The sequence below is a fragment of the Amblyomma maculatum genome, chromosome 1 (genome assembly GCF_055883805.1).
Source record: "Amblyomma maculatum isolate TAMU_Amacu chromosome 1, ASM5588380v1, whole genome shotgun sequence".
NCBI classification, from domain to species: Eukaryota; Metazoa; Arthropoda; class Arachnida; order Ixodida; family Ixodidae; genus Amblyomma; species Amblyomma maculatum.
This window is the reverse complement of record NC_139344.1, coordinates 142,071,416-142,143,504: the sequence shown is the minus strand read 5'-3', so window position 1 is coordinate 142,143,504 and position 72,089 is coordinate 142,071,416. Positions and strand designations below refer to the sequence as shown.

At 44.2% G+C, this 72,089-nt stretch overlaps 2 protein-coding genes across 4 annotated transcripts in view; one reads left to right on the top strand and one right to left on the bottom strand.

Annotated features, from left to right (window-relative positions):
• The window catches only part of LOC146204201 (uncharacterized), a 20,448-nt gene extending 5,250 nt beyond the window's left edge, over positions 1-15,198 (top strand). The window contains exon 2 of the mRNA XM_084589143.1: positions 11,133-15,198. Within this exon, the coding sequence (XP_084445269.1) occupies positions 13,173-14,600 (1,428 nt within the window). The 5' untranslated portion in view covers positions 11,133-13,172 and the 3' untranslated portion in view covers positions 14,601-15,198. The remainder of the gene's footprint in view (positions 1-11,132) is intronic.
• A 1,263-nt stretch (positions 15,199-16,461) lies between these two features.
• Positions 16,462-61,892, bottom strand: galla-2 (MIP18 family protein galla-2). Of its 3 annotated transcripts, XM_084589145.1 has the most exons (6): positions 61,589-61,892; positions 46,702-46,781; positions 46,232-46,315; positions 33,607-33,778; positions 23,640-23,759; positions 16,462-19,352 (listed from the first exon to the last, which is right to left on the bottom strand). In XM_084589145.1, exons 1-5 carry the CDS (start codon positions 61,713-61,715, stop codon positions 23,665-23,667), a joined length of 558 nt encoding a protein of 185 aa, XP_084445271.1. In that variant the 5' UTR covers positions 61,716-61,892; the 3' UTR covers positions 16,462-19,352; positions 23,640-23,664. The 3 variants fall into 3 exon arrangements, with proteins under 3 accessions (XP_084445271.1, XP_084445270.1, XP_084445272.1); XM_084589144.1 differs by lacking the exon at positions 16,462-19,352 and having other exon boundaries at positions 23,572-23,759; positions 61,589-61,890; XM_084589146.1 differs by lacking the exons at positions 16,462-19,352; positions 46,232-46,315 and having other exon boundaries at positions 23,572-23,759; positions 61,589-61,886.
• Positions 61,893-72,089: the final 10,197 nt, after the last annotated feature.

Genomic DNA, 72,089 nt, shown 5'->3' with positions numbered 1-72,089 from the left:
TTTCGGAGTCCTCCACTACGACGTCTCTCATAGCCCGAATCGCTTTGGGATGTTAAACCCCACAAACACAAACCAAATCAAGTGTATATTAAATAAATAAACGTAATGCTAATACGCAACTGAACTGCCTAGGAAAGCACCCTACAGCAGCATTTCAACGTGTGTTATCCCACTTACTTCGTCATGCGGACGCTTCCGAGAGGTGGCGCCACAGTATGTCCTCGAGCCCAATAATATTGTGAGCCTGTATTTTGGAGATGTCCTACGAGTGTATATGTTCACTTCAGTTTGTGCCGACTGGTTTGAGCCCAGAATGCAAACATGACAACTGAGTGTTGATAGATGATGCGTGGGTCTTGTTACGTCACATAATTGGTACATGCACCAAGGCAGTACAGAATGCAGTAGACACATGCCATAGGTTACACATCTGGCCTACCAAGTCATTCACTCATACTGAGGGGCTCACACAGCGAGTTAACCCTTTCACTGCCAAGTTTTTTGGGACTGCTTCACACTCCCTACCAGGTTATTTTGCATGTTAGCCGGGATTTTTTTTATATGTTAGTTCCGAGGAAATCTTAAGCTATTAATGCATATGATGCTCTGCAGGACATTACACTCGGCATGTTTTCGCTTGTTACCCATTTATATAGGTGGCAGGATCAATTCCTCTCTGTGTTCGTTTTACAAGATTTTTAGCTCAGCTGCTTCCCCATTGTCATTTTCATTTGAGTAAGAATTCAATCGCAGTTTTACATTTTCTTCGCCTATCAAACCTTGAGCGCACATGCCACACTGTCGCACCATGGATGCAGTGCTGCTGATGGTGATGATGTGGGTGGAGAAACATCGTATCCATATGTTGTTTCAAATTTACCCTGCAAGATTTATGAGTTTATGTGGCTTTTCAACAGACTGCGCGGCATGTCCGCATCATTATTGTTAAACAAGTAGTATCGAGAGTGGCAGGGAGTGAGTTATAACGGCACAGTGTACAGTCTTCCGAGAGATCTCGGGAGGGGCAGTTAAAGGGTCAATAAGTTACAGATCAGTCACAGTTTAGCTCTAAACATTATTCCAACACTCCTCCCAACTCTGCACTTGCACCAACACAGACACAATGTGCACAGCTACCTCTTCATACACCATGCAAGGAAGCTATACACTTCTTGTACATATGTCTGCAGAAACTCAGTCACAGCAGTCTTCTCTCCTTTTCCTGGCCTCCTCCAAGGATACAGGAACTGTCTGTGCGATAGTCTTTCCAGCTATGCACAAGGCCACTGGCTTTTGCGTGAGCTGGCATTTGACCCACTACCTTTTCTTTACACAAGCTACAAAAACCTTTTCCTGATGACCTTCCAACTTCTTGCTGCTTGCTGGCTATTGTCAGGCTCAGGCTCTGCGCCAAATCACATTCCTTGCCGACACTGCTACCATACAACATAGACGCCTCCTGTTCCCCAATTTTTTTGTGCCACAGCCTGTATTATGATGTAGTCTAAAATCCCTCCAATTACATCCACTACTGGCTCTTGCCAAGTCCACCTTTTTCGCATGTTCTAGAGACTTCATTGTGCGTGTCACTCAGGAACATGCTTCCCTTCCCTCTTCTCTAAATTACTGGATTAGCACAAATTTTATAGAAACCATTTGGGCAATTTGCTCATATCACCTTCGCAAGCAATTCTGCAGCAGTGTGTCAGCTGTCTCAATAAATACCTAGATCACTGTAGTGTAGGTGCAAGTCCACGCGGAGGTTGCTGGTAACAAGCTAGACCATCAACATGCAGCTAGACTTTGGCTCGGGCAGCAGTGATCTTCTGGCCTTTCCTATTCATGGTAGACAAGCCAGCTTTTATCAGAATACCCTGAAGCAGCACTACACACCTCTCCAACACTACCTCCCAATTTACCCAAGCTAGCCACCTCGCACACTCATGCAGTGAGAGACATACTTAACACACTTATCACTATAGCCCAGTTGTTACCATACAGTCTTGCTCCCAAGCCTCTTGCCTAAATTGTCCCTACCATTAAAACAATGTCGAACATCATCTTTTTCACTTGCCCCGCAAACATCTGATCCCCCACCCTACCCTAACCATCCTCATCCCCATGGTGGGTATGGCTGGCCTCAGCAGCTCGCACCAACCAATCGGCTCCTGGTTTCAACAAGGAGGAAAACAGACACGCAAGTGTTCTAACCTGCCACTGTGCAAGCACCATCCAGCTGCATACAGGCTCCAGCTTTACACCTGCCCAGCAGCCTTCTGCTGCAGCTTCAGCAATTGTTTGAAGGCCCCTAAGCATAGTGCCTACTTTGAGCATAGATAAATCCGTCATCTCTAATCTTCTATCTAATGCCTCATACTTTCTAGCAATGAGCCCAGTGCTTCATAAATAACTGTGCCATTTTGTTGTCTTGCTAAGAAATTGAGCACCGAGATGCACTGCTTTAAATACAGATATGATTGGACAATCAACTGTTCAGTAAGGAATGCTTTGGTCTTTATTATGCAATGTCTTTAGCACCTAAGCTCACATTCATAGCTATGCTTGCAGTGCTTGCGCATACGTGAAGTGTAAGCAACTGCTCACTTCAGCCTTTTGCTCTATACTGCCATTCTGTCCTATAGCCACCAAACAAACAATTTTTTTTAGACAAATTTCGAGCCAAATGGTTTTTCAGTACCCAAATCACCATCTGTTGGTTCAGAAAAACTTTGTGTTGGCCAAGCCATAGTCGCTGCCAACCGGACAAAGAGTGCCACAACACAGCGCCACAACACGACAAGCAGGGCTTGTCAAGAGCCCAGTTGGCTTATGCCAAGCTTGGCTTGTCGAAGTCCGCAGGGAGGGTGCATATGTCTGTGACAACACCGCCTCACCCATTCAATGTACCTGTTCAACATTAGCAAGTAGGTTACCAAATGAATAGACCGATTTTACTGAGTGATCTGCACATGTACGTGCATTCTGGACGTGCTCCACCACCATATTAGCAATAGTCACAGCCACCAACGGGAGCCAAGCGTTGCAATTGCCGCTGCACAGCCGACATCGAGGAAGGAGTTTTGCCACAATGCCACATTTTGAAAAGTTTACATCGCCCCGTGAAATGATGGGACCTTGGCTGATGCTGTCGACCTAAGTACACGAAGGAATAACCATTATTTTTTCACGACGAAAAATGCTGTAGGTGGGCACTATCAAGAACGATGGGGATATATCAATGCGAATGTGGCATGAAAGGCTTAACATTGTCAGTATTCTGGTACTCTAAGAGTATGTTCGCATGAGTATTCTTACTATTTACGCAAACATTTCAAATGCTTGTTTTTGTCATCACAGTTTGGGAGGGAACCAAGAATGTGCTGTTCAAAGGAGTTACAATCAGCGTTCCGCAAATTTACCTGACCAGCTTTGAAAAAACTTTCCACCTATCCAGACTATCATTTGCGGAGAAACCGTGCACGAAGGTTGCACACTGTTGACCCTTTTGATGCGCAGTATGTTTGACGATGGTGCTTACCTGGTTAGGTCACACCTGATGAGAAACCAGAACAGTCTGTGACTAGATCGAGGCAATGGAAGACGCAAACGCAGACTTTTCGGCAAATGGCACTGATGGCACCATCTGGCATTGCCGGAGGAAGGGGTCATGACAAAAAACGGCCGAAGGGAGCATTGCAATGTGTGCGGTTAGCTAGATGGCGCCTCTACTGCCTTTTCCCGGAAACTATGTTGCTGCCTTTCGTTCCCACATTGATTTCGCAGACAGTACTGGTTTCTCAGCATGCGCGGCCAAACCAGGTAAGCACCATTGTGAAACCTACAAGGCAAAAAGGGGTCAGCCACGCGAAAGCATTGTGTATGATTTCACCGCAAAAGAGCTTCCAGTTGAGGCAGGAGATTTTTTTCAAAACAATTCCAATAGTTTCAGAACACTATTGCGTAGTGCATCTCGTTTGAGTGTTCATTTTTGCTCATGCTTGCGCTTCTACCCATCTGTGCACCTCATATATTCCTCATATGCATTGCTTGCATCAGTTTCAGTAACGTGCATGCAGTGCGGTCACTGTCAGGCATTGTGGAAGCTTTTAAAGATGAGCTCTGCTGTGTGCTGGCCTTACCGACTTGGATACCATCTACAGGACCAACGCTTTTCGATCTTATTGCACCAAACGCAGCAGGTAAAACTGCCCATTGCACACCGTGAAAAAATAGCAAAAAATGCTACGAAACACTTTCCAAACATAAAAAAAGAGATGGTGGCAGCAGCGACTTTGGCACAGCCCTGCAGCCATAACTACAATGGCCAGCATGCACCGCGGCAGTGTAACAACATTCTTAATGAAATCGGTCTATTGGCGGGCAAGAAGAAACAGAGCGAGAAGCAAACTGGCACAACAAAATGCGCACATTTCAGGCATATGGAAGCACAGCACAGAGCCACAAACACTCTCAAGCTGCTTAACTCTAGCTCCTCCTCTGGGATCCATTCCCATCATGCCAACTTAAAGGATAAAATACAGCTAAATTCAGCATGCTTCTGAGGCTCTTGGAAGATCGCCAGAGATGCAGTAGAAGTCTGCAGGACCAGTGCGAAGCTGGTAGAGCCTCTACCTGGCTGTGTGGTGGTAGCATAACGGCAGGTAGGAGCACTAGCATGTCTGATCTCAAATAAATCGACTCATAGTCTTCTTCCTCCCATCATCATCTTCATTGTTGCCTCATGTTCTATTATATACCCTTTCCTTCTGCTCCTGTTCCCCATACCTAATTTTTTTTTTTTCCTTCTCATATCAGGCACATTATTTGGTATAGAGAGACAAGATGTCTGTGTCAACTGGCTGGTTGTATAGTACAGGACCTGGGTCTGTCATGATTTCAGTACAAGTTCTCTTAAATTCAGGTGACAACAGCCCGATGCCTTCACACAAAAGCTTTTCACAGTGTTCATCTTCATCTTGAAGCATGGCTAGTAGCTGTGCTAACATGGCAGCCTCTGATGAGTTCCACACTGCAATGTTGATTACTCTGTTCGCTGATGTGAGAATAGCACATCTGAGAGTTTCCATATATGAAACTCAAAGTGTATGACATCTGCCTCCTTCGTAGGACAGTGAATAAGTAGATCATAGGAGCATGTATGAGCTTGTAGATAAAGGATGAAAGAACAGGTATGGGAATCAGAAGCATGCACACACCAATAAGCTGATAAGAGACTATAATCGAATTGTGTATCGCAGCAGTGAATCAGGAGTAAAATTAGATGGCGACTGAACATGAAGTGAAAACAGCAGTCTACTGGAAGAGTAGACCACATTGTTTGCCATTTAATCAGTGCTCCTAAAAAGTTGCTACTAAAGCATTTGTCTTTCCATTTGTGAAAGGCAGACTTAATGCAGACATAAATTTTGGAAATATGATAGAGCACGGCATATTTACCTCGAAGGGAAAAACTTAATAAAGTTAAGGACTTCTAGAACGGAAGTTTACTTTCTTATTTAAGAAGTGGAGTAGATCATTCACTTCAGTTACTTATGGAAATTCTAGCAGTAGAAAAACTGGTACAGAAGCTAGTTCTCTTAACTTGGAGGCACAAATCTGGTTCCTATTTCATTAGAGTCAGTGACTGCACTTTTGCTTGTCTTCAATGCATGAGCACTCAAAAATCAATTGCTGATGAATACTCCAATGTGACCCCTGGTAGTTATTTGTATGAATGGATGCTCTGTAATTTTGGGAAATCCAACTAATGAAATTAGTTCTGTCCTACAAGACTTGCAGATAACTGGATGCCCTTCAGCAGAAATCGAAAGTCCTAATGAATGCTTTTTTACCCAACAGCTCCGTTCTAAAGGGACTAGCACGTCCTTTGTTTCGTGTTGTGCATAAAAATGAACCAATAAAATCTTACATTTCAATAGACATGCAAACCATGCTGGCTTGCCTTCAGCCTCAGATAGACACCATGCCTGAGCAGATGAACTAAAGAATGATGAAGAAAGACTGCCAATTTAGCATGGTTAGGCAAAATGCAAATTAGATGCATTAGTGCTCCAATTTTCACTTCAGTTTTGGGCACACATGCTAACTAGTATACGGTCATAACCTACTACATTATCTGAAAGGCCACCCAACACAAATATGTAACACCATTTTAATCAAACCATATGATTGTGCTTGCATGGACTTGATGTAATATGTGTCCCCGATGTGCTCAATTCACATCTCTAACGTGGTGAACAAGTAAGGAGCTCCTGCCAAGCCAATTCAACCATGACATGTGGTCTCATGATGCCACACATACCACTGACCAATCAGTGCCCAGTCATGTCATCTGCATGCTTGAGGCATGCTCGTGAGGAGGACATGACCAACATCGGTGAAATGTGGTACTGAGGTTCTTAGTGTTAACATACTTAAAAATAGAGCCCATTACCTGAACAAGCACTTTTTCTGTCCACCTTAGTGTAAGAGAGCAAAATGATTTTTTTTTTTTTTTTGGGGGGGGGGGGGGGGGTCCTTTGTATATTCAAACCTGGTGGCTGTAACCATTTCAATACTACTTCAATAGTTATTGCACATTCTTGCTGTCCAGTGTTTATGTAAACATATGACAATATTATCCACTGTGCAGTCCAAATTACAAACTTGTATACATTAATAGAAGAGACATCTGGGCAAGTTGGTACGGTGACTTGATGAATGACAGCGCCCGTCTTGTTTGCTTCCTTCTGTGATTGTTGTGGTTTGGCTGAGAGATGGTCCCAAAAAGATGGTCATCATTCCTTCTCTGAGTGAGATGTATATGTGTTGCATCGATAGATGGCACATGCATATAGGGTGATATAATTACACTGACTCAGTGTGGCGAAAGAGCTGTCATAAAAGAAACTAGGACATGCAAAATGTAATAAGTCTCTACACTGCATGCTTATAGAAGCATACAAGCATAGATGCTAAAAACATAATAAAGAAGAACTGCCCACACATTTCCAATTGAACAGCCAAATGCGCATTCATTTTTTAAATCTGATATCTCAATATAAACCCGTGTTTAGCCTTTTAAGGAAAAATTGGGAGGGCGCTTAAGCTACGCCTCAAAAGTAGATGCGATAGTGCACGCACTCACTGCCAGACACCCAAACGACGCTGACGTTTCACCTCAGCATCTTTGACTTTATGGACTAACGGAGCTTCAGCCTGGCATTTGCAATTGTAGGCAGCGTCGAGACACAATGCTGACGTTTCAGCTCAGCAGCTTTCGCTTTACAGACCAGATTGGCCCCGCGTTTGCGACCTTCGACAGTATGCTAATGTTCCAGCTCTTCTTCCTCTGCACACTTATGGCGCTTCGCTTCCATTTATAATGCTGCAACCTCCGCATCTCGCCATTGCTTCGACGTCTAGCTGTCACATACCGAGTGTTCTTCACCTTCTTGGCATCAGTCTTATGAATTTTCCCTTGTCAAGCACAACCATCACTAGAAGACCCACCGTGAAATTACATGTATCTGGTATACAATGTCAGATGACGTTGCCGCACTAGTGCCAGCAACAGGTTCCATCAGCGACACACACGCAATTATTTGTCTACACCATGACGGTATCATTCACTAACCACCATTCATTAATCAGTCAGTCAACCAGTCACACTATCAACCACCCCCAATCAGTCAACCAGCACTACATATATTGTATACCCTCCATACAAGGCATTCATCATGTTTCTGGCATGTGTTTCGGCTTGCCGTTGAAGTAGACATGGATTGCACTAGAACGTGGTGGTGCCATCTAAGCCAAGACATATCAAGTGTGGTATTCTGGTGGCCTCCACATGATAGCGCCACCCAAAAGTTTCTGCCGGCACAATTTTGACTCTGCTTTGACTCTGCCATTTCAGACCGAAGTACAGCGACAGTTTTTCGGCACAATTAGCCCAGCTTCGCATAGAAGAAAAGGTCAAGAAGCATTCTGTTCCACTTGGAAAGGATGAAGCATAAGTGCCAACCAGGCAGCTTTCAAACCCATGAAATCCTTGCGACGGAGTCGGGGGGGCCAGCCAATTTTTTGTTTCTTTTTAAAGTTTGAGGTGATTTGTTCTTGCAACAAGCGTTCTCAAGTTTCCACAGCCCTAAGTACCAGGCTTTGCTGGTTGTCCGCGGCATATTTGGGAACTGGTATGAACTTTTCTGTCATTCTTGCCACTATGCGAAATGTTGACATTACTGACACACAATGTAAAAAGTCAATCTTGTCCCCTTCCAGCTTGAAGATTAGAAATTTTAACGTGTAGAACTTTAAAAGTATCTTAAAGTACTGTCAACACATTGCGAAACTGGCATCTAATAACTTAAAAAAAGAAAGAGCAAATAAGGCCAACATAAAAGGCCAAATCCATGAACAAAGGCCTAGCAAAGGTGGCAGGCAGAGTAATATTAACACTGCGACAAATCTGTGAAGGTGGCTATCGAGTATAAGATATGAATTCATGCCCCCACGGATACACAGTGAAAGACATTACAAGTTAGAGCTGCCGATAGAGATTCTACCAATGTTTTATATTGTTCTTCTGTGGTGTCACAAGATAGCGTCAGCAACAGTGTAGGTTTAATAGAGTTCAGGATGTTTTTCTTGCAAACAAAATTTATTTCCCATAAAATTTGGTGCAAGGTTTGTAAAATTGCAAGATGGTTCTAAATCCATACATTTTATGTCAAATTTGGAAGAGTTGGCTGGTATGGGATGGAGTCAATGAGGAGAGGTGGTGATGCAATGTGTCCAAAATGAGCACCACTTATGGAGCCATTGGTGCATCACTAGAGATGCAAGACGTTGGTAGGAGTGGCTGAGGTGCTGAGGTGAAGATCATATATATGCTCAAGATAGCAGCTGCTGCCTCAGCCTTTGGTGTATTGCTAGATGTGTGGCAGAATGATGCCAGAATGGTGTGAAGCCAACAGGCCTTTTACTGAGACAAGTGGCATTGGCACAGAGCTGGATGAACTACTCGATTGTCTCCTCTCTTCAGTCTCATCAGTTTTCTCCTTTTACATGCCTTGCTTCATTTTGCTGTTCTTTCCATTCTTTTCAACTTCTGTACACCCCTTCTGCGCACCATTCCCCATGTGTTTCTTCCTCATCCTCTTTTAACTATTTTCTAATGCCCCTTATCGCTGTGAGACAAAGATTAGGGGCATAGAGGTGTAATTAGCCTGGCAAGAAATAAGGTAAATGTTTGCCTCAGAAAGAGAGGAGAGGGTAAGCAAATCACAGATAACAGTCACTGGTTGCAACTAGAGTGCTGTACAGGGTATACATGCTCATTTGTGGAAATTCATAAAGTTTATACAATCCACAAGCACACAGTTGTACCAGAGATGATTTACTATGTACAGTTATATCTCGTTACAAGAGACAATGTTACAAGAGAGACTCGGTTATAAGAGACATTTGAAAATGGTTTTGTTGGTTTTCCTATGTCTGCCATGTTAACAACCTTGCATACAAGAAACATGGTTACAAGAGACACTCTGTTACTAAGGGCAACCTTTGCAGGTCCTTGGAGTAAATTCTTCACTATTTAGAAGAGACACAACCCAGGTGGGCTCGTGCAATGCAGCTGAAATGTAACAACTCGTACGTGATGTACTTAGATTCCCTTAGCTAAATTCTGTTCCATATCAGCATCCTTTTTATTGTATATGTCAGGAACTGAGAAGAAGTGCTTCCCCGTGATTAGAAAGTCAAAACGACTCCATTGTTTCAGCCACTGGCATTGCATTACTGCCCACTTACGAAGCAAATCAAAATGCATGAATGACATCCAGCATTTTTAACTCTCGCTGTTAAAATTTGATTACAAGATGAAAACCCAGAATCCTATATGTTTCTCTTTGTGGACAATGCTTCTTTGCAGCACCAAAGTTCTTGTGCTCAAAGCCATCAAAGTAATTTTTTCCCTCCAATTCTGCACCCTACCTTCAGCCAATAGACAAAGGCATTATGCACTCTTGTCAAGTTGCTGTACAAAACAAGGTTGGTAGAACACCTGTTGCTCGACAGGCAACAAGGCTGTACAATAGTAATTGATGCAAAGTTTGCTGTTCAGGTGATTTCAGGTGTCTGGAATGACCTGAGAAGTGAAGCTGTGAAAAACCGTTACAGACAAGCAGGCTTTGAATGTTGTGACATGATGTAAGAGGGCCTATATATAGATACTGTGGAAAGCTTCCTTGAAAATGAAGCTTGGGCGAGCATCCAAGAGACTGGTGAGGTACCAGAATCTTTTGAGAAATTCGTATCTGCAGATGTGGATCTTGTGTGCTCCCAAAGAGCTTACAGACTATGCAATTCTCGCGCAAGTAAATTACACATGTGCCATAGAGGATGAATACGAAGCCATTTCAAAGGAAAAGTGTCAGCATGTGAGGGTGACGAGCATGTAAGAGCAAAGGTATTAGAGCAACTGGAAGGCTTGCAAAGTGAAGTGCTTTACCTCCAGAATTTGGGAAGGAATACACTCTGCACTCACAAAAATACATACTAGTATGAATAACTTCATTAAGCTTTCCTGAACAATTTCCTGTTAATGCGTGTGAATTCATTTTATATGCTGATGTGCAGTAAACTGAACAACACAGTGCTTTTAGAATTTTTGGTTACAAGAGAGGGTAAACAGCGCAAAAAAAAAGACGAGGACAAATGAAGTACACAAACGAGCGCTCGTTTGTGTACTTCGTTCGTCCTTGTCTTTTTTTGCGCTGTTTACCCTCAATGGATTACCAACTTGCCCAAGCGTCTGTTTTGGTTACAAGAGACCTTGCTTACAAGAGAACTTTTTCGGGTCCCTTGAGTGTCTCTTGTAATGAGGTTTTACTGTATTTACTTTCTGTGTTTAGGCTGAATATATGCAGTGCACTGTTGTACAGTCAAGTAGTCGTTATAACCATTAATTTTTGGCAACAATTTATGCAGATCTTGCTGTTGTGTGCTGTATGCCATAAATAAGCATGTAAGTGCCTTCATGCTGGCTTTAGCCATGCCTCTCACCAGATGCATAGAAGACAGTTTCAATTTAGGAGTCTAAACACTGAACCACTTGATCTTCCATGCAGGGTGACCAGCAATTCGAGCCTGAAGGGTGCATCCGCACCACCCCATATGTCCATCGTAAGGCTCGTGTACCACTGGAACACTAGCACGGTGATCCCCCAGCCTACGAGGAAGATGATGAGATCATGCAGTACGTCATGCTGGCCCTTTTGCCAGCAGGTGCTAAAAATGAAGCCTACAGACCAGTTGGAGACATGCAAGCACTCCTTGACCCCAATCAGCCACCTACCGTAGTACTGCACAACCAGAAATTACAAACACTTGATGATTGCTTTACAACGACTCCGACAAATGAATACCCGATTGGTGAAAGAGCATCAGATCAAATCTATGAGATCCTCATAATAATAATAATAATAATATTAATAATAATAATAATAATAATAATAATAATAATAATAATAATAATAATAATAATAATAATAATAATAATAATAATAATCAGTCTGACTATACCCACTGCAGGGCGAAGGCCTCTCCCATATTTCTCCACTTGACCCGGTTCTGTGCTAGTTGCATCCACTTGACCCCTGCGAACTTCTTAACCTCATCCGCCCACCTAACTTTCCGCCGTCCCCTGCTATGCTTTCCTTCCCTTGGAATCCAGTTTGTTACCCCAAGCGACCATCGGTTATCCTCTCTTCACACTACATGTACTGCCAATGCCCATTTCTTCTTAATTTCCACTAGAATGTCGGTAACTTGAGTTATTTCTCTGATCCACTCTACATGCTTCTTATCTCTTAATGTTACCCTACCATTTTTCGTTCCATAGCCCTCTGGGTTGTCCTCAACTTACGTAGAACTCTCTTGGTTAGCCTCCACGTTTCGGCCCCATAGGTGAGTACAGGTAAGATGCAACTGTTGTATACTTTCCTCTTGAGCGATACCGGTAAGTTGCTAGTCATAATTTGCTAGTGCTTGCCAAATGTGCTCCATCCCAATCTTATTCTTCTTGTTATTTCCTTTTCATGGTCCAGATCTGTGGTTACTACCTGTCCTAAGTAGACATTATCGCCTATTACTTTCAGTACTTCGCTACCTAATGTAAACTGCTGTTCCTTCCCGAGGCTATTTGAACATTATCTTAGTCTTCTGCATACTGATTTTCAAGCCTACCTTTCTACTTTTCCTATCTAGGTCATCAATCATTATTTGCAATTCATCCCCCGAGTTGCTTAGCAAGGTGATGTCATCAGCAAATTGCAGATTACTGAGGTATTCTCCATCTACCCTTATCCCTAACTGCTCCAAGTCTCTCTAAGCAAGCTGTGAACAGTACTAGGGAGATGGTGTCTCCTTGCCTAACACCTTTCTTTATGGGAATTTTGTTACTTTCTTTATGCAGAACTATGGTTGCTGTCCATTGCAGCCACTATATATATCTTCCAGCACTTTCACGTACGGCTCGTCTACCCCCCGATTTCGCAATGCCTGCATTACCGCCGAGGTTTCAACTGAGTCGAATGCTTTTTCGTAATCAATGAATGCTATGTATAAGGGCTGGTTATATTCCGAGCATTTTTCTATCACCTGATTGATGGTATGGATATGATCGATAGTAGAGTACTGTTTCCGAAAACCTGCTTGATCCTTTGCTTGATTGCAGTCTAAGGTTGTCCAGATTCTATTAGCGATTACCTTAGTAAATACCTTATACGTAACAGACAGTAAGCTGATTGGTCTGTAATTTTTAAGGTCCTTAGCGTCCCCTTTCTTATGAATGAGGAGAATGCCTGCATTTTTCCATGGTTCCGGTACCGTCGATGACACCAGGCACTGCGTATACAGGGTGGCTAGTTTTTCTAGCACGATATCCCCCTCCCCCGTCCTTCAGCAAATCTGTAGTTATCTGATCCTCTCCAGCTGATTTCCCCCTTTTCATAGTTTCTAGTGCTTTCTTGACCTCGTCCTTCGTCACTGGTGGAACGTCTGACTGTTGTTCCTTACCGCCAATCTCATTACGGGGCTGACTACTTTGGCTACTGTAGAGATCTGTATAGAACTCCTCGGCTACTTTGACTATCTTGTCCATATCAGTGATGACGTTGCCCGTCTTTTCCCTTATCGCATACATCTGGTTTTTGCCTATGCCCAATTTCTTCTTTACCGCTTTAAGGCTTCCCCCGTTCTTTACAGCATGCTCAATTTTCTCCATGTTATACTTCCTTATATCGGCCACCTTGCGCTTATTGATTAGCTTTGATATCTCGGCCAATTCGATCTGGTCTGTTGGATTGGAAGCTTTCATACTCTGGCATTTCTTAATCAAATCTTTCGTCTTCTTAGACAGCTTACCGATATCCTCTCTAACTATCCTACCGCCTACTTCTACCGCGCACTACGAGGTCCTAAATGACTGTTTCCTTGGGCTGCCAAAAGTCAACCCTCCAGCAGGTCAGCAAACAGCTGCCTCTCAAGGAGTCAAAAGGAAACTGGCTGTCCAACAGGCGGGCACACAGCACCAGTCTCGCCAAAAAGTTCTGGTTCAGCATACAGCCGACTTGCAGAATGGTGCCACCCAGGAATCAACTCTGTCCTTCGAACAAGTCAGCAGCCAATACCAAAGTAAGCAGCACACAACCTTCTTGCAAACTGCTATCCAGCAGACAGACTTGCAGAATGGTGCCACCGAGGAATCAACTCAGACCATTGAAGAAGTCAGCAGCCAATACGAAAGTGAACAGCACACAACCATCTCGCAAACTGCTATCCAGTTGACAGAGTTGCAGAATGGTACCACCCAGGAATCAACTCTGGCCTTTGAACAAGACAGCAGACGATGCCAAACTGAGCAGCACACAGCTTTCTGGCAAACTGCTGCCCAGAAGACAAATTACGCTTTGCACCCTGCCAATCAACAAGTGAGCTTCGGGCATGCGGGCCTTGATTATGCAGCAACATCTGAGCCTGTGTCTACTGAGCCTATGAGCCTAGATTATACACCGTCTGCATGCACGGGCTTTCATGATCCGAACCAAGGACCCACTGCTTTTGATAACATGTCTTTTGAGCCCTTGACCGTTCAGCATGCTGCCTTTGAGAATGACGTTGCCCAGAAGGCAGGCACTGAACATTCAGCCGCCGAGAACACAGGCATCAACAGCATGAACATCAAGAGCACAAGCACTGAGAACATAGCCACTGAGAACACAGCCGCTGAGAACACCATTGTGAACAAAGTATTTGAGAGTACAGCAACTGTGAACACTGTAGTCACGAGCAGAGTTGTCAAGAAGATACATAAATCTCCGGGAGGTGGGAAAGTGATGACCAAGACAATGGCATTCAAGAAAATGACCAAACGCACGACAGTCAAGAAAATGAGTCACGAAAGCTGCTTCGAAAAAAAATGGCCTCCCACCAAGGAACGACTACATTTGGCCACAGAACAGACACATCAGCTGAATCGGCTGCATCAGCTGCTCTACCGCTTAGGCGCTCACTTCGTCTCCAAGACAAGGCTGTGAAGAAAGCTGCACTAGCACTCAAAAACAGGGGCCAATAGCAGTGCCAATGCAAGTTGTTTCTGCATTTAACACAGAAAGAAATTTTTCATCCTATGTTACAATGCTATGTGACGGTTGAGAAACTATTCCTATGTTACAGTGCTGTGTGACGGTTGAGAAACTATTGAACAGTACCTGTGATCATGTATTTGTATTGCTCAAGCCACAATTCTTGATTTTCTTTCTTTAATCTTGCCTGACCTTTCAATAGATTTTTGCATGCAGAGAATCAGTAGTAATTATGGATGCTAAACCTACCTTGAGGGCAGTTAATAATTTGATTTTACAACCTGATTTCGTCAAGTTCAAACTGGCGATATTTAAAGTTCATTTGATTGCGTTCTGTTTTCATAAAGATTAATAAATGATAGATTTCCTTGTGCTGTTAAAATGAATGACTTTGATCAGTCAGAACAACTAACGCACTAGCATTGGATGCTACAGTGGGCCCTCAAGCTGGACTGTGTACACGGTCACTACCATCTGCGTGGCTCGAGGTGAGGAGGGCAGCTGGTGTGGAGGGAGAAAGCTGACATTTAAAGAAAATAAATATAAATGTGGTTGCAACTGCACCAAGACTGGTTTCAATCCCATGGCAGCATGACTAGACCCCTTCACTATACAATGCATGAGAGCACTATGCTATTAGCTGCAGCCGATCACCCCGTGTTCTGCCACACTCTGGTGCTGTGATTCTTCATCAGCTGCCAACAGTAGGCAACTGATTCACACATCGCTGTCCCATTTCCCGCTTATGGTGCGTTACACGGTTCGAAAATATTTTAGTGCTGTAACACTAAGACTACCAGTTGCCATTTTCGCTGCAGTCTGACGCTGAAATCCCAGCTTTGAACCAACAGCAAAATGAAATGTGAAGTGCTAGTGCACATACTTCACATATGGCCAGCTTAGCTAAATTGGCTTTAGTTTTTTAGGAGTCAGATTAAGAATCCAAAAGGTGGGTTGGCTGCTTGGCTAAGCCCAGTGTTTCACTGCAAAGCTACGTAGAAATCTCACCATCCAAAGCCAACACAGGCCTTAATATATATGAACGTCTCTACCACCAAAGAGAAATGTTTATTTATGGGGTTTAACGCATCAAACCGGGTCTGGCTATGAGGGATCCTGAAGTGAAGGGCTCCAGATGATTTTGATCACCTAAGGTTTTTTTACGCGCACTGACATTGCACAGGATACAAGCGCCTTGCATTTCACATCCATCAATATTCCACCTCCACTGCCAGGAACACACCCGAATTGCCCGCCTAAATAGGTGAGTTCCTTAACCATTGAGCCACGGTGCCGGCCATGGCGAGAAGAGAATAATGTGCAAGCCAATAGGGTTTCATGATGGTACATGGCGTCTACACTGAAGCTTGTGAGCTTGTGTTTGTGAGCCATAACAATGAAGTAATGAAGGCTTTCATTTCAAAGTAGAACAAGCAAAAAAATATTCGTGGATGAATCAAATGGCTTCCAACTTCTCTATGTCTATGGCAGTGGACAGGAAAGATGCAACTGTAGTTACAACAACCAAGCCAGAGTTAGGATCAAGGCACACTCGACCGAAGTCTGGTGTCAGCAATAGCTCTGCTGCTCCTGATATCCCACCGTAAGCATAACACGAGCTTGTCCCTCCCACCTTCAGCACATGCAGACTGCATGCTCCTGAGAGTACCCACAGCCCAAGCCTGCAAATTCCTCTTGGCTTGGACCTGTCTGGGTAACTTTGGGCAGCTGGTGAAGGCAGGAGTTTCCATCTGCAGAATTTTTAGGCATGAGGCTGATACTAAGAATGAGAAAACAATACATTTCAGTACAACATCATCCTACTAGAAGAACAAAAACCAAAAAAACTACATGCTACACACGTGAATTGGGAAGACGATAGAAGGTACCAGGAAAATAACGATGTGATAAAACGTATTTTACACATAATTGTCCAGGTAATATTTTGTTCACCACAGAGCTGATGCTGCCATCCAAGTGCTATGTTCTGGTTGTCCACAAAGACTATAAAAATCACAAGTGCCTGATGTCTACTCCATATGTACAGGTGCCTCAAAGGAAAATGAAAAACCCTGTCGAAATTTCTTAGTGCTCAGCACTGCTGGCCGCAATCACTAACTTTGCTGATGCTTGTCTGTGAACTTGAATTGGCTTAGCAATGAGGCGCAGCAGCACCACATTTGCAGCCAATAAGAGAGAGGCACACCACGGTTTCAGCAACCATGGCCATCACTAGGCTGTGTAGTTAAGCGAGTTACACCAGACTTGAGCAGTCTAATGACGCTAGCACACCATCCCTTCCTTTGCATGACTCACCACTCGACCTTCAAGGTCAGCAGACATGCATGTGCAGTGCTCCTTAAACCTCAGCTCCATGCCCCTTGCTACATCATTAGGCAGCTTGTGCTCATCTCCACATATTAATGGGTGCTTGCCTTTAAGTGCACTTGTTTGCTTTTCGATTACTTTTCTTAGCCCTGGGAACAGTCTTCTGCTGCCGTAAATGTGGTGGCGCCAAGAAAAGTATAGCAGGAGTAAGCAGTGCTAGCGCATCTACACGTTTAATTAGGTACACAGATAGGCTGTAATTTTTTTTAATTCAAGGTGTGATGGTCTATCCAGATTTATAGGAGCATGCTGTAATTCCCATAATGGCAGTTAATGTGCACACCAGGTGATCAGCGAACACATTAAAAAGTTGCTAAAAATGTTGAGCATCAAATAGAAAAAAAATTTGCCGGAACAAACATTCACTTCTCGTAGTGGCTTGAAATGGGTTATTAACAATAACCATAGCTCATAGCGTCTAAGCAACATATGTGTGGCAATTGACAAGTGGGATATGAAAAGAAAAAAAAAAATGGTAGTTCAGGCACCAAAACTTGGTTAGCGGAGTATTCAGCTGCGGTGGATGCAATTTGCTGCGAATCCCAATTATCGCAGTTGGGTGGTTAGTCCTAATGGGGAATCTAAAACCCTGAACAAGACTATATGCCATATCTGTTTCTCAAACAAACAAACAAACAAAAAAGTTAAAGCCCTGCAGCACTAGAAAATGAGGTGCTTTTTTCCATTTGAAGCTGAAGCTGAGCACAAGACAAGCAGGAAGCTCAGTACACACTGGACCTCTTGTGATGATGTGATGCAGCGGCAACGGTGCTCCGGTTGTGCTGCAAGCAGTATTGCGCCACGTCATATACATTGTTTCGCCTCGCAGCTTGGTGCAAGGGAAGTCACTCCAAATTGTGTAGTCATTATTTTGAGAGCCACAACGAGACATGTCACAGTAGAGCAGGCAGTTCAAATTTGGCGCTATAATCACTGCAACACACCTCCAGACTTCCCCGAGTCTCTCGCACTCAATTTTATATATAAAAAAAAAAAAGCATCGGTCTTCCTCCCACTGCAGGGCTTCAGAAAATTTGTTTTTCTTCGTTTTAAAAACTGCAGCATCATACTGTTCGCGGGTTTGCAGATAATTAGAAGATTTTGCAGCAGATTGTGTCCACCACATCCCAGAGCTTATACATGTAAAAATTTTTTTCTATTCTGAACTATGTTTACAAATTTTTGAAAGTGTTCACAGCAACACCCAGTATATCCATTCAAAGATGCATGACATAAGAATGGGGAAAATAATTTTTTTTTACAAATATTGCCTTTCATTTTCTCATTACTCCTGACATCATCTGTACATAGACAGCTCAGCTTTATTTTCTTAGTTTTGACACACACATTGAAAAATGTGCCCATAAACCAAAGTAAAAAAGGTGCAAACGATCTATTTGCACTTTCTTCGCTCGGTTAATACCAGACCCAAACCCAACCATGCTGACATGGCGACATTGATAACTACATCTGAGGACAGCTTTCGGTGACAATGCAGCCAAGGCTACAGGGCGAGGCTTTCCTCACAGCGTTACTAGACCAAGTAGGTCAGGCATATCTGGCCTCAGTTACAGTTTTAGATTCAGTGCTAAATTTAAGTTGAATAGACCTTTCCAGTAATTCCACACCGCGCCACCAAGGGAAAGCGGAAAGGAAGCCCCCCTGGGAAAGCGGAGCGCCGCCACGCTCACGTCTCTCTGATTCTGCCGGTTCTTAGGCGAACTTTTCTCTGCGATCTCTTGGCGTCCTTGCTGCGCTGCTGCTTCCCGCTGTTTTAACTACATTGTGCCCACCATTCCTTTGCATTGTGTTGTACAGTTAGGGTTTGCATTCTAAGTCTGTGGGTCATCAGCCGACACAAAAAAGTCCGGCGTCCGCTCACTGCAGCTCCCCGTGGCGGCGTGCAGTGCGGAAACAACCCTTCTCTTCTTCGCTAGCTCCGCGCCAACATGCGCATCTGGAGCCCAGCGGCACCCCACGGGCACCCCAGCGGTGACGGGAGCAGCTCGCCATGGTCACGGCGCGTCCGCTGTAGCAGCGTGTGCCACGCACGGCGACCTTGGCCTTACATGGCGTAGTGAAGCTTTTGTTTCAAAAGTCACTAAAACATTGCATAACGACTAGCAGATGGCCATCAAAGCAATCAGGGGCTTGCTGCATTTTGCAAGGAAGCACCAACAATGAGCACGAGAAGATGCACGATGGCAGAAAGTGGCGGCACAGCACGCCAACACGTTTGCCAGCAGCCGACGCGGGCGGCGATCACTCCTTTCTTCCATCATGCTTTGTGTGGATCTGCCAGGGGGTGGCGTGGCGCTGCGATTTGTAGAAAGGTCTATTAAAACTTCTCGAGCCGTCAATTACACAAATGTGTTCCTTTTCACCACTGAAGGCCTATGTGAATGTAAATTTGTTGCTAATGAATAGCCCACATGACATACTGTCAAAGAAAGAGCATCGCAAAGCGTTCAGAAACCAGTGGGTAGGCTCGGCAGACATGGTTCACGTATGCTTTGCAGGATTCAGAACAGGTAGCACAGCCATTAGCAGGTGCATGGCGTGTTGTATGCACATTAAAATGCTCTATATTAACACTGTAGTAAAAGTTAGTTTTGCAGCATAATGTTGATGTAATGATGACATAAATCATTCTATAATGTATTCAAGAGCACGATTCATGAAGTTTCGCTGGGCAGTGAATCGGTGCATGTCAGCTCTGTAGCTTTCGCCGCATAGCTACAGAAACGAGTATAAATGCTATGCTTGGGGGACAAAAAGGGCAAAGAAACATGACTCCAGTATCTTTTTGTACAAGGAGACATGGCAAAGGCCACAGGCATATGAGAAAGCTTTAAGCAGAGCAGAGGCATGGCATCAGTTGCAGTAATGCGCAGAACTGTAAAAAGAAAAAGCAAGACAACCAGAGGGCTGAAGTAGCCACAGTAAACCTAGATCTACTGTTCGCTACATTGTATGGAAATTAACATGTGCTGACTGTGCTATCCCTTTCATGGTCAGATTGAGACACAATACTATTTCATTAGGAGGCTCCACCTCATGCCTTTAGCTGCACTTTATCCAACTTTTCAAATATTAGTAGGACTGTGTGAATATTTGCAGTTTCACACGTTTTGAAAAATATTTGCTATTCAATTCGATTCATTCCTCATTTTCACTAAATGAGCACCCTAAACATTCATTATTGTTAATCTCCTGTTTAAAGGGGGATGCGAGGCTAAAATCACAATTTTCACCAAAAAGAATTTGTTTTTAAACTTTTGTTGCTTTGGATTATGCATTTATTAAAGAAATTTCTCACCAAGTTTCGTTGTCATCTGCGCAGTAGAAAAATTAAAATTAATTTTTTTGTGAGATAGGGCCCACTCACCACCGAAAGCGCCTATGAATGCTGATTTCAAGATGCAGCCGCATAGAGGGCAATAAGCTGAATGCGGAGTGTGTCCCAAAGTTAGAATGCTCGTGTTTATTAAGCTCTCTGGTCGGGAAGGATATGCTATCGGGAGTACGGCAGACAGTTAGTTAAAAATGAAAACAGAAAAGGCAAATTTTGCGCCGCAGCAACAGCAGATTGGCTGGTAAACTGAAAAAAAAAAAGAAAAAAAAAGCTTGGATAGACTAAAACAGCATGTAACCTTCCAACTCGATACAAGCTAGTGTAGAAATGAAGTGGCATTCCCAGCAATTAATCAAGGAAAGGCTTGCACGAACGCAGACAGATGGCTGTAAAGCTAAGAAAAAAAGAAGCAACTCGAAGCAATCGCCTTAGAGCAGAGTTATGTTGAAAAGGGCAGCCTAACATATGCACCAGACTACTTTGATTTATTAATTTTGGCTGTAAATTTGAATAGCATGTTCTGAAATCATTGAACTCATTTTGCCAAAGGCTGCTTTCAAGTTGGTTCCTGGACTAAGATTTTGTTGGGAACAAGATTTGGATTCATAATTACCTTCTAAGAAAAAAATTTATCAAACCTGTGACATACAATGACAACAAAAAGAAATGAAATTCATTCTTAAAGTGCCCAGATTTTTATAAAATGTCACATGAACCCAAAAATTGATCTTATCCTGTATAATGAACTACCTAGAAGTTTTGTAAGCACAAATGGTTAGTACAGCCTCCAGAGTTTTGAAATGATAGTTTTCCTAAGCGGACACTCATTGTGATAGCTACAACTTTTTTTGTATTATTGCGAAAGCAATACTACGCCAGGTTTCGGGCCGTCACGTAGTCCGTGACCGCAGTCACAAATGACCTTGAACAGCCGTGAAGAAGACGAAGAAGATGATGAAGAGGAAGAAGAAGAAGAACGCTCGGTCACCTGCAGCTAATACTTTTGCTTCATATTCGGTTCAGCAGCGTTGAACCCCTCTCATTTTTTTGTGCTAAAGTGATGAAATTCAGAATATGTTCTAATAGAGGAAGATGCACCATCCCTGAATATTTGGTCGAAATCGATGACAACAGTTGACCCTCTAGCCTTGCATCCCCCTTTAAAATTAGTGGTGAACCGCTGTGATACTTCCCAGCAGCAGTACCTTGTACTTTTAGCACGAGCTAACCTTCACGTTGCATAATTCATAGCCAGCACGCAGCAAAAGACCTGTGAATCATAATGCATTAAATGAATGCGCTGATGGCTGTGAAGAATCGCCCTAGAGCACCTGCTGTGCACTCGTAGCACAGAAAACAAAATGCAGCACAACACTAAGGTATACTGAAATATATTCTCGTACATTTTAACCATGTGGCATGCTGTTGCCTCATGCAGTCGAAAACTGGCTGTGAACCTGAATGACAGCAGTCCCTTCCTTTAGATTACTGTGATTAGAGAAGTGCATCGAGGTGGCTGCTTTATGGAAGATAATGGAACAGGTGAAGCTGGGGCCCCTGTGCGCTGTCGTGCTTGCTTTGCGGCACACACTTTGACTGTTATATCTATTTTCATCAGTTCGAATCTAGAAACTACATACCTTAGGCCACAGAGACGGCCCGTGTAACTGCACAGTGTGCAGTGCAAACTGCATGCTGAGGCACCTAACGGCACCGTTTGTTTTTTGCACTTGCGTCGCGACAGCGTTTGTGTCCACCACGGTGCTTTAAGCTGGCGAAATCAATATGCGAGGGCTAGGGCTAAGCGCGCTGAACGTACCCTGCACGCATTGCAGCTGGGGTTGCTATTCTTGTGCCTATTTCACGTGCCATCTTGTTTTGCTTTGTCAGCAGTGCTCTACACCTTTGCGTTGATTGAGCAACCATTGGCGTCATAAATAAGGCAAAAAAATCTGTACATATCTCATGACTGACTGCCTTATATATACAAAACTTCATGACAGTGTGATCATGTGCATTATGTCAAACTGTAATACTAAGGCTATTTTTCACCAAATCCTATTGTTACCTAAATAAATGTAAGCAAGGTATTAGCCTACAGAATAAAGCTTACAACTAAAGTTGGTTGGTTTGGTCTGCGGGGTTTAACATCCCAAAGCGACTCAGGATATGAGATGCCATAGTGGAGGGCTCTGGAAATTTCAACCGCCTGAGGTTACTTGACACACACCTACATCTGCGTGCACAGCACATGGGCACCTAGCTTTTTGCCTCTGTCGCAGCCAGAATTCGATCCCGCATCCTTCCACACAGCAGTTCAGCTCCCTAACCACTGCACCACCATTGCGGGGCTTAAAACTAAAGTTAATTAATGCCTTGTAGGCATCTCACAAGTTATCAATTACAACCCAGTATGAGCACTTTACCATTTGTGCCAGAGGAAGTCAGTGATGAAGTCAAGTAAAACTAATTGCTGGGTTTGTGCATTACTTATAAAAGGAAAAATTCACAGTGATAACAAATAGACACTCACAAATAGACACACAGGACAGGCGCCGACTCCTACTACTTTTTCGAAACAACACCAAATTGAAACTTCTTCAAAAAACGAATGTTCCCGCACCGTCGGCAACATATGCATGCCAGTTTAGGCCTTCCCTATCTAAACAAAATTAAGAAAATGACTTTCTCCTCTAAATAGTGATACTGAGGTGTCATTGATGCATTCCGATCCTAGCGTTTTTATATAACAGGCTTCGAGCAACTCACGGGCAAGAGTATCCTTGCTCCTGCTTAAAATCCTAATTTCTGTGAACTTTTGTTCACACTTTGGCTTGAAATCGCACGATTGGCAATGGGCGGGTAGATGTAAATTCGGACTGTTTTTCAGAAAACGCTTATGCTCTGCAGCCCGATCATTCACTCGTAGATCAGTTTGGCCGATGTATACCTTGCCACGGGTTAAGGGGATTTGATAAATTACCCAGGTGGCACATTTGACATAGGGCTTGACATGCTTTTTAGTGCAGCCTTGTTTTCTATTGTCATCGCCCGTGATTCGTACGCACATGAAGTCAGTGATGCACATGTTGCTACAAAAGAACACAAAACACATCTAAAATGTTTTAGAGGTGCACAGCACTTTCTTGCAGTGGCCCAATAATTTGCACGTACAACAAGTTTAATGAGCACTGACACGTTTCCAGCATGTCTCATGCTTTATTGCTAGAGCATTTGTTTGCACATACCAAAAACGTCTTCAAAGGTGTGTTCTCAACATGTCAGGAGACATCTGTTGACTACTTGAAGAAGATGGGAATTTTCTAGGGCAGCAGCAACTCTCTCTTTATCGTCTAACTGCTTGTTAACTGAAAAGGAAAAAAAGAACAGTGTCAGTGAAATGCAACAGTGAGGTAAGAACTACAGATACAGTCGCCAACAGTTTTTTCAGACTCAGCTGGACCCGGGAAATGGTCCAAATAATCAAACAGCTCAAAAATCTGTGAACTAGCGAACATTAAATTCGTATAAACCATCTGGTGTTACAAAAGCAGTCTTCTCACAGTCGGATGGATGTAGAGGAATTTGCCAATAGCCAGATTGCAAATCAACAGAGGATAATATGACGCCAAATGCAGACAGTCGGCAGCGTCATCAATGCGAGGTAACGGGTATACGTCTTTCTTTGTTACCGCATTCAAACGACGGTAGTCTATACAAAATCGCCAAGAATTGTCTTTTTTTCGCACCAGGATCACAGGTGCGGCCCACGGACTGGAAGATTCTCTGATGATTCCTTTGTGTAGCATTTCATCCACCTGTTCTTGAATTATCTTGCGCTCTGCCGGAGAGACTCTGTAAGGTTTTTGGCGAATAGGGGGTGCGCTTCCTGTGTTAATTTTGTGCTGTAGCCGAGAAGCTCGGAAATGGCTACCCGATCCATTTGAGGCAAAGTCGAACACTTGGGCATGAGTTGTCAAAATGTCTTACAGAATACTACGTTCATTAGATGGGAGCGATTTGTTGACCATGCCCTCAAACTCAGCACAATAGTCAGACTTGTCTTTCGAGGCTCCCCTGCAATTGGAAATAATTCCAACGGTATGAGTCGCATAATTGTCAAATCTCGCGAGTGTCAAACCAGAAGGAAGACGAACAGGCTCTTCTGACACGTTCACAGCCCAGAGGTATGCGCGACCATACTCCGCCTCCACGACGGAGCGTGGCACCAAAATATTTTTTTTTTTGCTCCATTCGAGACATCTGGCTCGACGACTATTGAATGTTTACCCATGAAGGATACGGATGACTTCACGAGGAGAAACGTCGCCGTCATCGCAGGCAGCAGCACATCTTCCTTCAAGGCGAGAACTCCTTGATGACTCTGAAACATGTTATCTACTAATGCGGGGATAATGTTTGGCTACAAACAAATTTCACCGGCACTAAAGTCTGAAGTCGCACCACACTCGCGCAGAAAGTCAACACCCAAGGTAACGTCACGCGTGGCACGTCTCAATACAACGAATTCTGTCCTATAGCACTCGTCACCAATTACAACTGAAACTGAGCACAGGCCAACCGGAACTAAAGTTTCACCCCCAACACCACAAAACATAGTGTTTTTGTCCCACACAAACATAACTTTCTGTCGAAGGTGGTTCTTAAATGAAAGGCTCATAACTGACACAGCGGCACCAGTGTCAACCAAAGCATTCGTTTTAACATTGTCTACACACACTGACACTTTGTTCTTTAGCATGACGATAGGTAGAGGTATGCGTGAAATTGACCGTCCGGTGACATTACCTCCATCGGTCGCACCACCCAGTTTCCTAGCGGTGGAGAAACAAAGCGGCGACGTGGGGATGGCGAACAGGGTTGTCGCTGCGGTGGGGGAGTGATGCTGCGATAGGTAGAGGGCCGATAGAAGGTAGCGGGTGGCTGCTGCTCCCACTGGGCACCATTCATGAAGCGCAGTGCTCGTTGGACAGGGAGTCGGGTAATTTGATGACGCGGGTAAAAGCGAACGATATGTCCGCTGCCCCCACAGCCATAACATACGGGTGGCTGGCGGCTCTGGTAGTTCACTTCAGGATCCCTTGGAGGCTGAGATGGGGCGACAGAAGCACCACGAGGAGCACCACGAGGCACTTCATCCGGATCGGCTGGACGCCGCTGGAAATAAGGGTGCAATGTTGGTTGCAGGGTCCGCTCCATGCCGTTGTTGTAAGATGGTTGGCCATTATTTTGTGCAGCCCATGGCGTGTGTTGTTCCCATGGTGATACGGACTCGATGTCGGGTGGTAAGATACATCGAAATTTGTACGTTGCTGCTGAATATCCAGCTCCACGCGTATAATCCTCCTGACCATAGAAGCGATGTCTTCAGCCTCCGGAATGTCGATACCGGCAACAGTTGTCACATTTGAAAGACGACCAAATTTGTGCGCTATCCGACGTGCCTTTAACGCCTGAAATGCCCGGCACTGCTTGATGACATCTGAAACTGTGGCAAGGGTGTCCCGCGAAATAAGAAAGTTGTAAGAAAGTTGTACACATCCTCAGCAATCCCCTTGAGAAGGTGCCCTACTTTGTCTTCTTCTGACATCAGCCGGTTTACAATGCGACAAAGTTTCAATATTTCTTCGATATAATGTGTGCATGTCTCACTGGGCAGCTGGGCTCTCTGGGAAAGCTGATGCTCAGCGCGTTCCTTCTTCGCAAGGGTATCCCCAAAGGACTTCGTAATTTCTTCAACAAATCGGTCCCAGGTCGTCAGGATTTCTTCGTGGTTATCAAACCAAGTCAGAGCCGTGCCAGCGAGGAAGAAAACAACATTGTACAGACGTGCGATTGAGTTCCATCAGTTGTACTTGCTGCATCATTCGTAATGTCGGAGCCATTCCTCAACGTCATCTTCAGACTCACCGTGGAACGAACGCGGCTCTCGCTGGTGGGGAAAGGCCGTCGTCTCTTCAGGTCGCTTTTCATGAGTCTGCATCGTGCGGGTGGTAGCCACTGAAAGGTACTGTTGAGGAGATAAAGGTGGCAAACCTGCTACACGACGGCTGTGACGATGTACAGTCGTGCCTCGTTAATATGGACACTTTGGTTTCCGACCAAAACTGTCCATAAAGCGAGTCATCCATAATGAGTCATGAATAAAAACAAAAAAGATTTTATTGAGAAAAGAGAATTGTAATTAACGACTGCTTTTGTACATAACGATGAGCACTGGACTTAAAATTTCACATTATCCTTGTCATTGTTGTCTTCAAAAAATTGTAGTGTAGTCTGAAGCGACTCGCTTATCATGACACCCGTGATGTTGGGCTTTGTGTTGGTCGAACTTTCGAGCACGAACTCCTCACTGGCCGATGAATCAGTGTCTGATTCTCTACTTCCAAAATGGCTTCTTCACTGAGCAAAGTAGCTGCTAAGTAGCTGCTTGAGATCCTCCTGAGACGAGGAAACAGCTGAGCTGTCGATACTAGTCCCTCGCAGCTTGGATTAACTGATATGGCTTTTGCCGCTTGTATTCACAGATTTCTTCGCGCCTACGTTCAGCTCTGTTCTTTTGCGTTTAACTCCCGCCATGCCAAAAGCCAGACTCAAGTTGAGGGTTACAGGCTCCTGATGCTGTGCACTTTTTTTTGACTAGTTAACCTTTCTGCCTTTCCATTCTTCGGATTCTTTATTTTTTTGCCTTGTACTGTTTCTAAGGAAGCAAGGAGTCAAGTTGGCAAGCTGCTATGCAGAGGGCTATCGAACATCCCATCTTCTTGGCGCCGTTTTTATGTGTTCCCATAAAACAAACACTGCAAGCCGAAGAACAGTTTAGAACGACGGCTAGCCGACTACGAAGAGCTCAGACCTTGTCAAGGCCGCATCGTTGACTGAAAGCGAAGCCGACATACGGACCGCCTAGTGTGCAAAGTTTGGCAGTTCGGCAGCACAACAGGGACGAAAACCAGAAGCATGAGAGGGAAGCGCGTCCAGGACGGGACGCCCGGTCCCGGTTGCGCGTTCGTACGTCGCCTTTCTTTTGTCGCTCTACTTTGTGAGTGTGTTTTAACTCTCACCGAAAAGCGTTAACGGCTTCATGGAACACACATTGCGCTTTGGGAAAGAAAACTTCAGTTCCCACCGCCACTGTAGGCACTTGTCTTTCTTCCTGTCATTTCTTTCTTAATGCTTTTACCGGCCGCTCTGTTCACATTCAGCAAAATTTATTGCAACCACATGTTGCTGTTTTCCCGACGGCGGCGGTACTTCCGCTGCCCCCAGAAATCTCCTGGTTCCCCCCTTTCGGGGTCTTTCTTACGCTGACCCTTGGTTTGCTGTGTACGTTCTTCTCCGCTCTTGCGCTCCCCCCCCCCCCCCCCCCCCCCACTTCTCCCTTAGGACGGCGGCACGCCCGCTTTGTCTCTTTCCAACCCCACAGGACTCGTTCAGGCATTCCGTCGTATCGGCTGTTGCGTAGGTTCGCGGGCGGCGGGCCCTTCTTTAACTTGCTTTCGGGCTCCTCTGCCTTTTTTCAAGCACTGTCCATATTAACGAGACAAAAATACATGGGCCCAAGTGGGGCGTGTGCATTCTTTCCCTGTCCATTGTCTGGACAGCGAGTTTCCATATTAACGAGGCATAAATACATTGAAAAGGTTTCGTCCCCAGAAAAACTGTCCATAATTCGGGTCGTCCATATTAACGGGGGTCATATTAACGGGGCACGACTGTACTGGCGGATCCAGAACGTTTTTTACCCAGCACCTCCACCAAATGTAACGGATGAAATGGTTTTAATACAGGTAACTTCGTATGAAGGACGGAAGCATACGGCTCAGAAAAACCCGGATCAGACTGCGCGCGCCTTGCTTCCTCCACTTCTTCTTCTGCTGCTCCTGGTGCTTCTTAGCACACCGCTACGTGGCTTAACAATATCATGACATTTTCCAAGTCAATTATCTGTAGCAGCTCCAATGTGTTCAACCAGAGCACTGTCGTATATGTAAAAATGATGCGGAAGTGGTGTTACTCATATCGCTTATATTATGACTAAGTCTGGGTTCAGTGAGCCATCATCATCATCATCAGCCTGACTTACCTACTGCAGGACGAAGGCCTCTCCCATATTCCTATAATTAACCCGGTCCTGTGCTATCTACACCCACTTGGCCCCTGTGAACTTCTTAACCTCACCTGCCCACCAACTTTCTGCCACCTCCTGCTACCCTTTCCTTTCCTTGCAATCCAGTTTGTTACCCTAAGCGACCATCAGTTATCCTCTCTTCGCACTACATGTCCTTCCCATGCCCATTTCTTCTTCTTGATTTCCACTAGAATGTCAGTAACTTGAGTTATTTCTCTGACCCACTCTGCGTGTTTTCTATCTCTTAACGTTACCACCATTTTTCATTCCATAGTCCTCTGCGTTTCCTCAACTTAAGTAGAGCCCTCTTCATTAGCCCCCATGTTTCAACCCCATAGATGAGTACAGGTAAGATGTAACTGTTGTATACTTTCCTCTATAGTGATGCCGGTAAGCTGCTAGTCATAATCTGCGAGTTCTTGCCACATGCGCTCCATCCCAATCTGCGGTTATTACCAGTCCACTGTAGCCATTGTAGCATAATTGTGCAGGGGATCCTAGAAGTATGTTTGCTTTTCCTAGCAAATAGCTAATCCAACTTTTGCCTTGTTTGTTTATTTTCCTCATTTTTCAACTCTCGTTGCAAGGTTGAAGCTGGAATGTCATCTGCTATTAATCTATTCTGAATTGTTTGAGCTCATTGCAAAAAAAGACAACTGCAGCATCATTTTCATTTCACACGAACGCTGAACATTGCAAATACCACTACTGCGGTGCCATGGCTACACGGCTCAGCGGTATTAGATCTTCAGGCGGGTTTCGACAAAAAAAATAAGGCGAACATACAGTACAGCCCCATTTCTTGTCGCCGAAGTTATCTTCACAAGCACCTAATGAAGGCGTTCTAGTGCATGGTGAAATCGCGCACGCGGCATTTTCGAGTATATAATAGAAATACCATGCGCCAGGCAGTTAAAAAAAAAATCTGCTCCCTGCCGAGAACGACTCTTTTCTTTTTCAAGATTTCCTGGTTGAAAAATACTCCTTGCGATTGCTTAAGCTATCAAAGCCGCACCGCAGAGCAACGGGTAGGGACATGCTCGAGTATGCCTAGCAGAACGGAACGGGCTGCGCAATTAGAGCTAAAAATGCCCCAGTATTCCGATATCATTGAGGTTTTAGAGCGCACCTCTTTGGCACCCGTTCCTGCATTTCACGCCGGCGTCGGCGTTGTCCCTCGTAAGCAGCTCCGCAGCTGGGGCAGCGCGCATCCCCCCCTTCACAGTGCCGGCGACCGCGCATGTTCTCCGATTGCTGCACGTGCTCTTGCCCCCTTCCCCATCTTCCTGCGTAACAGTGACTGTGTTCTCCGGTTGCCGAAGCGCCGGCTCGCTATCAGCGGATCACAGTGCGTGCATCCCAAACCAAAACGTAGAACCATGTTGTCTTGACTCGCGAACGGCATAAGAGACATCAGTCAGTCACTGCTATCTCTTCGTAGCGCAACGTTCCTATGGGCCAACATGCTGCCTCCCGCAAGCTCCCGATAACTTAATTGCTCTCTTCATTTTTCCGACCACAAAGCTTCCTTCATGACAGTCAAGAAATGTTAGTGGAGTGTTTCTGTAAGAAATATGTGTGAAAAAAAAAAGTTGTCTACAGTTGTACACACATGTTTTGCTCAAAATCTTTGCCTCAATCTATCGAAAAGGTGGAAAAGCTGATGAGCTGCACTCAAATTTCGCATTAGAAAGTAATGTAATCGTCGGCAAATTTCTTTTTAGATCCAAATCATTCAAATTGGCTTGCAGACATCTGGTATGGCTCGCTTGATAGCCCACAGTATTGCATCAGAACCTAAAAAATCTTTTAAACACTGGAAACACACTGACAACGGCAGCAAACAGCACTCCCAAACGCGACCCCATGGGCCGGTATGGACAACTTCCACTCCAGTTGCCTTTCTGCTCAAAATCTTTGCCTCAATCTATCGAAAAGGTGGAACAGCTGATGAGCTGCGCTCAAATTTCGCATTACAAAGTAACGTAATCGTCGGCAAATTTCTTTTTAAATCCAAATCATTCAAATTGGCTTGCAGACATCTGGTATGGCTCGCTTGATAGCCCACAGTATTGCATCAGAACTTAAAAAATCTTTTAAACACTGGAAACACACTGACAACGGCAGCAAACAGCACTCCCAAACGCGACCCATGGGCCGGTATGGACAACTTCCACTCCAGCAGTTTTTTTTTTTTTTTTTTTTTATTTATTCCTTGGCTAGAGCTAACGTCAAAAAGTAAACACACCGTGATGTTAGCACTGCGCAGCATCTTGGTGCACTGCCATGAAATGCGCTGTGGAAAGCAACGGCGCAAAACGGAGGGTCGCGCTAACGACTAACGCCTTTTTTTTTTTTAATTCTCAGTAGCAAAAGTGAAGGGGGCAGGGGGGTTCATTATACGAGAAGGTCATTGTGTGAGTAAATGCAGTAAATTTAGAATAATGCAAATGGTTCTTGTCACTTTTCTCAAGGTCATTTAATAACCTGAGCAACGGATAGTTCGAACTTTTTTCCCGGTCCCGTGAAGTTCGAATTAACGAAGTTTTACTGTACACCAAGAAGGCCTGGTGCATACATTGGGCTGTCCGTTTCAATATGACTTTGCGAGGATTGCTTCAAGTTGTCTTTTTTTTTCTGCTTAGCTGACCATCTGTCCTGTGCCCTTGTGTGCACTCGTGAAATACTTTCCTTGGTTGCTTGCCGGATCTGCCTCTCCGTCTAATCTTCATAGTCTATCTCCAGCTTGTCAAACACTTTTAGTCAACTCCCAGTGATGCAAAAAAAGCGTTTTAAGATTATATGCTGCGTTTTAGTCAATCCAAGCTTCTATTTCGGTTAACCAACGCCAATACGCTGTTGCCACGGCCCAAAACTTACCCTTTATCACCGTTTTTCTATTCAGCTTTCTGCTGTACTCAAGATAGCAGGTCCTTTCTAGCTAGAGAGCACGGAAAATAAGCATTCTAACTCGGGGATTGACTCCGTGTTCGGTTTCTTGTCTGCTATGCGGCTGCATCTTGAAATCAGCGTTGATAGCCGCTTTCGGTGATGAGAGCAAAAAATTAATTGTAATTTTTCTACGATGCAGATGACACCAAGCTTGGTGAGAAGTTTCTTTAACTCATTCGTCACCAGAAGAAAAATAGCTGTTTTTCATAGGTCTCCGAGAAACTTTTTTGCTGCAAATTATACGCGATTTTAATTAGAGTTAAAATGCACAGCAATGATGGAAATAGAATGCACATATGAAAAACATATCTTTTGACACAAATACTCAGTGTGAATATTAAAAAAAAAAAAGATACAGGAAGCCCAGAACACGTTAGATGAAAATAAAAAATTTGGATTTACAAGATAATGATTCTTGAAGTAAATTAATAAAGTAAATTCTAGAACACACAAAATGTTTTACATCTTTCTTGAACATTGGCAACAAAATTTTCAAATTATAACCCAAATGAATTTTGAGGTAGAAAGTTTTTCATCGTACTACCTGAAACAGACTGATTTCAGCCCTTGATTTCAAATAAATTTTACTCTCCGAGAAGAAAAAGTTAAAAGTACAAGTTTTTTTTACTTCAGTTTGATAACATTACTAAGATCGCTTTAGAAAAGGCCGCAAAAAATTGCAGAAACAAAAAATATAGCCACCTTAACACTTGTAGCGAACTCTTGATTGAAAATTAAAAACAAAATGCTATGAAATCAAATAAAATATGGGAACATCTTTATTTACCAAAAGCCTATCAGAAAAGCATTCAATGGCTGTACTGCCGTTGACATGTCACGGGCGAACACGCAAGCTTTGACGATGTACAGATGCAAAAGCGAACTTGTCACTTTTGCTGAAGTGTCGTGTTTTGTGGATGCTTCATCGCAAAGTTTTCACAATCCCTGCGTTGAAGCATCCTAATATAGCGGTGGGGCGAATAAGGTCCAAAAAAATCGAGCAATCAGTCACAATGCGTAAGAAATTTCAGGTGATCATATAACTTAGTTCCATAAAGGATGGTGCGGCCACCACAAAAAAAGTTCGAACAATCCAGCATGTCGGAAAAATTGGGAATTAAGATATGCGGTCAGTGACTGTAAATGCAGAAAACAAAACGTACGTGCATGCAGCCACCAATGTTCAGAGCTGTTGTTGCAGAGTTTTATTATTGCAATCAAAATCCAACAATTGAAAAATGTCTTCTGAGCCGCTGCTATTGATAGCATCTACTACCTCTCTTCTAGAGGCAACAGAATCGCCCGAGACATTTTTTTTTGTGAGCGAACCCTGTTATCGAGGTTCATACCAGGTTGGAAGCATTCCACGCCGCAACTTCACATTCAAAGGCATTTGAAAAATAGCCACCATGCGGAAAAAAACAGAAACCATCCAAAAATAAAATACTGTCCGAAGTACAAACGAGGTGGTGCAGCAATTTGGTTGCAGCACTGGTGGCAGGCAATTTGAACTTCCGGTTTTCGAATTTAAACTCAGTTTGATTCTATCACTGGTGATCGAATCACGGTGGCATGGTAACGAAAAAGTTAATAATGTACAGTAAAAGAAATGTAAAAACTGCGTGCTTAAACTAAGAAAAAATTACTCAGATATTGCATAACTTAGCTCGTCACATTAATGACAGGCATTCAGTGTCTTTACAATCAAATAATCCTGTGGTTTTTCATAAACCTGGCAAAGCTTTATGTAAGCATTATGACGCCACAGCGTAGGCTACCACCTTACATATGCAGCCCAGTCTTATCCAAGCCATATCAACGTGCTTGTGTGGCCTAAGGCTAACATGAATGCCAGGACACTGGCAGGCTGGTTCTGCTATCGTCCTCCCACATGAAAGAAGAGGCCTGAGTTGGTACTCCTGCAAAACGTAACATACACTACTTGGAGCATGGCGCTGCCAGCTACCACCTGCCAGCGCCATGCTCATGATTTTTCGCTCACAACACCAATGCTGGTGCCAAATTTTCGGATGAATGGGGCCTTCAACACCGTCTCGTTGAAAAAGCGTTTCACTTTAAAGAAGGATGAAAAACCTCACAGAAGTACTTACTGGCTGCTTCTGATACATGAGTGCCAGGAAGGATTCTGACGTCCAACTTGAATGCAGGGGGTAGGCTACGGAGTAGCTTTACTCTAATGGCAAGTCCTATAAGCGTAGCCATGCTGCAGTGTGGGATGGTAGGGCGGAAGGCAACATCAATAGCAGACTTCTCTAGGTCCACCTGCAAAACACAAGTGGGTGCAATATACTCTTGTGGAGTACCTTGTCTTAGCCTTAATAAAAACAACTTAAACAGTTTTCAAAGAAAAATCAGTTATGCTTAGAAGCTTCTTCACTGGCAAAAACCAAACAGCATGAAACTTCTTTCCCTGTGGTACATGAAAAAAAAAAAAAAAAACATTAAAAATGTTGTTGCACTAGACCTGCTACTAGAAGAGAAAGTAAATAAATCTCCCCTTTTATAATTGGCCCCAAGTTACTTGTTATTTCACCACAACAGTGCCCCTCTATGCAGTGTAAGCCATGCAATGACTTTCACAACTCTCAAGCAGCTGTTGGAGCAAAGGACTGGCTGGACGCCTGCAACATGCCTAAAGCTGCAGCAATGCTCACATTTATTTTAATTATTTATTTATCATATTACTCACACTGCCTCTTGGCATTAAAGTGTGTGTGTGGGGGGGGGGGGGGGGGGGGTATTTACAACATAACCAGTACAGCATATTAACAGAAAAATGAAACATACAAGACTGTATAACACACAATAACACAAATGCAAGCACACATATCACAGCAGTGCAGCAAATGTTTCATTACATTTTGTTAAGACTGACTTCCTGGGACAACTTGTTCCATTCATTTACTGTTCTTGGAAAACAGCCCTTTTAGCAAGTCTGTTCTGCCTTTTATTTCTTTTACTTTGTGTGATTACTTCTTGCTGATATACAGTCTGGTGGCAATTGGTCATGGTCAATACCTGCTTTAGAATGAAATATGTTATGAGACAATTTCAGCCCAAGTATGTATCTGCATTTCTGTAGTGAAACCCATTCTAATAATTTCTGCGCTGTTGACACACTGTAATTTCTGCTGTAATTATTCAAAACAAAAGTGAACAGCTAGGTTTTGAGCCTTGTCTAATTTATCAATATCCTTTGTTTCAGGGTCCCATACTGCACACGCATACTCTAGTATAGGCTTTACGTTAGCAGTGCACAACAATCCTTTGGTTTTTAAAGCAAAACACCTGGCATTCCTGCATAGGAAACCCAAAATATGATCTGCTCTTGCCATTCTGTAATTAATGTGCCAGTACCAACACAGTTCACTTGTTAAATAAACACCAAGATATTTGCAGTCAGTGATGGACAACAAATACATCGAATTAATGCTGCAAACAAAATTACAAGGTGACCCTTTTTTAAAAAAGCATATATGGACATTTTTCTAGATATTAATCTCCATGTCACATTTTTCTCACCAGTTAGCAATTTTGTCAAGGTCACACTGCAGCGCGTCACGGTCAGCAGGATTATCAACAGGTTGGTATAAAACACAGTCATCAGCAAATAGTCTCAATGTAGACGATATACCAGCGAAAATATCATTTATAAACATTACAAACAAAAGTGAAAAATGATTTATGTAACCTTTGTCTCAAAGACAAGGGTAGCAGCTCTAATGCTTTTAATGCATGACTCTGTATGCTACTGTGTAGTATCCAAGATTTATCTGCACAGGTTGGGTATACATACACACTCAACACCTCAGATAGAGCAAGCCACTTGTTAAGAACAGCTCCCAGCATGGCCATTCACTTATGAAGAGAACTATGAGAAGAAATGCAGGGTTTAGCACACAGAGATTAACTTCTGAACAATGCAAGCTTCTCTTTAAAATTAACTCAAAAGATGATCATGAATGATATTTAGCACTAAACAAGTAACCTCAGTTCGCAGCATAATGACAGGGCTTTACCAAAATTTGCACTCTTTGGAGCTGCCTACAGTACTATTGTACAAATTATGTGACCAATCATAATTCGCTATTTATAATTTAAGTGGGACGTCACACGTACATGAGCACACTATTAAACACCAAAAGATACAAATACAGTAAACTCAATAATTCAGCCATCAAAAGACCAAAAAAGAAAATGTTTGAAATAATCGAAAGTTCGAATTATTGAAAGAGCCTACGAAAACTGCTAAAAACCATTTGCACCACAAAAATTTTATCCAGTGAGCACCAGTTATGACAGTTGTCTGCATTCGAGATGAAGCCAAAGTGAGAACGACGCTTTTCTTAGTTGCATCAAGCGCTTTGCTTTGCACATACAGTAAGGATAGTAGTTGAAGTGCTCCAAATTGTAAAGACCTCCACTACTTATTTTCCAGTGCAACGCAGTAGCAGTGGGGCTTCACAAGACAACCTGTCATGTTTTGAGGATGCTTTCCCGTACACTGCACGTAGTGAAAAGTTTTCAGTGAAGAGCGCAGCTCCAGCGTACCATAGAAGCAGCATATGGATATATGCGTAGACCACCTTAGCATGGTATGACCCCATCCCAAAATGAAAATAAAAGAACAGTGACTCGCCAAGCAGCACCAAAAGCGATGCGAATGGACGATATGCGCACCCGACTGCAGCCGCGCAATTGCCTGAAGTTAAGAAAAGCAAACTGAAATTACGCGACCGAGCTTATTTTTGAACTGGGGAACTCCGAATTGTGGCCGTGCCTGGCATAGCATGCACAAAATGCAGGGGAACCACTGTCACATTCAATTCAGATTCGGGGAGGTATATTTCGCTGATCGTTGGCTATATGGGTAGTACCTGGATGCGCTCCCCCCATCTGAACAAACTAGATCCAGCCCGCACATGTGCAAATTAACGAGCATCTGACATCATAGACTTACATGGATGACTGCCAGGACTATGCTCCTAGTTCGAATTATCCAAATTTCTGAATTAACGGGGGTCAAATTAATGAGGTTTTACTGTAATTAAGATGGACAAATTAAAACAAATAAGTTTAGCTATGTAACAGTCATAAGAAAAGAGTGCATTCATTTGCAGCTCATCAGGAAGCAGTACTACTATGCAGGAAGAAACCCTTTTTAATGCAAAAACAGGTTTTGGCCAGCACGTTTAACTCGCTAACGTGCCACTCTACACGGGGGATGAGAAATTGGGAACAAAAAGGCAGAAAGTGCTGAGAGTTATTTAAAAAAAAACAGAGAATAAGCAAGAAATAAACTGTAGTCCTGGAATTTAAGTACGGAGATAACAAGTGGCAGTGAAAAGAGTTTATAGAGGTTTTACAAAAGATCCACATTCTTGAGATAGGTGAAGAAAAGTTCAGTGAGCAATGCTCCTGTAAAAGGCAGAGTAGGGTCATCATGAAAAGTTTACTGCAAGTGGCATTCGTGTTAATACCTTCACTCCGAATCACCAAAATGTTATGTGTATTTTTTTTGGTAATGCTACAATACAAAGGCTGGCAGTTAGCTGAAGCTTAGTAACTATCATGCTGGTTACTTTTTCAACGTAAAAAGCAGATAATAAACAAGCAGCAGCAAGCTAAAATGAAGATTCTGAAAGGCAACTTATTGTGATCTTCATGTGGCAAGATATGTGGATTTACCATCTAAAGCTATGCATGTGCTAAGAGTGATGCAGTAATGAAGAGCTGAGGATTAATTTTGACTACTTAGGATTCTTCAATGTGCGCCACCATTGCACAAGGCACGAATGTGTTTGCCCTTTGCTTCCATCAAAACGTGGCCACTGAGAGGTCAAAGACCAAACAATTGCCAACCAACTACCTGAATGAAGTAGTGAAGCAAAGTGCTATAAAATTCCCTTGGAGCACTCATTTCATGTCCATATGATGCCTACCTTGCTGCATTCACAGGACAACACTCTGTTCTCTGATTTTTTAGGTACAAAAATTTCTTGCCTCATGTTAAACATCCATTTCTTGCACCAAACTCAAGAAATGAAAGGTCAGCTCACAGCTACTATCAGACATGTGTACCTGAATGCACAAAATAGATGCACAAGGTGCATTATGTGTAGCACGATACTCGGCATAAAGGCAAACAACTAAGTTCTAAAAGCTTCAGCTCCCAGTGGTACATGGTGCAATTTGAACACTGCCATGACTTTACAGCAGCACAATATAATCATCATCATCATCAGCCTGACTATACCCACTGCAGGACGAAGGCCTCTCCCATATTTCTTCAATTAACCCGGTTCTGTGCTAGTTGCATCCACTTGACCCCTACGAACTTCTTAACCTCATCCGCCCATCTAACTTTCTGCCGCCCCCTGCTACGCTTTCCTTCCCTTGGAATCCAGTTTGTTACCCTAAGCGACTATCGGTTGGTTAGCCATCGGTTACTCTAAGCCACCATCGGCAGCACAATATGGCCATTGTTTATAAATCCTTTTCAGTTCTGGAACTGCGCCTCCGAAAGCGGCGGCGCTTTGCTCCTAGGCACTGAGATGGCGCTGCGGTCGAAGTTCGCGCCACACCAGCTACGTGCCAATATGGCAGCGTTATCGACGCTGCAGTAGCTGCGGGCATTTATTTGGTGTTTTTTTTAATCCAAATATCCTGTTTTTCTCTGAGAGTATCTGTACAGCCTCTGCTGCACTGCAGTTCAGTGTCGGCGGCGGCATTGTCCATGAATTATTAATCGATGACCTACAAGTAGCACGCGCTGCTAGATTTCTCAAGCGCAAATTTTGAAAATGATCACTCAGAGGGTAGGTAATGTCTTTTCCTTATCTTTTTTAGAATGTTAGGACTGAGCAACCATATTCCCATGCATTTTAAGCAATAATATTCCAGCAGGCACTGGTGTAACATGGAGAACAAACACTTCTCTCCGTCACCCAATGGGTGTTTGTCTTGCAATTGGGAGAGAACGGTATCCCTCAGAAACAAATTGTTACGAATAACATGAATGATGTGCAACACACACTTTTGGGAAGGGAATATTGTCAAATTCTATAAATATGCAATAACCGATGAAGTGGTCAAAATCCAGCGGGTTGAATGGTCCTTCAGGCATGATACAGTTTCTAGAGTATGTCCTAATCATCTATTGTACTTCAGTCTAAATCAAGAATGGCAAAAATTTATTAACGGCAAAGCTACACACAGTAGCACAGCAAAAAGGGTTGCCAGAATGAAAGCTTGGGCGAGTTGGTGATGGCTTTCTTGCAACATAGCGCTAAACAAACAGGGACACAGCGAGACACACGAGATGAGCGCTGTGTCCCGTGTGTCTCGCTGTGTCCCTGTCTGTTCAGTGCTATGTTGCGAGAAAGCACAAAGGGACGTGTGGAAGATACCGAGTAAATCAGCTGAGTGAAATTCAGTCAAATGGTAGAAAAAAAAAGATTAGCACTTTATCCTCACCTACCGATTGGCAGCTATTGATGAAAATGGGCACTGACCACGGGTTGATTTTTTTTCCCAAGGCAAGAACATTACTAAGAGCTAGTGCCAGGGTCCGCGAAGTCATGAGTTACAGAATATCTGCCTGTGGACAACTGGTGTTAATGCTGCCCGTATGGATCTGACAATTAATTAGCTAAGAGATGTAAAGGTGATTGTGCACATTTTGCAAACTATGCAAGGCCTGTTGGACCCCTAACAGTGGAGGGACTGTCTACCACAAAGAGGGCGAATTTCTGAATTACACAGAAAAGTGACGTAAAATGTTCGAAAATGGCAAAGGCCCTGAAGAGAAAAGGTGCATTATATTAACTCACGAAAAAGTTTGATCTTGCGGCCCCTCATTTGACGAAGAAGCTGGCTGATTCGTGACGCTTTAGCCAGCAGCAAAAACAAACAAATTAGCAAATTCAGGGAAGAGGTGAAGAAAGCGCCAAAAGCTCTCATGAAGGCCTATAAGACCTGTCAAGTTAGAATGTATGAAAATGAAAAGGAGTGTGCTGATCCTTTATACTGCCCATAGTCCTTTAATTGCCTCAAGCCTCGGCTTCGGACGACATCAACGGTCAGAGGCTTCACACGTACGCCTCACACAATTTTTCTTTTTTTAGGGGGTGACGTGTCACATATTGCAAGAACAATAATGATGAAGGCAATGTTCATTTGGATGGAAAGCGATGAAACAGGAGAGGGCATAGCGAGTACTCACCCACTTCCAAGGCAATGCACCAACATCATGTGGGAAAATTAAAAATTAGGGGGACACTTAAGTTCCACTGTTAAAATGCTATAGCATTTCATGCATATGAACGATGCTTTTCATCAAGCATTGGCTTTCACTCTGGGCTTCTGACACCTTTAAAATATGAACACATTGGCGGGAGAACGCGCGCGGCGCACCGCCAGCGGAAGGACACCCGTGCTACAGAGAGGCCACATCTGTTCTGCGCGACGGTTACCACGGAGGTCAAGTGACAGCGCTGACCTCGCCTTGTGTCCGACTGCGCGAGCAGATCTGCGATTCTTTTTTCGGGCAGCAGACCGCATTCCAGCTTCTCATTGTCCCTTGTCATATAGACAAGCGTCATGTTTGTAAACAAAGGTGGCGCTGCGATCGGTAGCAACATAGGGTGCAGGCAAAACACAGCGTGCCTACACTGCGCCAAGCGACGCTGCCTTCGAAACCAGTTCGCGCGTGCGAATATCCTGAAGCATAAGCTTCGCTTGTGCATGGATATGGTTTTGTTTATGCCTAGAGAGTAGTTCAGCACTTTATCAGCAGATTATTTCTGGAATTACTTGGCGAAGAGCGCTGCATTGGCTTCCTTCTCCGTGGCCTCAGCAGCGCGCATTTACGGTAGGCACTGTAGTGACTGAATAAGTTAGATGAAAAGTAAAAAGCACAATGTATATGAAAAACTAACAGCCAGCATTGTTCAACTCTCTTGTGTATTGCTAGCGCATATGCAAGGATAACGAATGAATGAGTGGAAGTGTGTTTTCCATATGACGAGCTCTTTTGATCTTTCTGCTGGAGCACCTTCACTCTAAAGAACTATTACCCATAACAATAGTGAACTAGAAATCATATTTCTAGCTCAGTGTACCGGCAACTTAAGTCAGAATTTCACCGAATGAGAACTCAATCTTTGTTTTTTGTAACATATTCGCCTAGTACGCGAACTTGTTTTATCCTGCCAAAAATACATTTGACGTCTGTTTCATCGTACAGACGTAGCCAATGTCATTCACAGGTTAATATATACATGAAGGCCCGTAAGAATGCTCTCATTTTTTTTTTTTTGCAGTTTAGGAGAGGTGCGTGAGTGTAATAGAATGTTTTTCACGATCACTTGCAGCAAAATTTGCGCGATCTGCTAAGCTATTTTAATATACTTCGGAGCTTTTCATTCAAAAGCGCGTCATCTTATCTGCTCATTTTGCACCCCTCATAGCTGATTCCAGTTTGGGACATTAAACTCCATGTACCATATATATATATATATATATATTCATGCTCAGCAGCAGACGGGTCGCACTCGCGTCATTGCTTATGCCAGTCGCCTCCTTTCAGCGGCTGAGCAAAATTATTCAATCACAGAACGTGAGCGTTTAGCCCTTGTGTGGGCCATTACAAAGTTTCGCCCGTACTTGTTTGGTCGCCCGTTCTCCGTCATCACCGACCACCACGCCTTATGTTGGCTTTCTTCGCTGAAGGACCCTACTGGTCGTCTCGGGTGTTGGGCGCTGCGTCTTCAGGAATACACTTTTTCTGTCGTCCACAGGTCCGGCCCGCTATACACTGATGCCGATTGCCTGTCCCGCAACCCGGTAGATCCACCGTCTGAAAGCGAGTGCGACGATGACCCCTGTGTGTTGTCGATCTCTGACCTTTCAAACATTCGTCATGAGCAGCGCTTAGAAAGCAAGCTTTGCGGCATTATCAACCGCCTCAGCACTGATCACCCTGACGCTACCCTTGCTTTGTATGTGCTCCACAACGGCACTTTATATAAGCGTAATATGCGACCAGATGGCACTGAGCTTCTGCTCGTAGTCCCCGACCACCTGCGTGCCACCGTTCTTCAGCAGCTGCACGACGCGCCTACTGCGGGTCATCTTGGCGTATCTCGTACGTACGACAGCGTTCGCCGGCGCTTCTTTTGGCCAGGCCTCTACTGCTCTGTTCATCGTTACGTGGCTTCTTGTGACAGGTGTCAGCGACGGAAGAAGCCCTCGGGTGTGCCTGCTGGATCCCTACAGCCTATCGACATCCCAATAGACCCATTTTCCCGAGTTGGCCTTGATCTCCTCGAGCCTTTTCCTCTGTCTGCTTCGGAGAATAAATGGATTGCCATGGCTATGGACTATACTACGCGCTACGCCGTTACACGAGCGATGCCCACCAGCTGTGCAACTGACGTGGCAGCGTTTCTCCTTCACGACGTTATCCTGCTCCACGGTGCACCACGCCAGCTGCTCACTGACCGTAGTCGCTGCTTTCTTGCTCAAGTAGTCGAAGAAATTCTCCGATACTGCTCCATTAAGCACTACTTCACCACCGCTTACCAGCCACAAACGAACGGCCTCACCGAACGCCTCAATCGCACACTCACGGACATGCTGTCAATGTATGTATCGGCTGATCACCGTGACTGGGATATTACCTTACTGTTTGTGCATAATTCATCCTGTCATGCTACAATGGGCTACTCGCCCTTCTATCTTCTGTTCAGCCGTGACCCTTCTCTTCCATTTGACAGCGTACTGCCTCCCACCGCTAATGCAAGTTCCTATGTTCGTGATGCCATATCCCGAGCTGACGCCGCCCGTGTTATTGCTCGCCGCCGACTGGCTTCCTCCCAAAACTCACAAAAACGCCGCCATGATTCTCGTCATAGGGATGCCCACTACTCTCTGGACTCTCTTGTCTTGTTCTGGACTCCCACTCGTAGAATTGGGCTCTGTGAGAAGCTCTTGCCACGCTACACAGGCCCCTACCGTGTTTTACGGCCAGTCACTTCCGTGACATACGAGGTCACCCCTGTGCACCCACACCGACAGTTCGATATGTCCCGTACAGAAATTGTTCATGTCGCTCGCATGAAGCCGTACCACTCCAGCTGTAGTTCCTCGACGTAGTACGCACCGGGACTGTGCTTTTCATGCCGGGGTAATGTTACATATATGCCACCAAAGAGGACGACGATGAACAACTCATAGACGACGAAGCTGAAGAAATGGTTGGTACTTGCCTGAACACCTACGTCTCTCATCCCCTGTTGTGTTTTCCCCCTGTTGTGGTACTAGCCTTCTGCCACGTATCAATATATATATTGATACATGGCATATATACTGATACGGAAATATATATTTGATACGGAAATGTCACTGACATTCTGGTTATGGATGCTGCGGTAATACCCACGCTGAGTATTTGATTGTTGGGTACTGTTGGAAGCGCCGGACGGTTATAGCGAGGTGGGAACCTACTGCTGCAGTATCTGGCGATGTGACATTCGACGCCGCAGCGGTAGCATATCGGCGGGGAAGGTAGAAAATGCTGTTGCGAATAAGAGCAGGGAACAGCTGGGTGCGTCGTAGGTCTGGCTGAATGCTCATACTGCTCAGGAATCCTGGTAGATCGAATGGAAGATCTATGTGCACTTGAGGCGATGTCATACCTTGGGGCGTCAGGCATCGACGCATTCCGGTTGGCGAAATGCATAGGAGGATAGTCAATAGAAGCTGCAACTTCAGGAGCTTGTGGGAAAGGCTGCACTGTAATCGCTTGTGGTGGTGAAGCCGGCCGTCTAGATACCCTCTGGACAGAGACCTCAGCAGATTCGTGCAGGGGAAGTGGGTTGAGCCGCAGGAGTTCTTCCCGCACGATTTGCCGGATCGTCGACGGAAGATCTAGTTGGGCGTGGTCATCAAGGCTGACCACGGTAGGCACGTTGGCCAGCCGCCCAAATTTTGGCGCAATACAACGCGTTTTGAGACCTTGAAAAGCGCGGATGTGTTTAATAACATCGGAGACGGTTTCAAGGGTGTCTTTGGCGATTAAAAAGTTGTACATGTCAGCCGCGATGCCCTTCAAAATGTGGCCGACTCTGTCTTCTTCGGGCATGTTGGAATTCGCACATTTGCACAATCTGAGGATCTCTTCTGTATAAGTGGTACAAGTTTCATCCGGCAATTGAGCTCTTTGGGCAAGGGTCTGCTCAGCCCGCTTTTTGCTCGGTACAGAGTCACCAAAACGCTGTTTGATCTCAATGGCAAACCGTTCCCAAGTTGTCAAATTGTCCTCGTTATTCTCGAACCATGTCATAGCCGTGTGAGTTAGAAAGAAAACGACATTTGTGAGCATGGTGATAGGGTCCCACCGGTTGTACCGATTAACTCTTTCATAATGAAGCAGCCACTTCTCAGCGTCCTCACCTTCTTCTCCAGCAAACAGTCGTGGTTCGCGGTAAGGCTGGCAGGGAATAGAGCTGGAGGGGGCAGGCCTGTCACCAGGCTGGCTTGCAGCGTCGCGGCTGGCACGGTTAGAATTGGTGTGGTCCATGATGGTTGGAAGCGGTGGTAGTCCAGCAAGGCGGCGACTACGTCGAAACTCCAGTTGGTCTTGCTGCGCCGTACTAAGGGATTGAACGGAGCACCTCCACCAAGTTGTTACGATGAAACAGCAAAGGGGTGTTTATTTATAGTGATATGGCAGTGGGATAAGGTGAAGCCTACTAGCCCCAGGCACCAACGCTTTCTCCTCTTCTTCTCCCAGACCATCACAATCTTCGTCGTCGTCAGTGGCGTGACAATATATACACCATGCCCCAGCTGCTTGATCTACGTTGTACGTGGATATTTAATTCGTTCGTCAAAATCTTAGTGAGCTTCAAAAAGAAAGTTTAATAATCTGAAAAATAACGCCGCGTGACTTAAATTTGCCCAGATCCCAACGATGTTTACTCACTTTTTAGGGCGGGTGAAAGTGATATTAGAGAAAGGCTGCTTTACAAGTTCGGACCTGTTTCGGCAATATCGCGCTGGAGTGACAGCTCAAAGTAGTAGCAGTTACCTTCGCAGCAGTTTTTGTGTCCTTTTCTGTACGAACATACGCACGGGCGCAGGTGAATGGAACTGACAATTCGCGCAGTGCTTCTATTATGACTTGACATAGTATATACAACAAAACGTGCACGAGCTGCAGGCGTTTTTTATTGCACTATTCGTCATACGGCTAAACAGCAACCACGACTATTAAGAGTTGCAAACAAACTATTCAAGTTTTAGTGCAGCAGTGCAACGCACGTTAGCTGCGAAGGCAATCCATAGCTGAAGGGTCTACTTGTCGCACTCAACGTCCCTGCCCGTCGTTCTCTTATTTATCCTACCGCAAGAAACGTGAAAACAGGTGCCATTTCCTTTTTTGTGTCTCATGGCGCAACCAACCGCACCACAGCTTGCAGCTATATTAGGAATTATGCCCGAAAACCCTGCAAGCGTCGCGCATCCAATGCAGACGACCCGAGCTTTTGCCTACACCACGAAAGTCACTGCTGGCGCCAGCGCCGCCGCATCTCCACTGACGTCACGGACTGACGCTTGTCTATACCGCAATGATCGTGTTTGCTCTGCAGCACCCAAGCTCGAGCAGTCTGAACGAATGTACGTACTGTCCTGTGTACATTTTTCCCAGCGTGTATGTTTGGAGGGCGCTGAGACCCAGTATGAAAACAACTCACTTTCAAGATCAAATGGTTTGCCGATGATCGCTGGTCAGATAATTTGCCCGCAAAAAGGGAATAACTGAACAGTTTCGAGAAAGTGTTCCATAATGCACTCTCATTGAGGCTGAGTTTTCAATGTGGAGACACAAAAGCAGATTGCTTGGTTTGTCGCGGCTGGCACGGAACGCTTGATCATGGTCTCGCCGCCGCCGTAGGAAGTTATCTTTCGTAGTAGCCACGAGATGGCAACACTGACGTCGCTGAGCTGGACATCTCTCATTGGCTCTCTCGACTCGCGGCGCGCCGCCGAAAATGGCTCCTCCACCTACTCGGCCCAGGCAGATCTACCCGCTGTCGAGACAGGTTTTACAGAAAGCTGCTTGCCGCAGCCAGCATGCCACGTGCGTTTTCCCGCCAGTTGCGTTTTCCCGCCTTTTTCCTTTTTTTTTTTCATTTCTTTATTTCACCATTCCATTAGATTTGATTTCTTTAACTCGTCTTTGTCTATCACCAACCAATTGGTTATCAATCACTAGAACTACAAATTACCACAGTACAGTTTCTTTTAATTAGGCCCCGATTATTTCCAACGCATGGTGCAGACTAGTACTACGCCGATGACTTTCCAACCAAAGGAATTGTATAACCTGTCACTTAACACTAACCCGACTGGCAAGAGTATATCACCTTAAGTGTTGGAGCACACGGCAATGCCTGTCATTGCTTGCACGTATATGTACAGTACATGAATATGTGTGCAGGTATTAAAACCAAATGGCAAAATGTATACACACGAAAGTAACTGTTCTGCCCAAAATGATAATTATCGAAGACAGCCATTTTTTTCTGACCAGCAATCGTCCTTACTGTCACAGGACACAAGTTTGTAAACTCATAAAGCGCAGACAATGACGGCATGAAGCGCGGGCAACGCTTCAGTTCTGTTCGGGAGCACAGTGGAACACTGTACTTCTGCAGCAGACGATGCTCTTCCCTGGCACAGATGCCGACAGCAGCGCCGCAATGGCAGGAACAGCAGCGGGCCGCCTGATTCCTACAGACGCACCGAGGAGATACGGAACTCAAAAGAATCTACAAATGTTGAATATGGCACTGTTGTACCATTTGTAACACAGGCTGTGCTTCCCCTGTTCCCCTTCTATGTCATTTACTGGCCAATAATTTGAAGAGATAATTGCCACAGCCAAATTTATCACTGCGAATAACTTGATGATGAATTTAATATCAGCTAGCAAACCACCTTCATCTTCTACGCTTCAACAACATCAATATCCTAGCATTCAAACACAAGTGGCCAGCCTTTCAGTCATATGCTTTTAAAAGCAAATTTAGGCTGTGAGTTACACAGTAATATTTTGTTACAGTAAAATGCACCTACAAATATTTGAATAACTAAATGCAGGAAATGAGATAGCTTACCGTAATGTTTTTTTCATCCACTACATTCAGTTCTTCCAAAGTGAGTGGATGCTCAGGATCATTAATGGACCGTATATGATGTGCGAGAAGTTAAGGCTAATAATAGCTACAAAATAGTGATGACAAAAAAAAAATAAAAAATAAAAATCTCCCTTTGTATTTTTGAAAAAACACAATGGAGTAAGCAGCAATTTTAATTAAAGCCATATGAATATACCCACAGCAAAAATGTTGTACCAAGTTTCACCAAGATACAAGACCATAAAGAGTACCCCGAAGTTCTGATATGTTGCCCAAGCTCTCGGCATCAATGTGAAAAAAAATTATCAAAACATTAGCGAGCTTTAGCATCGCTCACACATCCCACTGAACAGGTGCAGCTGGCTCTTCATGTTCATCACACTGTGTTAAACTTCAATCATTTGAGCAGTTGCTTTTTCCAATACAATGGAGGTTCCTTTAGTGCCACAACATAGGTAATGTACTGTAAAAGGGTCTAGCAAAACATATGCAAGTTTAACTTTTGCTTAAGCTCAGTATATGACCTGTCAATGATGAGCTAAATTTATTTTTGATCAGCTTTTGAGCACTTCAAGTGCTTTTTAAAGTTTACATTAAGGCCAAGACAAACACTTGGAAAAAAAGACATGATGCCAGAAAATATGTCACTTTTTCAATAGCTGAAAATAGGACACTCAACTATGAATGCTTTTCGTCACATTTATGTCTTTTCTAACATACAATGGCTGAAATGACAAAATTTGTTAGTTTCACGTATATACTCTACCTTCAAAAGGACCTTTAATAAGTACAACATCCAACACCAGTCACCTCTAGGAGAAGGGCATGTATAGTGTATAGCCCATAGGTGTCTTCACAACACAAAAAACACAGAAAAGCTGAACTTCCTTGGTGCATAAGTATGCAGCCAGAAACTATGAGGCCCTGCTGCGGTGGCTCAGTAGTTAGGGCGTTCAACTGCTGATTTCAAGGGCTTCAAGGGAGTTCAATCCCGGACGCAGCAGCCACTTTTCAATAAAGGCGAAAAAAGGTACCCATGTACACTATCAGGTGAGTGCATGCTAAAGAACCCCAGGTGGCCAAAATTTCCTAACCTCTTTACTACAACTTCCCTCATAGCCCGAGTCACTTTAGCCTCATGAACCAAACCAAGAACTATAGGGTGCACTGTGCACTTGTAGAAACTCTCATTTAACAGAACATTGAGAAGATTTTAGAACATAGAAGCCTCACAGAAAAGCTGAACTTTCTCACAGCCTAAACATGCAACAAGGTATCATGGGGTGCATGTGCAATATGCAACAACTACTCCTTATTTCCACTTTGTGCATCCAAACCATGGCAAAATACAATTGTTTACTTCATTTCAAGGGGGAGGAAGAAATAGGGGAAGGGGTGGGAGGATGAGGGTTGCCATGTTCAAAAACATCTGTGGGTACCTGCAAACTGAGAAATTTTGTCTTCTTTCACTTCCACTTTAATATCCTCATTAGAAGGTATTACAGCAGAACCTTGTTGATACATTCCTGGTTCATACAATTTCCCATTTCATACGTTCAAAATCGCGGGCAGTAAAACAGTGCCCATGGAGTTACACTATTATTCTTTTATAGTTCTTGGAAAACACGATTTCTCGGTTACTACATTCGAAATTTCGACAAACTATGGTAGTAAAATATGTTTACGATCAACCGGACATAACCTAACTAGTGCTCACGTGAAAAACTGATCAGCGGCGCTCCCCCACCACAGTTGCTTTCCTGCAGTTCACAGATGCAACAGGGCAAAGCATCAAAGAAAGCCACCGAGCCAACAAACACGAGGCGCCCGTTCCAGTGGAAATACGACTCCATGAGCAGAAACGCGGTGGCTTTTTTTGCGGTGCATTAGGGGCATAGAAATTAATCATTTGATAACTACAACTACAGTGAAAGCTCGTTAATTCGAAATGGCGCCATCACCGCTGCCGCGGCCAGCAGTGCCAATGGGTAGGGGTTGGTAGAGTTACTATATAGGCTTGTTACTATGTAGGCAAAGCCTATATAGGTGCTTTGCACTGATGCTCACGTGGCGCCCAACTATGCCGCCGGCCGCCTTACTTGTGGTGCACATAGCAGACGAACGTTTCCACTAGCATACTTTCCCCGCTCGGCGGCGCATTCAAATTGCCTTTTGGAATTCGCGAGCCTGGGAGATTCGGCTGGCCATCGCCACGCGCGATAGCAGCAAGGAACTACGTAGCAAATAAACGCTATTTCGGATGAACAGCTGCGCTGCTTAGTTCTGCTCGAGCCTAGCTAGATCTAGAAACAGATACAAAGATGCCGTGAGCTGACTCGAAATGCAGGTAAGGGTCAGGGGCAGCAGTGCTTCCATGAAATCGGAGAGTTGGAATTTGGAAGCGTTATTGTTACCACACTACAGAAATGCTTTTTTACACAAAGGTTGCTATCCACTGTCGCAATTAATGGTAGCTCATTGAGGCACCAAACTGGGCTAAGTGCATGATCGTGGTTCCTTTTTGAGCTGTGCGCCATGCGTGTTAACAGAAGTCGGCACGCGAGTGTGCAGCCGATGCTCGGTAGTTCGCACTTCATCACTGTCATGTCTGTCTTTCGTGTTGGCATCTGTAAGCACAGTGTATGTGCACTGATCCAATTAAACTGACAGGTTGCTGAGCTAGGTGGCGAGCTTGTATTATAGCTCTGGTGCAAGCATAGATACGAAGCATGTGTACAAGAAAAAAAAGCAATCGATAGGGTGTCCACGACGTCCCCGGGAAACAGCACATGTCCCAAGGACTCGATCATTTCAAGGACCGAAACAGGACGAGGTCACATATTTCAGACGTACAGCTTTTGGAATGACTTAATTGGTGCCCATCCTGCGCTTATCTGGGATGCACCTCATCCAAAACGTTCACAGGTAACCCTGAGGGTAAACTCTGAAGTGCTATGCATAGGTTTCATATGCAGAGGAGATCAAAATCAAGGGTCGCAGATACGTCATCTAGAGTAATGTAACAGCCCCGTACACCTGCTGCAGAACCCCATGCGGCTTTCCAGATGCACGGAGCTGCTATTGTCAGCGTTGTCCGAGCTTTAAACCTAATCCTACCCTTTTCGCGTACCTCGGCTCGAGCAGTGCTAACCAGCGTATAGGCCCATCCTAAGTGGCATTTCTTAAGAAGCTATCGAGTGTGGCAATTACAGGCCCGATTTCTGATGCGCACGGAGTCTAAGTGACAACATGAATGTGGCACACGAGCCACCGTAACATGATGGAAGCAGGCTTTCGGAGCAGTACTGGAAGGAGTTCGTCTGCTACGTGCAACATGAATGTAGCATGCGAGCGACCGTAACACAACAAAAGCAGGCTTTCGGAGGTTCGCCTGCTACGTGCACCACAAAAATGGCTGCCGCCAACGTAGTTGGGCGCCATGTGGGCGCAGTGCATACCACCTATAGTAACTCTAGAGGTTGACGGCAGCGACGGCGGCTGTGTGCTCGTCTTTTACGTAATCTCCGAAGCTTGCAGCTAATACTCGTTAATTCGACCCCTATTATTTTGGAAATATGAGAAGTATTTCTGTTGGTGGAGTCCCAACCAACGTCCATGAAAGGCTATGATGTCAGACGGGCGCTACGAATTTCCAAGTAAAAGAAAAAAAAATAATATATTGCGCGAGAAATTTTTCTGTCTTTTTTTTTTTTTTGAGACGGTCATCCATCCTTTTACCCACAGGTCATCAACGAAAGCGCGCGGTCAGTCGCAATCATGACGCTGGCTCTTTGAGCATCGTTCACTTTGCTTCAAAAGGTGTTTGAAATATCCCAGGTTCCAATGGTAAAGTGAAAACGAGGCCTGCACAACCGGGCGAGCTCTTGCACACTGGCCCCTCCCCCCCCACCCCACTCCTCTCCCCTTCTTTTTCCTGCTACTGCGAACATGAAAAGGTAAAATGATGTTATCGCTGCGCAGCATCTTGGCGCAGTGCCAAGAAGTTCATGGTGAATGCGACGGGGAGGGTGCCAAACGTAGAGACATGCTAAGGAACAATTTTTCTTTTAATTTTTTTTTTTTCAAATTCTCATTGGAAAGAGGGAGGGGGGAGGGGAGTCATTATACGAGGGGCATGAGCAAAAACGCAGCAACTGTAAGCCATCACGATGGCTTCTCCACATGCCATTAGTGTAAAGAGGCGAAGCATCCGGAAAAAACCAAGGAGGTGATTCCGGCTCGTCATTCCTTCTATGAATCAGATCTGTTGCTAAATCTGTTCAGTGCTCAGGAAACTGAATTCTGCGATAGCTAAAAAAGGAGCTGTGCATACTTCAAGTCTATAAATGCTAATCTACACCTTTATGCAGCGAAAGCCTCAATTCTAAATGTCTTTGTACCTCATTCAGCAGTTAATTTTTTATGTTAAGCAGTTCCGATCATATGTTCTCCTGGATAATATGTTTTTCCCAGCATTTCTTCTTAAAAAAATAACAAGGTTTTACTACATAAGAGGTGCGACAAGTATTTCAAACTTATATTATAGGTGACACTCTATCCTCTACATAATAGCTACAAATTCATTTTTGTTGCTGATAACCATGGCAAAACTTCAGCTAACTTAGAAAATGAAGACGCACGCAGTTATCATGCCCTCGGCTGCAGGGCACGCCGAATCAGAGATTGCAACATTTCTGAAAGTTGCCCGATCATTTGTGTTTAAAGGTGGGAAAGAACTGGAGGCTGCCAAGGGTGATATGAACACTGTTTTGCAATGTAAACAACATTGTCACATTCCGACACTCTTAGACACAAGATTTCATCAGTCACATTCAAGTTATCATTGATGAAGCCCTTGTGTCGATAAGAGCCCTTGCCAAGAAGGTGCAAGTTGAGGAGACCACTGCCAGATGTGTAGTTCAATGAGGACCTTTGCTACACACTGACATATTAAGCAAGGCTATGAAGCCCTGGATTACTGTTGTAGCACATGGGAGGTGTATGTTTTTCAGCAAGACCCTGCACCATCCCAAACAACCAAAAAATGGGTAGTTGGTAACCTCCACGACCATATTACTCCTAACATGTGGCCTCCCAGCTCCCCAGATCTCAATCCAGTGGACTACTATGTACGAGGCATGGTTAGCAATGAGTCTAATAGGCATCCACACAGTGTTGTTGCAGCTCTCAAAGGGGCTACTGTTGATGCAATGAAGAATATCCTAAAGACTACCTACAGTCGGTTTCAGCAGTGTGTCGAGTCTGCGATTGCTGCTCTTGGCGATTTCATTGGATGATGACATTCACTGCATGCATGGCCACCTGTGTTAAATGGTCATAACTTTGTTTTCAAATACCTGCCGCTCCCAATACAAGGTCATGACTATTTTTGCAGTTTTCACAAGAAGGCCAAGTAATCAACACATTTTTGTGCGATTTTTACTGAAACTGAAGTTATGCTTTCCAAGTGGAAGCATGAAACTAAGTTCTACTCGTTCTACTCACACAAAATAATTTTTTAGCACTTAAATGAATACTGAGAAAACAAGTTTAACCAGAAACTTTGGAAAAAGAAAAACTTTATGTGGCAAACTAACAAAGCAGCTAAACCTTTGCGCTTACGTGCCATGAACTATATAGTACCATGCAAACGACATAAAACTAACAATACTAATATTGGCCTCGAGATCGAGCAGAGTCGCCACCTAGCGGCATAGCGGCGAAACCTACCCAGTGTGGATGCGTGTTTGCGTCGCCTGCCAGCCCGCAGTGATTTCTGCGTGCGCATGCGTGGCGTGTACAAGTGTTTTTTGTTTGTTTCACGGTTCCTGCACGCTTTTGTTTGCCTGTCTGCCTCTTGCAAAGACAAATGTGAACAGGCTATCATCGCACGCTTCATTGAAAGAGAAAATACTTGTCCTTGTCGAGTATGTATCGAGTATGCTAAATAAAGACATCATCAGTCGCGGTCTTCGGCACTTGAGGTCCTTTGACACGCAGCATCTCAAACGCAGTGGTGCTGTCATTAGAGCCGTGTCAAAGCAAAACAGGTAGCTGCTGTCAATAAAACAAAGCAAACGCTCAGAAATCGTATATTCCTGTTTTTGTTTGGAATACCGCAGCTATTGAAGCATATGCGACCGCAAACTGCTTCATAGAGCAGAATGCTTCTGTATGCACGATAGAAATGTGTGAGTACTTTTTTTTTTTTTTTTATGGCTGTTAAACCTTTGTTGCGGTGTCTCAGTGGTAAGGGCGCTCAACTGCTGATTTCAAGAATGGGGGGTTAAATCACGACAGTTTCGAAAGGTGCTCCTATGCTGTGGGATTTGTCTTCACGTTAAGCAATACCACGTGGTCGATGTGGTGGTAATAATAAAAAACAAAACAAAAAACAAAAACGACACCGAAACCAGCCTTTGCAATCATCCGTCATAGCTGATGTTGCTTTCATGTACTGAACCCCGGGTCAATATGCATTTCTTTTTCTTTATTTATTGCGTAAGCAACACTACGCCAGGTTTCAGCCCGTCGCGTAATCCCGGCCGGTAGCCATGCCGCGCCGCAGAAGAAGAAGCTACGTTGGCTTTGCTTACGCAACCTACCGGGTTTAACTAAAGCTAAACCTCAGCGAAATTTTTTTTTTCTTTTGCTGTTGAAGGCTTCTGCGCATCCGTAACAGTGGTAGTGAGCACATTTTACTGCAGAGAAATGCTCGAACATTTGGGAAACATATCTTCCCTGTCCTCAATTGTTACACTAAATATTACATAATACACTTAGATCAATGTATTGTACTGGTAGCCTATTATAATCATTATAACCCATTTTCGTCTTAGTGCTGTCTTCCGAAGAAGCTCGTCGTTTCTGACAAGGGGAGTAAAACAGCTTCATGTGGGCTTAACGATCGGTGTTTAATTCGGGAATAAATACATCTTTATAGTCGCATGGTAAGATGACCTCCATTTTTTTTTCGGAGTAGCTTTATATCGGGCATCTGTTTTGGAAGTAACCCTAATATTTTGCTTCACATAAGATTGAGTCACTTCTCAATAGTTAGTGATAAAGAAATCTTCAGCCTTTAAAATGCCTTGCCAGAACATGATCGCGCCCATGCGCAGTTTCTGACGATGTCTTCGCAGCCAGTGATTCGTAACTTGCACTTTAACGTTGCTGAAAATTAATTGCTGACTATCGTAAATTTTGTCAAGTGTGTAAAAGTTCTCTCATACGGTGAAACTTATTGGAATTGCAAAAAAATAATAATTACCCTATTAATTTACTACTTATCAAAATCACACACATCAGAAATCCCTTATACTTTCCTCGGTTTCAGGAAATCATTTAAAGTTATTGGCGCATGCAGTAATACACTATAGAATTCTATGACAGTGGCTGCAAGTAGCATCCACGTCGTTGTGAGCTCGGCAAATTCAATCCACTCAGGGCTGTACACGTGAACAATCAGCTTTCCTGTACGGCGAGGTTTCCTGTGTAGTGTCGGCGTAATCTCATTTTTGGGAAATCTTGTGCGTGGTTGGCTTGCCAGAGTTGATGTGCACTCAGTCTACGGCAACTCACCATGCAGTACGCTGTCAGTGCTACAACCTGCTTAATCCTCGACTCAAGCACGATATAATGAACCAGACTTTCTCGATTCATTCTTAACTACTGCAGGTCAGAGTACAAACCTTGTATCTGCGTGGGCTTGACACTAATTTCGCCTGTCTCACTCGTATAAGACACGAGCACACTGTTTAAGCACCATATGTAAGACTTGCAATGTAATGAATTGCCGGCGTATTCCGACGTTAACTGACACCTCTAAAAGTCGATAAAAAAAGCAAAGCTTTCATTAGGCAGGCCTAAGTATTAGGCGCGTGAGCGCGGTACAGCGCAAGAAGCGTGCAAAGTAAATCCAGAAGAGTGGTGGTTGCATGCCTTGTTTTTCTAAAATCCGCGCCTCTTTTGCTGCATTGGCGAAATTTTTTTTCTGCAATATTGCAGAAATACAGCAGGAGGCACGTTTTCATCACCAACAAACGCGCCGTAAACTCGGAAGCAGACCTATGAAGCGTGAGTTTCTGCGAGCGCCGCCGGCTGCCGATCCACACTACCGGCGACGGTGGCGCCACCTGAAGGTCGATCTCGCGGCAAATACTCTTGTGAGCAAAGATAACAGTGCCAGCATGTGCCATGACCGTGCCGAACTGCATGTAAGCAACATCTGATGAAGCCCTCCTGCAGTTGAGACCGGCCTCGAAAAAAGTGTTCCAGCCTCAAAACCAGGAGTGCTTCATCAGACGGTGCTCACATGCAGTCTGGCACGATCGCGGCACATGTTGACAGAAAAGCAAAGCTTTCATTAGGCAGGCCCAAGTATTAGGCGCGTGAGCGCAGTACAAGCGCAAGAAGTGTGCGAAGTAAATCTAGAAGAATGGTGGTTGCATGCCTTGTTTTTCTAAAATCTGCGCCTCTTTTGCTGCATTGGCAAAATTCTTTTTCTGCAATATTGCAGAAATACTGCAGGAGGCATGTTTTCATCGCCAACAAACGCGCCATTAACTCCTTTGCTCATGACAGTATATTAGCATTGTCAGTTTTGAGTGTGTATGTGGTACCACATAGTTCATGGTACAAACCGCAATCCATTCAGTTGGTAGCAGGGATGGGCAATGCGCAAAAACATAATCAACAAGAGCTGATGACTAGCGCTTACTGGGAGTTCCTCATTCAAAGGGAACAATTACAAGCTCCTATAGCAATCGCAGAGAGGGAAAACGACATGCTGCTTCGACCTGTGTAGCATGCGCCCCCAGAGGCGCAGTGAGCTGGCTTCAAAACCAGGAGTGCTTTGTCACATGGAGACCTCATGAAGTCTGGCATAGAGCTGATCTAGAGTGTAAGACCTTGGCAAACTGGCATGACAAGAGGGCAGCCGGGATTTTAAACCTTGCAGATTTTAAACCTTGCTTTTGGCGCATGATGGCCTTAGTTGCCTATGTGCCATAAAACACAACACAACACACACTAGTTGAGTTTGCAGAGCACAATAACTTAGAATCATGAACACCCTCTTCAGCAAACGGAAGAACCGGAAGTGGACATGGAAAAGTCCTAAACATGGAAAAGGCACTCCGCTCTCTTGATTAAAGCTCCTCAAGGGTTGAGCCCAAGCATACTTTAAATGATCGGTATAGTAGGAAGTCATTCAGGCAGTTCAACATCCTACCATAGATTCCTAGATCTGCTAGGTCACACAGAATACTGAACCATCAAGTTGTGTCATATGCCTTTTCCATATTAAAGAATAAGATGAGACAGTGCTGTTTAAGTATAAATACTTCTCAGACAGTATTTTCAAGCCAAACCAGATGGACTATTGTTAAGACCAGTTTTTATTACTCACACTGATGAATGTCAAGAAGTTGACATGACTCTAGGGCAAAGGCTTTTCTAATGTTCAGAACACTCTCAAACAACTTGGCGAGACAGCTTGCAAGGGCTAATGGCCTATAACTACTAGGAGGAGGTTGGCGGCTTTCCGGGTCCCAGTAATCAAACTATAATGGCTTTTCTCCAAGCCAAGGAATTGTTTCCAGTATCATCATTTTGTTAAAATGCTTCAAAAGTGCCAGTACAGTAGGATCAGAAAAATAAGCCGGTATTTCGTAGAGAGTTTCATCGGGCCCTGGGTCAATCTGTTTGCCAGCAGATAGTACTTTTTTTAATTCATGAAAAGTAATTAAATTACTCTATGGTTCACTAGAGCAACCACTAGTCGGAAGGCTTTGTTCTTCAACAAAGTTTTCGTATTTTAAAAATGACTGAGTGTAGTGGGAAGAACTAGAAAGTGCCGCAAAGTGTTCACCTAATATGTCTGCTAGTTGTTTGCATACCAGGTGTCATCACAAAAGAAACTGAATTGTACGAAGATGCCGTTAACTTTTCTAACCTGCTCCCATACTTTTTTTACGTAAATGAGCTGTTAGCTGATGACACATAACTCTGCCACGATGTTTTTTCAGCACTACATAAGACATATTGTGCTTTTTCTCTGGCCTTCTTGAAGTTTATATGATTCTCATATGTTGGATATCTGTGGAAGACACCCCAGGCCTTTTGTCATTTCTCAGCTTCCTTACATTCTGGAGGCCACCATGTTTTGTTTTTTCTGATGCACTATTCTAGCAGTTTGGGGAATCACTAGGCATGTTGTGAATATTTCATTTATTTAGTGGATGCTAAAATTTTCTTACGTCACCTTATTTGAGCTGGCTTCTTCCCTAAACAAATTACAGCCAGCTAAATATAGCTTTCAACGCCATGGTTTTGTCGGGATGATTGACAGTGAGGATAAAAAGCTGATCATGACAGGTAATGATCGCTTCCATATGGATTACCTGAAACATCTAAAAATGTTAAATACAGAAGATGAACTAAAAAAATTGCTGACGATTACATTAATTCCTAATGCGAAATTTGAGCGCAGCTCATCAGCTGTTTCAGTCTTTCGATAGATTGAGGTACATGTTTCGGCTCGGACGGTGCATATATCAAGATCTGCCGCCACCAATCTGACGCTCTGATTGCCGCCGCCAGGGGTGGCATTGAAGGAGGAATGAAGAGAGCAATTAGGTTGTCAAGAGGTCGTGGAAGGCAACACTTGAGTCCATAGGAACGTTGTGCGGCGAAGAGATAGCAGCGACTGACTGATGCCGCTGACGGTGCTAGCGAGTCGAGCAACGTGGCTCAGCGTTTCGGCTTGGGGTGCACGCACCATGATCTGCTGATGCCGAGCCGGCGCTTTGTAACCAGAGAAAACCGTCGCCGCCACGGTAGAAATAAGAAGAGGGGGGGGTACACGCAGCGGCAAATGGTGGCGGCAGGAGCACGCGCTGCCCCGGCTGCAGAGCTGGTTACGAGGGACAACAGCAATGCCAACATGAAATGCAGGAATGAGCTGCGCTCTAAAATACATCTATATAACTCATTTTCTCCGAGGCTGGTGAAAAGTATGTGGGTTGTTTCGAGTACAGAAAACAGACAGTACTAAATAAAATTCTCTATAATAAACTGGCTTCGACTATCAGTTTTCTCACTTCCCAAAGACTAGAGTAGGCATTAAAATCGTTTGACTATGGGATATGGTTCTGGTAGCTGATTGAAAAGATCCTCTGAGTCATGGAGGGTTACGTTAAGATGTGACTCTAGATGGAGGGAACACACTGTGATAGCTGGCTGGCACAGCTTCACGTCTAGTTTACAGTCAGAGCTCACGAACTGTGACTCCTGTTTTTATAACGATGGCTACACCTCTTGAGGGCCTGCTCATCTGCTCTCTGTCACGATGGAATAAGGTGTAATTCTTAAGAAACTTTTGTGTTGCAGATGTAGATTTGTTTCCCATAGACATAAAGTAATAGGGGATATTGTAGTTAGGATGTCCTTTGTGTCGCTATAAGAGCCCTCTAGAACTCCACTGAATTATAAATGTCACCATAATAAATTCTGTACAAGTGGAAAACTAGATAACATTGGCAGTACGAATCAGGGCCTGTCTTTTTTTCTGGCACTCCAAGAGGTGCTGCAAACCATCCCACATTGACGTCATGGTGCTGCCTTGGCTGGTGTCCATCGCCTCCACAAAGGCATTGGAGGACCATGCCACAGGAACATGCTTTTTGGCTGTAGGTCTCGTCTTGTTGGGACTTTCAGGCCCTCCAACCCAGGGGACTGCGTAGCCTGTTTTGAAGAGGCAGAGCTACTTCCACCAGGGGTATAAATGGCCCTGCTCCCTCTGTGTGGCATTGGCAGGTGCTGAAGACTAGTAGTGTCTTGACCTGTCATGCCACATCGGCATATCTTGCTTTTGCTGTGAATGAAATGCGATACTTGAAGATAGTTTTTGCCATGCCTCTTTAAATGATATGTTTTCTGCTGTCTTGAGTGTGATGCTTGTTTTTCTCCCTTCCAGGTAGGACAGCACTCAAGTAAGCAGGGTGTTGTCCCTTGCAATTAGCACACATAATTATAGTTTCATTACATTATTCACAGGGCTGTGGCCATGGAACTGCTATGGATAGCTTGTGTTTCGCATAGTCCCAAAAGTGAGGCTGTAAAAAGCCAATTCAGCTGGTTCTAAATTGACACAGAACTGCAAGAACCACATGCAAGGAATTTGACCTGTCATGCTGACTTGCTTCAGTATTATGCTGTGCACAGTGCACAATGCTATCTTTCTTTGCTACTTTGCCAAGCAATTAACACACAGCATGACAAATATTACCACATATACATGTGATTCAAGAAGTTCAGTGGCATAGTTAGAAGCTTCACATGTGTGATTATAAGAGCTAGCAAACTGAAGAACATAACTCTCTAACGAACACTGTCAGCCAGCAGTGAACACCATCTCGATGCTTATGGGAGATATTCATACCGTTTTAGTATGGCAGCCTACTGATAATTAAACTGGAGTTTGAATAGTGACTATCCCTTTATATTCATTAACAACCCTATAGAAATCAGCAGTCCTCACCTTGCAAAGTTAAGCATTATCAGTCCGTGTTCCCTTGTGTCGATTTTCATACATCCTGCTGTACCTCTTCTCTGGGAAATTTAAGCAACCTGAATCTCTTTGTGCTATGCTTAGAACACGCCACAGCACATCAGCAACCCATTTCTCATCACTCTGCTAAGAAAATAAAACAAAATCAATGCTGAAACATAATGAATCAGCAGACTATGACGAAATTTCCCGCAGGGCGCAAATATAAAATATAGTGGCTGCTTCTACTCCCACAAAATTCCAGGAACTGACTCCTGCCAGCACCATTCATTCCCCCTCCTCATTCCCCCTCCCTGCTTTCTCACAGTGCTCCTTCTGAGGCCATTAATTGGAGAACTCCAAGATATCACTAGAAAGAGGAGGTGCACCGACGGAAGAATGGCAGTTTCAAAGAAAGGCCAAACTCTTGCACTATGGATTGGCTCTGTTTTCGCATGATCCCAGCACATGCTCACGACAGTACATTGTCAACAGTGTAGTCTAGGAGGCCTCCTAGCTGAAGTAGGCCCCTGAATGTGCAACCTTTCTTTTTGCTCAAGTTATTTACTTTCAGCCTAGAAGCAAGCCTAACTCAAAAGTCTGCTCGAACCATGATAGACTGAAATTCTTCACAAACCAAATGAAACCTGAAAGTTCGCAATGCTCCTTCACTTCCCTAAATTAATCGTCCCATATAGTTGATGGAGAATGGCCCACTGTTAAAAATAGCAAGTGGCAAGAAGCCCGTCGGTAAGGGCAAGACGGCCCTTACCCCGTCGGTAAAATGCCGATGGGAATCGCAAACAGACATCAGACCAATCACATGCCCGAAGTGTTCCACACCAGCTGCAGAAGTGGATGTTCGCCATTTGCTATGGACTTGTGCAGGGACAAGGGCATCAAGGACACAGATTCTGCACGAAGTGGGACTAACCACAACAAGGGAAGAGGACTTTTCTAAATGGCTCACCGACAACGCTAAGAGCGGGAGCCTGCTCCGGTTCCTCACGGAAAACCATTTACGTGAGTTTATATAATATGCCTTATGGCAAGCTTGCATACAAAAAAAAAAAAAAAAAAAAAAGAAGCCCGGTGGGCATGGCGGCAACTGAAACTAAATTGTTGCAGCATTGCTACTGCAAGAAAAACAATCTAAGCCCCAGACCCAAGCAGTTGGAAGCATAAGCAAAAAAAAAAAATGCACATCCCTATTTTATTTAAATTTTCCTATTTAATAGTCACGAAACCTATTTTTAAATTATACTAATGTTCATCACATATTCATTGTCATGCTTTTAGCATTTAGTAAAAATGCCAACATATAAACACTAGGCACGGCTTTCATGACAAACTATGCAACATGGTTTTCGCATGTCGGTTCTCAAAGTTGCACACAGGCTATGAGGCGTCATAGTGAAAGGCTCTGAATTTACTTAGACCAACCCAGGGTTTTTAATGTACTGTACTCAGACTTCTCGCAGTACAAGATATATGTTACTTAACTACAATGCCGCTGACCCAGACTGTTGATTTGGTCTACACAGTGTTCATGCATACATGATGTATACACAAAAGAAAACACCTATTAGGCATACCTTTACAAAACCCACTCTTAAAAATGAACTCTATTGAAGAGTTCCCTCAAGTTGGGTTTGCCTCAAAAGCGAGTGCAGCCCAGAAACGAGTGTAAATTTTGCATTTCTAAAGCAGTAGGTAGCGGAACACGAGCGACTTGAAGTCCCATACAACTTTCCATAGGCCGCTTATCAAAGTCTGGCCTGCCCATTTTGCATTCAACAATAATAATAATAATAATAATAATAATAATAATAATAATAATAATAATAATAATAATAATAATAATAATAACTGGTTTACAGGAAAGGAAAGGCGCGATATCTGTCGCACTTTTTCTCTGGGCACCTGACCCGGGCCGCAAGGAAAGGGAAGTAGATGGGAGCGAAAGCGGAGAGAGAAAGAGGTGTCGTAGTGGTGGGCTACGGAGTAATTGCGACCACCTGGGGATCTTTAACGTACACTAACATCGGACAGCACACGGACGCCTCTTCGTTTCGCCTCCATGAAAACGCAAGGGCGTCCGTGTGCTCTGCGATGTCAGTTGCACGTTAATGATCCATAGGTGGACGACATTACTACGTAGACCTCCCTTCACTCCCACCTTCCTCCCTTCCCTTACGACGTCGATTTCAGAACATGTACAAATTTCAAACACAACATAAGAAATATACTTCAAAAGGTGCGCTACGCTCGCATGCAGGAGCTGCACCACGAAGCATAAGCAGCTCGAAAGGATATCGAAAATCTCTCGCGCGTCTATTTCATCTTCAATGTCATCGTTGAGTTCAGCAGCTGTAGTAACCCTGTCCTTTGCCTTTTCGTAGGTCGAAGGAGCAATATTATCCAGGCTGTCACCGCGGGCCATACTGTTCACTTTTGTTTTATACTTCAGTGCGCGCACAGCAGACACATGCAGCAACAGTGAAAACAAACAAAAACTCTTAGCCGTAACATTTATGCCGTCGATAAAAGTCAGCGACAAACCATTACCGCCATGAGCGTCTAGAACATAGTCAAGAACTTTGCATATAAAAAAAAAAGCAACATAAACAAACATTACACATTCAAGAATATGCAGCGCGCCGCACATCCGCATACAGTACGGGCAGCAACTACGGTAATTACAGTAATACTAATACTTAAGTCATATTAATTCTTTGTGGCGAAGTGTTGTCGAGGGTATTTTTGCAGGTCCTGGGTACAGTGAACTAGAATATTGGGTAGTGTGCTCACTCCGCGGCGGCTCTACGGGGAGCGGAGGCCCCTCGTGTGTCGACAGGTGACTGCTTCGCGGCGCCGGCACCAGGTGGCGCCACGGTAGACTTCACGGTAGGATTTTGCTAGGGGCTCTAATTTTGCTCCGCCCGTCGCTGTCAGCCGGTTCAATTTGTCACTGCGTTGTGTGCATTTATGGCTTCGTTGTTACTTTGCTGTGCGCATGTTCTTTTGGCGCTTATCGGAGGTCACTTCAAGCGTTTGTTCAGTAAAGGCCAGTTCAGGCTCTTGTTTAAGCTCCCATCGAAAGTGAGTGTTGACTACACCACGTGCGTCGGTGTATGCGTGTTCTGCCTGGAGATCAGAACTCTTTGTGCTTTTCTTTCGCACATGAGGGGGTAAGCGGACATGTGGCCTGTACTAACCGGTTAATTCACTGGCATAGACTGCTAATAATAATAATAATAATAATAACAATATTTATTTAGTATAGTAGAACAACATACACATACGGAAGCGCCGAAGCCACAAGCGGGCTTGTGCGGCGACAACCGGCAGCCGCTGCAATCTTCGCGCCACATCAGAACTCCATCAGAGCTCCATCAGAGGCAAAAAAAAAAAAAAAAAAAAAAAAAACATTTGGCACAACACACTATCAAAAATGAACTGACAACATCGGTACATATTAACTCTCAATGTTTTGCGGGTGGTCAAAGAAAATACGTCGTCCAGCGATCGTTGAGGATGGCTGGAACATTATAGCGCCTTGTTGCTTTACCGTAATGAATGCGGGTTCTCGGTTTAAGATAACGAGGAACATGTCTCAACGGTACCGGTTTCGTGTTTTTGTGCCTGTATGCACTGCTCCAAAAATATTTTAGTACTACAATTTGTTTAAAAAGATTGTCAAAAGCAGGCAAACCGGCTGTTCTAAAGACACTGCTGGGCAAATTCTCCTGTGGCATGTAGAGGACGCTTGTAGCGATGTTTTTCAAACTCCTATTAACTCCATGTGAAAGAGCAGTTAAAAAAACAACACATACCGTATCTTTAAACACTACCCCAGAGCATGGGCGATTAGTTTTCTGATAGAAAAAGGCATCATGGTTTTCAAATTAAACAACAAAGATGCAACACTTCTAAGTTTCTTACAAATGTCGGTCAACTGAGTACTCCATGTCAGATCACTGTATATGGGTACACCAAGCTACGTAACCGACGGGACGCTAGATATAGGTTGACAAGAACACAAATAGCAATATGAGGGGTTTAAATATATAGAACCTACATTTGGTACATCTTTGTGCGGGCTACGAAAACAGACAAGTCGGGATTTGGTGCCATTTATTTGTAGGCTGTGGCTAAAGGTACGTCCGACGGACCCGATCAGTGGTCTTAAAGGTACGTCCGACGGACCCGGTGCGTTTTTCTTCGGAATCCGTCGGACGGATCCGGGAAATATTTTTCAGAGGTACGGCGGACGGACCCGATCGGTAGGGTTCTTCCGACGGACCCAACGCATTTTTCTCCGATATGGGCCTTGGGATCCGTCGGGAAAGCCGGACGGATCCGAGTCCGAGATCCCCAGATGTGGTTGTAGCAACAACATGGTAGCCATATGTAGCCAAATCGAAGTTGGTATGAGGTGTACGCATGGTGTACATACGTACGAGGTGCAAGAAGTATGTATACATACTGCATGCGTGAAATGTGAAATCACAAAGAATAGTACAGTGGCAAGAATAGTGCCTAGAATGGGTGATATACTACGTGATGGCATGATGATAGGTTTACGTGAGTTGACCGCGGCAGGGTGGCAAGCACGACCAGAGCGCAAGCGCATGTAATCGCGGTGTTGACGGCCAGCCCGCGGCCCGCACGCCCGCTCATTTGGTCCTCGTTATCATGTGGATTAACGTCTACGACGGTCGTTATGTAATTATGTAGTTTTGATTCTTCAAAGTTTCCTCACTTCCATATGTGGTGAGATGCGTCACGTAACGCATCGCTTTCTGCTCGCACTGAGGTTTGGTGCTGCAAGTTCTACGTAGTACAAGCGGCGCTGAAAAAGCTGGGCACCGCCGGCGTGTCTCTAGCCCAAGCATCGCGTCATTCGTGTTTGTTGTACAACTGGAGGTGTGGTTTGTGCTTACCGTGAGATGCTGTGATTACGGATTACGTCCTACTAGAGTGCTGTGTGAAACTACGAAGAGTGCTGTGATGAGTGCGCCGATGCCCGGACGGACATCAGTGTGTCCGTTTATGATCGGCGATGTTGCACGTGCATGTCAGTGTTTATTAGGTGCAGTAGTAATTTATTTACACGCGCTGTGCAACAATCAGACGAAAATAAGTCATCGACAATTTGTTAGCCTGTACTACAGAGCTCAAAACTCGGAAAATGGGAATGCACATGATGCAGTTTTCGCATGTTGGAGTGGACCGAAAAATAAGTGCCCAGCCCACACCGCCGGGATGCGCATTCCTACAGGTGAAATGGTTCAGGTTTCTGTAAAATAGCTGCCTGGCACAGCACCTTTCGAAATTTTCAGGCTTTATACCATTGTTGAAGGCCACTTTATCATTAATAAAGGAACGAATATGCTTTATGTGTTAATGACTAGTGTTTTTTCAACATATTATGTTCATTTTTTTTCGCTTTTCCTTAATTTCCTTTGTTTTTCATGCTAGAAAAACACAAATAGTACACTTTTAAACTTGTCAGTCCAAAGCTGAACATGAATATCTGCCATGCATGTGACAGCTTTAATGCTAGAAAGGTTGACATGTATAGCATGTATGTACACGCTGCGACATCTTAGTGGCACGTTCGGCTACTTGCCCCAAGGTCGTGATGTTTAATACCAGTGATGGCAGTCGCACTTTGGTGCAGGTGAAATGCAAATGCTTCTGTTTTCTGCAAGATGTCAATGCAAAGTAGAAAGCCTGGGCAGTCAAATTACTCTGGAGCTCTCCACTACGGTATTCTTCATAGCTACATATGTCACTTTAGGATGTGAAACCCTACATGCCACAGGTAGGCTGCATTGTTTTTTAGATTTTGTAACCTCTCATCTATGTTTTGCAACATTTGGCTAATTTTAGTTCCCAAACAGTTGCTAAAGATGAAACCGAAGCAGTTCATGGCATGGTTTGCTGCTTAGATTAATTTTCTAATTGCAGTTCTTTGAAACTTGCATCAATGCTGGACAGTTCAAATAGCAAGCAGTTGAATTACAGAAATGATGTGGATCATGCATTTCAGTTCTGACAAGTGGAAAGTAATGGTCCCCTCCTTGCATGCATAGGTGCCTTTAGACAAATACATACTCGGGTGTGTGATTGTGACGCATATCAAGGGTCAACAGAAAGCCATGTGGAGCCAGTGTGATATTCTTCATGAAGGCTAAAGTAAAATTGTACAACAGCTGCTGTACCATGCAGAAAAAAATTGATCATTTAGTGTATGATTAACTGACCATGAATAGCATCTTACTCAGAGTATGATGTGTTATATATCTGGTTTAGCATCCCAAAATAACTACGGCTATGAGGAACACAATAGTTGAGGGCTCCGGTATAATTTCGACCACCTGGGGTTCTTTTACATGCACTGACACCGCACAGTGCATGACAGCCTATTGTTTCGCCTCTATTGAAATGCCTCTGCTGTGGCTGGAACCAAATCTGCATCTTTGGGTTCAGCAGCCAAGCACTCTAACTACTGAGCCAGCACAACGGGGCCAAGTATCAAAATGCATGCCATTACATTTCCTTCTAGCCTGTGGTTTTCTTCACAGAACTAATGTATACAAGAAAAAGTAAATAGCAATAAAACATTAGTTTTATTGCACATTATATTCACATTTCAGCAAACATTCTCTAGGAAAAAATTTCTCATAATGTTTGCATGGAAACCATGAACATCTTACAAAGACAAAACAATGCACTTACTCAACTCCAATTATTAATGGGCAAGGTTGCATCTATGCTACTACACTGCACTTATTACAAAACCACAAGCCCCATCTGCTTTGGCCAATCACTTGATGAAACTAACGGAGACAGATGTCGCACACCACAGACTGGTCGTCTCGCAACATATCTCTGCATATGTTACATTTCAATTTCATGCCTTTCCACTTAGCTTCAACTGTTGCCAGCATTACTGGTTACCCATCTTTTCTGAAATTCCTTTTTTACGCTATTGGGATCAGCATCCTTGTTAACGATGGTCTCTGGAATTTTCGATGCTATCATTTTCACATCTTCCTCATCTGGAAGAACGGAGGAAATGACAAGCGTTGAGCAGAAAAAAAATTAGGGAGACTCCTTATCTCCACCTTTAAGGGTATGGTGTGCCAGCATTAATGGTTCTTGTCTGCAGATCCCACTGTGGATTCCCGTTAATTTACATGCCCTTTGCTACAAACATAATTACTAATTCCTTAATTCATGTCTCTGTTATCTCAGATATACTCATTAGCATACGGTCGTAGGCTGCCCTGTTAGGTGATAGACAACCTGGCATAGACCTCTGTAAGCCTCAACCTTTCTTAATTGGAGCTGAAACGTCGCAGAACATATTTCAAATATAACTTTGTAAGCTTGACTTAACAGCTCCTGCCATGTCATGTGGCCTCGTGACATTTGGCTCATGGCACTTTTGGCTTGTGCACAGGGGTCATCTGTTAAATACTGGTTAACATGCATGACAAATACATTTTCACACAAACTGGTGGCAAATGGTCAAGTGGTGCACTGCAGATTCTGAAATGTATACCTAATATGCATGCAAGGATCGCACCATCACATAACATGATCAAGAGTTCTATCAGTACCTGTAGTTACATAGCATTTCAATGCCCATTAAAGGACCACCTCAGACAATGGTTGTTGTTACCACAAGACCTGTTCTAACAGCGTACTGACACCATTCCACTGAGCGATGGACATGTATATGCACACCTATCTACCTAGATAGCTCATGATTGTGGATCTCATTTATTTCTACGACTTCCAAGGAGTTCCTGTCGTCAGAAACCCTACACTTTATGAAATCGGGACAGTTGTCTTGAAAGGTGATGAAAAGAAATAACTAGGTTACCTTGACGAAATGCTAAATTACAGAGGGTGAATATGCTGCATGAAGATACCAAGAAGCTTGTACAAAGAAAAGTGAGAGTGAAATGGCAGGATTTTTGAAACAATGAAATAAACTACAAACTATACTTGTCAAACCTGTCATTAAGGAATGGAAATCATGCAGTAATCAAAAACACAACATGGAGGCCATTTTAGGTCATCTTCACAAAACACATATCCGCACCTCACACACAGCTTTATACTTATGAAAGAGGACAAACCAATATGCAAGGAGTGTGGAGATGAACTAACAATAAACCATATCTTACACGTGCACCAGAGTCGAGAAAATAAGAGGAAACATTTTGTACAATTTTGCAACAGATCCTTTTCCATACCAGCATGATTCTAGGAGAGACGTGCAAATTTCCTGCATTTTTGGTTTCCTAAAATGTTCCTAAACAAGCTACATCCTAAAGAACATTTTAGTCATTACACACAAAATAAATACATTACACCTTGTTCTTGGTGCATGGCAGAATTAGTTGCTTATGCACCATAAAAATCAATACAATGCTGTAAGGTATACCTTGGTTAGCTATGTTATATGAGACAAGCTTTCGGTCTGGTGTGGTCCTTATTCACGTGACAGCGCTGTCATGCGGGTCTATGTCCCAGCGATCGGAAAGTGACCTATTCCAATAATTCTACAAACTGAAGGCGATTCTACAGATTTCTAAAGACGAGTGCTCAACTGTTTTATCAACGTCCGCCTGCTTTGACAGCCTGGAGTGAAACTGTTGAAGAGAATACATTTTTTAACATTTAACGCGTTTCTGAAGGCGTTGCTTTAAATTACGGGGCCCACAAAAAGCAGCTGAATGTCAAACGCCGCCTAGGTAGGCTTTCTAGCTAGACAGCGGTGTAACGTGGAAAATCGCTCCGCCGGTCCATCGCTGGCGCCGCTGACTTGACAGGCGAACTGTTCCTTATAGCTACAGACCACACCTGAAACACTGAATTGCGCATGATCAAGGCAGAATTTCTCTAACACTGAGCACTGGTAGCTATCGATTTCGCGCCCAATATTGTGAAAATCTGTCCTCTCCTCGATCATTGATACGTCCACGGTTGAACATTTATGCGCCTCGGGGTAGGCCAGCCGTTGGAACATGGATGCGTGGTTGTAGCAACGATCACTTGCATGGCACACTCTGCAAAATTCCAAGAGTCAGCTTCTGCAACGAAATGTGCAGCGCACATTTTCTACCGTGTACCTAAGTCCGGCGATGCATGCATATCGATCCCGATCGTTTCAAAGCTGCGCGGCCGTTCAGTCGGGTCACGCTAACCTCGAGCATGCGGAGGTTTAAACTACATGTACGCAAAATTCAACGACAAGAAAAAGATGCAGGCTAAGCACAAAGAACATTGCTGTTCACATGGAAATCGGATCATTCGCGCTTCCGTCTTTCCGGTTGTGCACTCTTGCGGTGCGGTGCAGTAGGTCTTCGCCTCGACGAGTCGATGTGCAGCTCGCCGCAGTAGCAGCGCAGGCCTCTAGTAGATTCGGCATGTCTTCTGCCACGACTCTGAGGTAGAATTTAAACGAAGAATTTAGCTAGAAACATCCTGTTTCCTCGGTCTGCATGTGAGGAACAAGCATAATGCCATTTCACATACATACTTTGGACTGCTGAATGTTCTGCACGACGAGGTGCGTGTGTGTTGTGCCAGCGCTAGATCTTCGGAGGTCGATGCACGACCTAAGACAGCGTAAATGCTAGGAATAGCTCGCTCGCATTACGGGCAGATCGAGGTGATAGTTTAGTGCGAAGCGAAAGCTGCTCGTGAATGTGCGTATCTCGATGCCAGCTGGTGGAGCTGGTGCAGTACGTAGCATCGCCTGCAGCTATGTGCGTGACAGCGATGCTTGCCGTACACAACCCTAAGTGAAGACCGTATTCTATGTTAGAACGGATGCACTCTTCGTAGCACCTCATCGAGAGTCCGGCTAGCTGATATCATAGAGGATAAAATCATTCACGCGTAGCAAGCGGAATGTAGCCGCGTTCGACGTGCATATAGCCATGAGCCTGTATATCGACGTCCGCCGTATCTTTACGAGAATCGAATGGATACGTCGGACGTACCTTTAGACACTTCGTTATTTGTATTAAGTTTGAGACAAACCAATGACTAAATTTAATAGCGCCTCCTGAAGGTTAGCCAAGGCACATGAAAACTTAGGTTTGCCTGATACTAGTAAAGGGTCATCGGCGTAAAGGAATATAGTGGATGCTTTCATGTGGTCACATATATATCATTCACATATACCCGCACAACAAACTTACCGCGTCACTGCAGATAGGCCCAAACCAAAATATGCCGGCCCGTCGTCAAAACCATTGCTACGCGCCTGAATGCAAGACTGGATATATGTGCATACTAAAGGTGGCCCAAAAATAGCCCTGCTAGGCGTTCCCAAAGATGACTTTTAAGGAAGCAGTGGGAGATCAACCTCCGTCACTCGGACAAGCGGCTGGATGAGAGCTGTGGAGCTGTGCTGTTTGTGAGCTTCATTTCGAATTTCGTTTCGTTCTACGGGGCTATGTTCATATTGTGAACGGGGGAAAAAGTCCGCATCCCTCGTGGGAAGCGAGCATTATCCCCCGATGCCACACCGACGCTATTGCCGAATCTGCCGGCCTATCTTTCAAAAAATATACCGAAAGAAAGACAACAAAGGAAGAGGAAACCCACTGGTGTTGTAACTCATACGGGCCCTCGAAAACAAAATTTTCTAGTCTGCCCGATATACCCGTAACAACAGAAGAGTAGGAATCGGCCCCAAACGAACAGATTCTCAACGTATTCTTGATATTTTGGAAATGGTTAGAAATAGACTGCATAAAGAAGTTGGTTGCCCCGTTCATGCAGAAGGCCGATCTGAAGAAGTAATAAGGTTTTATTTAGTCACCAGACTGCACTTTATGTGAAAGGGGTTAATTAAAAAAAAAGGCAGAAAAACGAGAACGGGCGAAACACCTCAAACTAAGCCATTGCTAACGTTGTTGTGAAGTGCTGGAGCAAGTGAAGGAAATAAGCGGCAAAATACGTGAACATAAATATACGCAGCGGTGACAAATCTGTTCATGTTTCATAAAGCAGTGACTTTATGTCTCTCCAAATAAGTATGCAGTAGCTGGTTTGAAAACCTTGTGGTGCGGCTCCCGCGCTGCGAAAAACGCGAATTGTAAATAATGCATCTTTCCTTTTACTTTGAGAATTACATGCATTCATTCTACCTGTCATCTCCATGTCCTTTTTGTTTTTGTGTGCTGCAGCATGGGTGTTTGTGAATAAGCAGTTATTGCGGCCGACACTCCTTCACTCCTCATTTATCCCTGGCATGAATCCCAAGCTATAACTATTGACTTTAAGCATTAATGGAAAGAGCTGTATAACCCCCGAATATGCAGTGCATTATAATTTCTTTCCAGTGAAACAATGCAGGCTCGAGTGACATACACTACGTGAACGTCCCAACGAGCCAAGCGCATTAATTAACATTGTTTGAACATGTGCACAGCGCAGATACAAAGTTCAATTCAAGGTCCGCTTAACCATTTCAGCAAAACCCACGCAAATGTCGCGGTAATATTTCAATTTGTCGGCGCGGCTACTGTGACGCCGGCCGAGCGCGGCACTGGCTTGAGCGCGCGCGCTTCGAAGCACCTACCGTGGAGACGCGCGCAGCGCCACCGCCCACCGCCGCTCCCCGTCGACACCGGCGGGGACACCTCGAGCGGCGCTTGTGAGCACACTACCCAATATTCTAGTTCACTGTATCCTGGGCATGATGGGCGGAACTTGACGGGACCCGTTTTTTTTTGACGTAGTTAGTCGATGGGCGGAGCTTGACGTCAGCTGACGTCATAAAACAACGAATTACAGCAAATATTTCAAGCTTAGGCAATTTTAGCTGCATTTATTTCTTTTTTTTTTACTTTTAGGTTTTTTTATGCTTATATTTGTTAAATATCTTCACTATTTGGAATTGAAGGTTAGCTAACGCGGTCGAAGCAAAGGCCGAGCTAGCCAAGCCGGGCGGTGTTAGCGGTGTGTAAATAATCAATCATATATACATGGAGGAAGAACAAAAACATGGAGAAGAAAGTTTTTTTCTTCCTCCATGCATATATGAGTTTTTGCCATGGAGAGAGAGAGAGAGAGAGAGAGAGAGAGAGTAAACTTTAATTGTTTAACGGAATACCATTGGCCTGGGCTGCCTGGGCTGTCTCCCGGGCCCTGTCAGCTCAGAGAGACCCGTGTGGGCCTCCCACTCAGCTTGGCTGAGCGCTTGAGCTTTATATTTCTCTAATTGCTCTTTGCAGTTCCATATCATGTGAAGGATGTCCGAGACTTCACCGCATGCAGTGCATGTGTTATTTTTGAATTTTTCGGGCCAGATTTTGTGGTACTTTGCTAGGTTAGGGAATGTCCTAGCCTGTATGTTCTTCCAAGTTACTGCCTCCTGTCTGCTGAGGTCTTTGTGCGGTTCTGTGTATCGTTTTCTTTCTAATTTGAAGTATTGTATTAGTTCCCCGTATGTGAGAGGGGTTGAAGGCTCTGGGGCAGCTGACGCAGGTGCCCGGAAAGTATGCCCTCGGGCTATCTTGTCGGCAGCCTCGTTGCCGTCGATTCCCTCGTGTGCCGGTATCCACATGATTGTGTGCTTCATGTTGCCCGTCTTTTTTTCCTGCTCCATTATTCGGTGTGCCTGTTTGCATACGCGCCCCAGAAGAAAGGCACGACAGGCCTTTTGGGAATCGCTCAGTATTATGCGTTTTCTACCTTGGCTGCTGGCGTGTTTAACTGCAAGGGCGATTGCAACTTCCTCTGCATCTTATATGTAGTTATTGGTCTTGACCGATGA

What these genes read in the sequence shown, in the direction of transcription:
- galla-2 (XM_084589145.1), bottom strand. Translation starts at nt 61,715, where the DNA reads ATGGCCCGCGGTGACAGCCTGGATAATATTGCTCCTTCGACCTACGAA. An exon ending in TGGATGAAAAAAACATTACG is followed by an intron (nt 46,316 to 46,701) that starts GTAAGCTATCTC and finishes GTGCGTCTGTAG; the next exon opens with GAATCAGGCGGCCCGCTGCT. An exon ending in TCATGTATCAGAAGCAGCCA is followed by an intron (nt 23,760 to 33,606) that starts GTAAGTACTTCT and finishes TTTCCTTTTCAG; the next exon opens with TTAACAAGCAGTTAGACGAT.